At 35.5% G+C, this 60,948-nt stretch overlaps 3 protein-coding genes across 4 annotated transcripts; all 3 read left to right on the top strand.

Moving 5' to 3' along the window:
* The first annotated feature begins 9,418 nt into the window (after positions 1 to 9,418).
* LOC129266470 (prenylated Rab acceptor protein 1-like) lies at positions 9,419 to 15,962 on the top strand. 2 transcript variants are annotated; one of them, XM_064103452.1, is made up of 5 exons: positions 9,419 to 9,782; positions 10,882 to 10,979; positions 11,496 to 11,597; positions 12,448 to 12,529; positions 14,166 to 15,962. In XM_064103452.1, the coding sequence occupies exons 1-5, from the start codon at positions 9,574 to 9,576 to the stop codon at positions 14,182 to 14,184; spliced, it is 510 nt and encodes a 169-aa protein (XP_063959522.1). In that variant the 5' UTR covers positions 9,419 to 9,573; the 3' UTR covers positions 14,185 to 15,962. The 2 variants fall into 2 exon arrangements, 1 of the variants encoding a protein (XP_063959522.1); XR_010294378.1 differs by having other exon boundaries at positions 9,553 to 9,782; positions 12,448 to 13,057; positions 13,216 to 15,962.
* A 1,654-nt stretch (positions 15,963 to 17,616) lies between these two features.
* LOC129266471 (histone H4 transcription factor-like) lies at positions 17,617 to 32,121 on the top strand. The gene is made up of 11 exons (XM_064103450.1): positions 17,617 to 17,732; positions 18,729 to 18,934; positions 20,361 to 20,584; positions 22,312 to 22,408; positions 24,457 to 24,609; positions 25,402 to 25,479; positions 26,007 to 26,127; positions 27,306 to 27,444; positions 28,021 to 28,145; positions 28,850 to 29,087; positions 29,432 to 32,121. The coding sequence occupies exons 2-11, from the start codon at positions 18,751 to 18,753 to the stop codon at positions 30,158 to 30,160; spliced, it is 2,088 nt and encodes a 695-aa protein (XP_063959520.1). The 5' UTR covers positions 17,617 to 17,732; positions 18,729 to 18,750; the 3' UTR covers positions 30,161 to 32,121.
* Positions 32,122 to 35,813: 3,692 nt separating this feature from the next.
* Positions 35,814 to 37,957, top strand: LOC129266472 (protein BTG3-like). The gene is made up of 2 exons (XM_054904327.2): positions 35,814 to 36,586; positions 37,019 to 37,957. The coding sequence occupies exons 1-2, from the start codon at positions 36,276 to 36,278 to the stop codon at positions 37,371 to 37,373; spliced, it is 666 nt and encodes a 221-aa protein (XP_054760302.2). The 5' UTR covers positions 35,814 to 36,275; the 3' UTR covers positions 37,374 to 37,957.
* The last annotated feature ends 22,991 nt before the right edge of the window (positions 37,958 to 60,948 follow it).

The following is a 60,948-nucleotide window of genomic DNA, read 5'->3' as shown; positions in this document are numbered from 1 at the left end:
GTCACACTCCGAGTGACTTTTCTGTACACTCGTCTCTCGGGCTCTGACAGGTGGCTAATTTCATAGACTTTCAAAGCAAAATATCGAGAAGGCAGAGGATTATTGTGACATGCTATGTGTTTGAACAACTTATATATACTATATATTGTATGTAGAACCTATATTTATGGAAACTCACCCCCTTCTTAATTCAACTTTAAAAAGGGGGAAAAACAGTGACTTAATTCGGCTGTCGCGCAATTCCCACTTCCTGGTTTATCCGAACTTAATACAATAAACATATGGCCATTGAGTCCCCTTACAGATCGAGTTAGAACTTCGGTCTCTGTAATTGGTGAGTGGAGCCAACCATTAACGGAGTTCAGCGGAACAACCAATATAACAGAGACCGAAGCTTTTGGTGTAGTTGAGCACTATAGGGGAGACCGGGGTTAGTTGGAACACGGGGTAAGTTGAAACATTGTAATTTTCTTTAACGTCTTTAAACAAATTTCTGCAATACTGCCCTCAATTTATTTTCATTATCAACAGCCATCCACCATATTACAGACAACACATGTGCCACAAGCCTGGTGAAGTTTGAAAGGAATTTTTGGTTTTTGATTTTCTGAGTAATTTTTTTCTCTTTCAGAACTGTTTAATTATCTCAGAGAACTTTATAGATCAAGTTGGCCAGTTTGGGGGTATAATAGACACTTATACCAAGCTACAAAATGAGTTTATTAATATGCCATGGTGAAGTCCCTTTTTTGTGCTGTAAGCTTATAAACGTCAAATGGGCCTCCGGGGTTAGTTGGAACAAAATTGAAGGGGCTAGTTGGAACATGTTCCAACTTACCCCAAACATAATTATGAATAAAAACATTGGATATGAGAAAAAAAATACATTAAAGTTGAATTAAGAAGGGGGTGAGTTTCCATAAATATAGGTTCTACATACAATATATAGTATATATAAGTTGTTCAAACACATAGCATGTCACAATAATCCTCTGCCTTCTCGATATTTTGCTTTGAAAGTCTATGAAATTAGCCACCTGTCAGAGCCCGAGAGACGAGTGTACAGAAAAGTCACTCGGAGTGTGACGTCACCGGGGGGAATTTAGTATAAGAGGTGCCTGAATGTCATACAGAAATGCTATGCAGAGAGAGAAAGATATTTTACAATTTTTTTTCAAAGCAACTCAAATCAAACAAATAGGACTGATATGTACAAATCTTTACTTTCCCTGTATAAAAAACAGTATGAATAACCACCATGAACTCTTCAATCATGATGTAAGATAGCAAACAGTGAGTTATTGAATGATATTTTCACTATTTCTCATTTATTTTATCACGATGTTCAATCAAGTGAGTAGCTGGAAAGTAATTCCGGCGGCTAGCTCAGCGCGCGCTGAACGCATAATACTAGTACACACAACACCCAGGCATTTGAGTGTACTGTTATGGTCTGGTATGTCGACTTAGTTCATGGCCGTGCAGCGATCCCCTGGCGTTTTTTCTTCTTTTCTTTTGTCTTTGACTCCACTTTTATATCCTCTGGATCATTTCCACTCATAGCTCATTCCACAGAACAATCTTGAACCAAACGTATAGTATTCTTTCTCGGCCTTCTGAGTTGTTTTCTATATTTAATTACGCTAGGGGTCACCGTCACACATACAAACGCAATTCGGAAGTGAGTTGAAGACAGAAAGATATATAGTAATTAGTATACATCTCTATGGTTGAAGACAACAAGAACGGTACGGTAGCTCGACAGCTAGCTGCGCCGGAGCGGGCGGCCGGTCGGCACAAAGCAATTCCGCAACCAACTGTGTTTTTTTGCAAGAGCCGCGTCACACGCGGATAAATATGTCATAATAACACGTCTGCTACGTTATCGACTGGTGAGAAGATCTCGATCAAATTTCATATTATTCACCTTGAAATTATTCCTTTAGGGTCTATGGTATCATTCTGAGGGAATTCACATATTTGGAATAATAGTACGGCCACAAATATTTTAATCATTTCCTCTTTGCAAGTTCTATGGCTCGCAGATACAACTTCAACTGCAGTTATTCCATAGTAGTACACAAAACGGCACTGCCTTGTTTACTAAACTGGGACCGAATACCCCCCGGTGACGTCACACTCAAAGAACACCCGTCTCGGTAGGCATTGCAGGAGCGAACTCAGGGAAAATGGGTAGGGATAAATCGTTTAAATTCACTATTTTGAAAAAAGAAAATGGGGGGTCGAATCACCTATTAGTGTTTGGGGGGTTGTAAGGTTGCTATTAATGTAAATATCTCAATATTTGGAATCGTCTTCTTAATTCAACTTTAAGTATTTCACACTCTTCTGAACATGTATTGTATTACCATGCTTGTTTTGTTTATTAGTTAGGTCTGAGTGTGCATTTAAGGCCTATTGTAGGCACCTAATGCAATATTAACCCTTATCAAACTGGGGGGGGGGGGTCAATTTGAGCCCCCCCCTCAAGAAATTTCGTCACTACGCCGTCGCGTGAAATTTTTTTACTACACTGCTCGCTGACTTTTTACTTTCAAGTCTTGCGCATCATTTGAGACCAAATTTGCGATGCCTGTGACTGTGTGCGCGGTTTTGAAATTACGCAACATTTTGTATGTGCATGTTCGGACCCAAAATTGTTCAAAAACATGATTCCATGTACAAGGTCAATGCAAATTGTGTTTTTCAACCAAAAGTCATAAATGTATGATTATTTTTTTACTTTTGTTGGTTCAAATAGATTCATTTTATGCTATTCATAATCGCAAAAGACTCCCGACAAAGTTCATCGGAAAAAACAAAGGTTCGAAAGAACAAAAATACAAATAAAACAAACAAAATATGCATAAGAAATTATATCTTTTGCAATTTTTGGTGGATATTTGTTATAAATGTGAAAATTGATACTCTCACCAAAAATTAGCATTCTACTAGCTTAATAAATAGAGTTAAAGGCACATACCCAAAAAAAAACAAATTTAGGGCAAATTTTATAAGCTTATTTGCATAATTAATTAATGAAAAAAATATAAACAATTATCTTTTGTCTTATAGATTTGATGCAGAAGTACATGAAATTGCTGATAGTACACTTAATTGCATGTAAAATCAAACGCACCCAAATATGCGGAATTCTACAACACAGTCTGCTTGCGTGAGTGGCTGTATAATAGAAAACTTAAAGTTCAATGAATCCACACTTTAATATTTTGAACTCGAATAAAATAAAGCAAATAGGCTAAAACCATGTAATATTACAGTTTTAAGTAGTTTTAGTATAATTCTTAATTGACCATGCAGTGTTCCAACTTACCCCATACTATGTTCCAACTTACCCCGTATTGGAGTAAGTTGGAACGTTTGCAATGGTCTCGTTCAAGGTGGATTTTTTCAGTAACCATAATAGAGTTAAAAATTTTATGGGGTACATTTGAAGCCCTTAGATATATGCTTCAAGCTGATATATTGATTGTTTCTCGAATAAAATCAATTTCGATTTTACAGCCATTTTTGTCAAAAATGTTCCAACTAACCCCAGTCTCCCCTATTATGGGAACACTCTCAGTGGGGTGACATGTTTCGCGCGAAATTTGAAACCTTGGCGTGGTCATTCCACATTACAGTTAATGCAGTCACAGTGTGTGGAGTAGCGCGACTAGCGCGCTCGAAAATGTGCGAAGATTGTTCCCAAAGGCGGCTTTGGCTGTGTCCTCACTTATTCTCAAAACAAATCGCGAGGTGGTTTTCTGAACCGGTTTGGAAGATCGCTTCCAAGACCGCTCTCATTACACGTTAAACTAGTTTCCTCTAATTAACATGACTGAACTAGTTTCCACTTATTCCAGTAAACTAGTTATGATGGTATTGAGAACGGTTTCTAGATCTCTGTCATTGTCTGAGACAATCTCAGGCTTGGACAGGGTCAGAAGGGAGGAGGAACAAGAGAAGAGTGAGAAAAGCAGAAAAATGTGGTCGGGGATAAGAAGATGAGGCGAGAAAGGAGGTGGGGGAGGGAGAAATTAGTTCAAAAGTGAAGAACTAGGGAGTATCCATTGCCATTTTTCAATCTTTGGGCCAATCAACAAGCAAGCCCAACAATTTAAACCATGTGATTTTTTTATTGTCATGATTTTCCGGCTTGATTAGCCTATTTATGAGGTGGTACCCTGGCATGATTATCACAGTGACTTTTTATCGAGTTTCCTAAAATAATTTTTGTCTTGGAAGGCTTGATCTTGCATTGTGGCAAGAAAATTCAGATTTTATCTTGTCCAAAGATGCAAAATGATTATCATAATTTTTTTACAAGTTCATGACTTTAGTTTTCTGCTGGGTGCCAAATGATTTTCAGCCATTGTTTGCTTTTCACCATTACTTCATTTTAACTAAAACTTTTGTGTTGCAAAATCAGAAAATATACTTTTTCATGACACCTCAATCAGTATCGTTTTTGTATTATATAAAAAATATATATAAAAACTAAAGGTAAAAAAAAGAAATACATAAGAAATTGCAAAAAACAGTATATTACATAAGAAATTGATCTAATATTGCAATTTTTTCACATACGGGTCATTCCATGGGGTTGGGGCAAAAATTGTGACATCAGGGTCAAAAAATAGAAATGTAATAAATGAAAAGTTTTTTTTCTTATATGTTTCATGGGACAATTCTTCAACTAAATCCACTTACAGGCATTTCATACCACCCTGCATATTTGAGTAAGTTGCGAAACAAGATTTGGCAAAATACCACCGTTACACGGACATCATTTATCATCCTTACTTAGACTATACTCTCCTACTGTCAAAATAAAAGGGTTGATCTCAATTCCTCTTAATAAATATTTTGCTAACAACATTTTTAGTCAATTTATTCCACATTTTCCAACATGGCATATATATTTTGAAAGATTTAGCATCAATAAATGGAACTTGATGCTCTGTGTGTATACCAGTGCCATGTTCTGTGTCGTTCTTTTTTCTCACCAGTCAAGAAAATTCAATTTATGATGGCATGTAGAACTAAATAGTTGACAGAAGTCATGCCTCAACAGAATGGAATATTCTTTTTGGAAAAACTCAACTACTCTTTCTGGCCTAACCTTCTATTTTTGGTGTTACCACCGTTACATGGACATCATGTCTCTGTAACAGAGGTATAATTTGAAGCATTGTAAGTTAAGGTCCATTAATGGTCATCACATACCAAATTACACTTTCTGCCTTCAATTATTTGCACAAGATCAATTGATTATATTAGAAAAAAAACATTTTGCATGTCAAATTATTTGCAAATAAAAGAAATTTAAATTAGAGTTTAAACAAAGAAAAATTTACAAAATTATTGACAAATTATGTGTCGTTCTTTTTTCTCACCAGTCAAGAAAATTCAATTTATGATGGCATGTAGAACTAAATAGTTGAGAGAAGTCATGCCTCAACAGAATGGAATATTCTCTTTGGAAAAACTCAACTACTCTCTCTGGCCTAACCTTCTATTTTTGTTTGGTGTTACCACCGTTACATGGACATCATGTCTCTGTAACAGAGGTATAATTTGAAGCATTGTAAGTTAAGATCCATTAATGGTCATTACATACCAAATTACCCTTTCTGCCTTAGAATATTTGCACAAGTTCAATTGATTACACTAGAAGAAAAACATTTTGCATGTCAAATTCTTTGCAAGTAAAAGCACTTTAAATTAGAGTTTAAACAAGGAAAAATGTACAAAATTATTCAATATTGACATTTAAAATCATACTAATCCTCAAGGTTCCACTTCCGTCTGTCTCTGGAAACATTTATGTTTCTTTCTAAAGGGGAAAAAACGAAACAGTGCTATCTTACGATCTCCAAATCTTTTATTACTTTGAAATATCTCCTTCAAGATATTACTTTCAAATGTAGATACCTCTGTTACACGGACATCATGTCCTTGTAATGGTCATATTGAATAGCATTACTTGAATATTTGACATATTTTTCTAGTATCAACACACTAAATGCAAGTTAACTCATCTTACTCAAGTGTAGAAATACAACATCTACAAGCAAGCTTCTGTAATTCATATCAATGAACAGGTAAAATGTTTTTTTTATTCATACACAATTATAAAATTTTTTGATACCTTTGATACAATATTCAGGTAAAAAATATGTAGGGAAAAGGTACTAGTTTAGTTCTTCTAAGCTATGGTTTTTCAAGACAAAACAAGACAAAGTTGGCATAGACATGGACAACGCATTTATACCTTACACATATAAACTTGTTCAATTTGTTAGCTCTAATTTGTTTTACCTCAGTTACATGGACATCATGTCCTCAAAATGGTAGTGTAGAAGTGACATTAATTAAAATATAATCATGTCATCACTGGAACTTACATACATTAGATAAAACATTAAGTTTCAACATGCGAAAAGGACAATTGTAAAGTACTTAGTGGACAAATTAAATTAAAAAAACTCACCACCTTTATATCTTCTGTTTTTTTAACAGAGTTGTAAGCAAGAAAGTAAAATGTACTAAGCTATTCTAATGTTCAAAAATAAAACTGCAAGAACTCTTCAGTAAACTTCTTACTGGCAAATGCAAAAAAATGTATTACACTGTACACTAAACCTGACTATTAAAATTAACATGCAATATTTCTCTCTTCATTCAGGTTACAAGTTTATGAACTTCAAGAAGACTGGTGACCCAATAAGAAAGTTTGGAAGAGGATTCTGTCAATGTCACAAAGTGGATGGAGGTAGAATTGTGCCTCGCCATCAGGCCAGGAGTACAGGTCACCAGATTGACACTTCATGTACTGAAGATATACATTTTCACCTTGAACAGAGGCTACCTGTAGTTGAGAAAAATAGTATTTGGAAGTTTGACTATATTTTTTAAGCAATAAGCAAATATTTTTTATATTATATCAAATCATTTAGTTATTTATGTCTTGACATTTTCTCATTAAAGGGGGTGGATTACTAGGGACAATGAATCTGATCTGTTCTTGCAAAATACACAGGAACCTTCACTTTGTATTTTTTCATAGCAAATAGAATTCATCATTTCATAGTTCATAAATTAAATATAAAGTTACGTTTTATAGAAGGTTTTTGTATTTGTGTTGTTGTGTTCTACTTTGTTTTCACAATACAATTACTTGCCCATTACCTTTTCATAAATTATCTGTACTTCAATTTCATTTCTCAATGGATTAATTTAATCTAATTCTATTCTGCATTCTAATCAAGGGTGGTTATCTAGACAATTCCATTTAGTTTTTTATAACCATCTTATTTAATTTTCATCGCTGAAGTTTAATTGTTCAAGCAATTACATAATATATGTATGTTCTATTGGAATTAAATGAATTAATGGAATTCGAATCTGCAATTTACCTTCTGATACAGCAAATAAACTCTTGTGAAAAAAACTTGATTGTGTCACATTTTCTTTTGTTCACTTGTACATGTTTTAAAAATCTCATTATATTGCAATAAAAAAAAATCACATTGAAAACAATCACACAGTTTTGCTTTCTGATAAAACAAACCCCCCCCCCCTTCTCCTTACAATTTAATATATAGACATCAAAATACAAAATATTGAAAAAATATTGAGAGAAAAAAAGAATGTGCTGAAAAGTATAACATTCAACAAGATGAAAAGTTTTGGGAAGGTTAGGCCTACAGCCAAGAATGACTAGTAATTGGATTATGGCCATGCTTCATCATACACAAAGCACATGTACTATGTGTAGGGGGTAGTAACATAAAAATTATTTTGCCCCCCCCCCCTTTCGGATTGGGATCAGCTGACAAGTAAAAAAAAAAAAAAAAAAAAAAAAAAAAAAAAAAAAAAAAATGGGGGGGGGGGGGGCCTGCCTCCCCCGTGGCGCTGCCACTGGTTCTAAACTCTCATTTTTTGGGGGAAATTCAAATTTGATCATCAGGTCTTTGATACCCATATTACGTAGAATCAGTAGGAGCCAATTTAAACAAGGCGAGAAAGCCGCGAGATTTTGTACCAAATCTGAGATGTCAGCATGATCATCAGCGGTTTTGAGTATCCATTGGCCTATTGAAATAACATATTTCGGTGTTTAAAAAAATCAACTAAATTGCGATTGAATCATGTCAGCTAACATTCAAAACATGTTTGCATGGAATCACAGTAATAAAAACATTATTTCTTTGGGGCCGTTTAGCAAATCTGGAACAAACACGGCGATGTCTCAATCACATATTTCACTTACACGAAAAGATACATGTGGGACTGTAGTAAAAGATTATGGAAAATTAGCGAGATTTTTCAAACTTAAAAACACTTTCTGCATGATAATATAGTTTCACATTTTTAAGATAAGGTTTAACTGATTTAAAAATACGAGTATCGGGATAAATCTCCGTACTTACGTCGCTTTGAAAGGGAAAACATCGTGGAGATCCAATCCACCGTTACATGGACATTGCAGGAAGATTCCCAATTGCAATGCTGCAAAACACCCGATATCATAGCCGTTCATGTGCACGTGGATTTCGGCTAACATCCCGTCCGTCTGATACAACGACGGTCTCTTCTCCGGTCTCTCCTTTTTACATACGCGATGAAATGTGATCCACCGTTACAAATTTGGCCCGGACATCGCCCAAAACATCGGCGAACTTCGATTAATTTACATGACATTAACATTGGTTTTCAAAGCTAATCTTTTGATGAAAAGTTGCTTACTGCCTGCCCTTTATTTCTGACACATAACTTTGGAAAGAATGATTTCTGACTTTTAGTTATTTACCACTTTACCGCCGTTACAGAAAAAAATAAACGCGGACATCGCATGTAACGGTGGTATGCGATGTTGTAGGAATGATTTATGATATGAAGCCTCTTTTCATTTGCTATCCCATTACTGTTTTGTTATTAAACAAATGTTGCTTTATCAATCATGGCCATTTGAATTTGACTAAGTTTATCTTTTAATTAGATATCTTCAACTGAAAATTACCATTTTGGATGTCACACTTGGTACCCCAAAAAAGAGTCTGGACATCATCATTTAAAGTCTCACCATCAAAAATACTTGAGGTTCAACATTTTTATTTCTGCATCAAGTAATTGCTTACATAACTGCCTTCCAACAAAACCACATTGCAACATCCAAACGCCAAACACATTTTCAGGATAAAGCCAACAATTCATAGGGAACACAAAAAAGTGCTGTTGCCCCAACCCCGTGGAATGACCCATACATTTGCTATGAAAACAACAAAGAGTTCCTACACCAGAAATCAGGACATCTGGAGCGTTATTTAGGGAGTTATATGCAAAAAAGTATGATTTTGCATACTAATTGCATATATTAGCATGATTAATTAATAGCAATTTGCATCAAATTACTATAATTTTGAAGATTATGTCCCAGGCAACCTACGTGCCAATTATCGGCGCGAACGCGCGGTTGAGGGCCGAGAGCTCGTATGATCTCCCAAAATACCCCGGCCTAATTAGGGTTAAGCAATCAGCAATCTACTTTCTTTTTTTTCATACAGCATGGCAGCAATGAACCTTTCAGGGTCGTCTGCAAGAGAATGGATTTCAAAACGTCGTCAAACCATACAACCATGGTCCCAATTTATCAGCACATCTCGGTTCACCAAGCCCACATCAGTCACTGTAGCTGGAACCAGGGTGGTCAAAAATATTGAGCATTTCCAGAGCAACTATCTCTTTGTTTTCATCATCCTTGCTATCTACTGCATGTAAGTATTGTAGTTTAAATTGTAACATTGACTCAAATCATGCCAGAATTTCCAGAAATGTAGGGATGATTTCCATTCTTTCCTATTTTTCAGCTATTGTAGAGTGTAGAAGGAGTGGCTACAGAAATAATTACAAAAGGCTTTTTCCCTTGCTTATTTAGGGACAGTGATTTTCCGCGATCGCGGAAAACGGACGGAATTCACGGAAAGGGCCTTTTGAAACGGAAAGTGGCATTTCAAACGGAAAATCACGGAAAACGTATTTTCCCTCAAAATACACAGAATAGCAACAGAAATTACTCCAAAATCACAACAAAATGAGAATATTAAATGGCCCAAAAACCCCAGAAAACACGATCTCACTTCGCTACTATAATGACAATTCACACATCGTGACTGCACTCGACATCAGCACACTCGATTGTACCCCGCACCGTACCCGTACCCGGCCGGCCGGGTTGGGCTTCACATGCACACATATCGTTCAACTACATGTACACGGTCGTGTGTTGCTGCCCTCTACGTTTGAAGATGTAACAGCACGATATCGTGGTCTTAAAATCCAAGATGGCGGATTGGCAAAAGCCGTTGATTGATGATAACGATGTCCAAAAACCCCCCAAATTATCGATGAAATATCATTTCACCGTGAAATAATGCTAATAATATGAAAGGTGAGGATGTATACATGCAAAATGGGTGTGTAAAAATATTTCATGCACCCGCATAGATCCGATTAGAACGGATTTTATTGTGTTGTTGGTACAGTAGCAGATACTAATTTTGACCAGTGTGAGTGTGCATGTTGTGATTTTGCTATTCAATGTGTAAACGGAATTGTCAGTTTTCCGTGTGTACAAATTCTATGGGGAAACGGAATTTCCGTTTTCTGACATGCTGAAACGGAATTTGAGATTTTCTGAAACGGAAAAGGCAATTTTTTGAAATGGAAAATCACTGTCCCTACTTATTGTCTTTTCTGTATCCTGAACACTTTCTTTTGCTGTATACTGCTTGCTTGATGTGTTTAAAATCAACCAATTGTGTCTATATAGTAATTTGTGATATTATTTTCTTTCTCTTTTTTTTTATTATACAGAATGACATCACCCATGCTTATCATCTTTCTTGGTGGTATCTTTGGAGCCTTTTATTGGATCAATGTCAAAAATCAGAGCAAAAGACTCAAGATCGGAAGTGAGTTTTGATCCTCATTTGTTGCTTTGAAAATATTATCTGTGAATATTGCCTATATTTTATTGTAAGATGTGCCTTATTTTGGACAGGTCAGAGATTTATGTGCATTTTTTTTTACATGAAAACTTTCAAAAGCTCAACTGTAAAAGTGCCTTGGATTATATTGACCAAGGTGACTAGTTGAAGGGAAATACATAATTAATACAAAAATTTTGAACAAGCCATCAGAAAATATATTTTTAATTTAATTCTGGGCTCCGTAACACAAAGGTTTGCGATGAATTGCAAATATGAAAGAACCGCACTCATTGGCTCCCAGTCAATATTTTAAACAGAGTGCGCATGCAACGATGATCACGATTGGTCAATGGTCATTGGTATTTAGCGATTGATTGCAAACCTTGTGTAACGGAGCCTCGATTGTATGTTTGCTAAGAACATCAGAAATATTAGGTCATGTGCAGAATTCTGAATTATGTTAACATATATATACTGCAATTATCTTATTTTGATCAGGTTATGAGTTGACTCTTGTACAGCAGTATGGTGCCGTGGCAGTCCTATCTATTCCCTTGTTTTTCCTTGCGGGGGCTGGATCGGCAGTCTTCTGGGTTTTAGGTATGTAATTCTCATAGATTCCCCCTTTCAAAAAAAAAAAAGTGTGAAAAAAGCCTCCACAAGAGAAACTGTCCTTTTCCTTCATTCTGATAGGTCATCTATCAGAAAATATATTACTTCAAAGAAAAACTTGATCCAATCATTTATGAAAGAATATTACCGAACACAAATTCCTTTTCTTTGTTTCAAATAGATCATCTATGAAAACAAAATAGATAATTCTCTCCTTTTGTGTCAATGCCAACACAGGATTACAAGACAAGAGTTTGCATCCACTAGCGACTAGTATTTCACAGTTGGCCAAGTTATATAACAACATGCTAATGAATTCAAAGTAGAAATGCAGCAAAAACCTTCATAGAGTGTTCATTTGTGTGCTATTCTAATCACCTGGTCTATGCAATATATGCATCCTGCTATGTATATAGGAATGCTTACATAATATCTTGCTTTGAAGTCTGCCTATCATAATGAAAGAATTTAAGGTAATTTGATCAAAATTGCCCATGAGGTAACTCTGAACTGGTCTGTTCATTGAGAGAATCAGAGAATAAAGAGAAAACAATGAAATGCAATCTCAGTAAAACTTACAAGAGGTGTAAAAAAAACTCCCATATCCCAACTTTCATCTTACTTTTTAATTTCAAATTTTGACAGCGTGAAGGAAAAGAAATATTCTTTTATATAAGCTTATATTCTGTTTTTATCCCCTTTGTTGAAGACCAAATTACTACTTTGGAGTTTTACCGTTTCCCGATGACTGACTTATTTTTGGTTCTGGGTGGCAGGTCACATATTATTTCTTAGTCAAAGTAATAATACTGTCTTATTTTTTTGGTTCTGTTTGTAGGTGCCTCATTCTTTTTCATCATGCTACATGCCGTTTTCTACAACCCACAAGATCAACTAGATGATATACAAATGGAAGAAGTGTAAGCATCCCCATGACAACTTAAACCTCACTTGCTATCACATGCAGGGTTAAAAATTAATCCCATGAGAGCTTATGAGCTATCAATAGTGTACTCAATGATGCTAAGATGTTTCTTTATTCAAAATATCTTTTAACTGCCTAAAGATTCAAATATTATTTTTGCCAACTATTTGTATCAAATGAATGGAATCAAATGAATTTTACAAAGTGCCTCTTTGAATTAAAGATCATTATGAATTTAATTTTGTTCTTAGAAATTCTATTATTTGATGTTTATTATGTTTTTCAGTATACATACTTATATTTAGAAATGTAATAAGAGTCACAGTGATTCAACACAGTAACAAATATGGCTTTCCTGATATTTATGCTCATGTTAATCATGTTGTACAATTAGAAGAAGATAGCAAACCTTACATCATGTAACATGTAAATTTATATATTTTGAGAATAGGCTTACTTGGCAATTATTAGTTATATGTGAAAATAACTATTATGATCTAGATAATGTTCATATTGAATAGCAGTCCAATTTCATGTAAAACCCTTTGCATGCATGAATAACTTCTACCTTTGTTTGCAAATGATTGATAAAATACTAATTGCATTGTCTAATGGATTGATATCATTTCATTGAAATCAATGTATCATTGGCCTGGTTCATAACATAACATTTAGAACCAGGCCAATAATACATTGAACTCATTGGGGCTAATTATGTATTCATGAGGTCATATCTTGGGGCCCCGTGGACCGATTCCCACCAAATTTGGGTTGTGGGGTTGTTTCATCATGCTCAAGCAAAATATGGTACTAAAAATGGTAAAATACAACAAAAAAGAAGAAATTGATGATGTCACTCTTTGGTACTCTATTGAAATTGATCTTAATCTCTTCCAAGCCTTTACCCAAGGGTCCCATAACAGCTATCCTGTCAATAGTCAAACAATTTTCATGATTAATTGCTCATTCATTTTAGCCAGTGCAATCAATCAAAATAATTTGTGTTTTGAAGCCCAGCAGAGCATTTCATGAATTTGTCAAATCTATTTATCCGACGAAGTCTGTTTTGTCTGACAGTTACAATATGAACTGTGTTTCTCAAGCCAATTAAAATAAAAAAAGTCGTCCGATCTGTGAGACGGCAAACCTTGATGAAACCCCCTACATATAATCATGTTATATATCCTGCTTTAACCATTTCCATTTCTCACTATGCTCTCAAAACACTGAACACCACCACCAACAGTAAATTAAAGTGACCCATTTATTTTGATTAATCAGCTTGCTATAGAAATATGTGTGTGTTGCAACTGTACAGAGAAATTGTAGATTTCATTATAGTAATAATTTCTCATGCTCTATTTAGCCAATTAAATTTTGTCACATTCCTTTAATCATTGCATGTTTAAAAAAAATCCATTCCTTCTTCATGGAATTCTAAGGTAATAATGTCTTTCCTTCCTTTTATATTCCCCCTGCTTTTTCTTTACTAAATTCTCTCTATTTATCCCTCCCTCTGTCTCTCTCTGACTCTGTTTCTCTACCTCTCTCTCTGTTTCTCTGTTCCTCTCTCCCACTGGCTCTTCATCTCCCTCTTTCCTTCTCTCTTTTCTCTCACTACTCATTTGCAGATCATTTGGCAGTGCATGAGGTCCCTCACAACCAAATGCTTCATAACATCCCTTCAATGTGTTTGATGGATTCACCCAGCTTCAGGCTTCTTAACATTGAAAACACCTTGCATGCTATTGGATTATTCCATTTTCATTGAAAGGGATTTTGTCAATACAAACTGCTGAGGAGACATAAGTTTAGAGGACATTTTTATATGTAGTTTTTGTATATCATTTCAGAATAAAGTCATACTTGTACATGTATTTTTATAGAGCTATATATATGTATGTATGTATATTAGCACAGATATTAGTTCCAAGTGCTGAACTGAAGTAAAACGGTGTAAAGGGTTGTTCAGATATGGGGCAATTATGTTTCCTTGCATGTTTTTTAAAGCACAACAGAACTGAATAATATTATATAATAATAATTGTAAGAATATCCAATTGAAGAGATTTATGAGTCCAAGGCCACCGCCCCATCCCCCCTCCAAGAATTTTTTTTTTGCTGTGACATTTATTTCCTATCTCCTATATATGTATTCATTGACTTTCTTCACAAAAGTATGTTAGTGGTTTCTTTTTGACAGTTCTTTGTGCCATATCTGAACATGCCTTTACAAGTTTATGTTATTACTGAGTTTTTAGTGCATGACACTCTTTCTTACACTGTAGGCTGATAAAATAAGATTCAAACTTAAACATGTATTGTATTCTGGGATTTTATAACTGTTTTGACCAAAGGTAATCTTTCAAACTGGTTGATGTTAATTGCTAGCTTGATCTTTTATATTAGTGCTCCAGCTTGTTTCTTTGAATGATATACGGTACATGTAGCAAAGTATCAAGTGGGTGTTTCATAAAGCTGTTTGTAAGTGACTTCTTGATGATTGACTGGTGGTCCTTTCTTGTGGTAAAGGACACACACCAAATTTTCATTGATGTTGATTTAGCACTTAAGAAGGGATCACCAGTTGAGCGTGAAGTGGCTTGTAACTTACAAACAGCTTTATGAAACACCTAGCTAGGGTCTTCGGCCTTGTGGAGTATAACTTATTAAAATCTAACATGGATAGGTAAACGTGTGTGAAGTGTACATGATAAGGATGGAGTTTAGTAAGTATGTCTATGTATACGAATAGACACTCTTGTATGATATCAAATTGATGAGAAATTATGTTATGGAATATGGATAATAAACTAATCTATAAGATATTGTAGGGAAGATTTTATGAGAATAGAGGGATGAATTACGACATTTTGATTAAATGGAATGTTAAATATCTATAATTGAATGCATGAAAAATTATTTTGCTATGTTAAAATTGTAGGCCTGTATTTAAATTAAAGCCGAGGTACATTAATCCACCTCAAAATTTTGTATATCTAATTTTTTGAAGATGTCATCCTCATTCCGTATACATGCATGTGAAAAATAATAAAATTCAATAACGATAATGGTAACAGAAATTCGGCTCTGCCCTTTTCACAATATGTTCTAATTATTATGCATAGAGGAGTGTGTAGTGGCGAAAAAGTAAAATTTAGGGTATTTACATTAGTGCCACAAGCACAGGGCACCAATCTGAATAGCCGAGATCCCTGTATCACCAACGACATTGCAAACTTGAATCTGTGCATCATTTGTTTTATAAATGAATTGTATGAATTCTGCTATTGGCTACATCCTTTAGCCTGTTTGATCAATAATTAATTTTGCTCATTTGCATGGTATTTTGGGTTTATTTTGTGACAATGTCGATGTATGTTTCACTTAATATTGCTTTGAAAATACACGCAATATATAACTTTTTATTTGGGATGAAAGCCGTGTCCATTGCTTTTATTACGTTTATTGTAGTTGTATTGGATAAATTCCTGTATGGTTTACTCTATACTGCACTCTGTCTACTTTCCGTTTTGTCCCTTCATATATACATGGTCTATAAATAATTTTTAGTTTGACTATAAGTTCATTTAAACCTTTAAGGCCCGTATTCTGAAGTCAGGTTTAACTTAAACTCAGGTTTAAAGTTGTGGTGTAAGTATGGGAAGCCAAAAGTATCAAAATTTTATTAAGTTGTATGTTTCCTATGTTTACTGTGCTTTTTCCTGATTCATCGATGGTGAAGACAATCATCTATTTATACTTCCTGGACAATTATGAATGATTTGAGAGCCAAATGAGCTGAAATATGATATATCTACCGTTAGTAATTTATGTAACAATTGGCTGGCCATAATTAAACCACAACTTTAAACCTGAGTTTAAGATAAACCAGACTTCAGAATACGGGCCGTTTTTTAGCCCATACCACTTTGTCTAATTATCAGTAAGCCTATACATATATTTTCATCTATTATAGACTTGGTCTAACACCACCCAGTTGATATTAGATGATGTATTTATGAACCAAATTTAATTACCAAAGGAACAACATGATATTAATTAACTTGGAAACTGTAGTTTTAAAAGAAAAATAATAGAAAATCACAATTTAATGAACGGAACATATTTCAAGGAAATCAACCCGTCCTCAGCCTGAAAATCATAGATAGTCATCGGTATTTATAGACTTTGGATATCAAGCAAATTTGAAGAATATAGTTACATGAGATTTCAAAGGTATGTGATACACAGTGAAATTCAATTAAGAGAATTTTGATTGTTAAAATAAATTAAAAAAAAGCAATATGTTAATTGCAAATTAAGTGCAAATTAATAAGTAGGCAAAGAAAAAAAAAGGGACAATCTGGTTATTAGACTAAATGAGAATTAGACTGAGTGGATATTAGACCAAGTGAAGGCTAGACCAAATGGCAATTAGACCCAAAGTGACAGTGGACTAAGTTATTTTTACCCTGATGGTATTAGACGATCTGGGAATTAGACCACATGCTTGCAGACCTAGTGGATTAAAATCCTATTGTCAAAGAAGGGGGGGGGGGGCTGAGATGAAAGGGATTGTGTTAAAGTGATTTGTGTGAAAGAAGAAAATATAACATGGTGAAAGAAACAAGAGAATTACAAAATTTGTAGGTTGTAGGCTTGCCCTGATGACAAATTTAGATATTTGCAAAAAATAGAGGGAAAGATATTAAATGTTTGATGAACACTGATAATAAGAGAGATTTTGACTTTCAAAGTTATAAATATGTAATGCCCTGTGTGAACAGCTTGTTAGATTTTGTTCAAACTGTCACCAGTTTGAGCAAGAGAAATTGTGGGGGGGGGGTCAATCAAAATATATACCCTTTCCCATTCCTATTGTACCATTCAGATATGAATATTTATTTCAATTAATTAATGTAGTCTCATTCAAAGCTACTTATTATTTCATGAATTCATATCGGAAATACCATCTTCTTTTCCCACAAAAAGTATATGATCTCTAACTTGGATTTAATTTCAACGAAATTATAACTAGCAAACTTAGCATAAAATGATGGGCAAACCTCAAGATAAGTCACGTCACCAAAGCCCGAGTGCAGTGTCGCCCTCATTCGATCGATCGAAGAAAGACATTCATATCACTCGTGAATGAATGAAGAAACAAGAGAGGGAAATCCCTTCACTCAGCTCAGGTAAGCAGTTACTTGTATTTTTACGTTTCTTTGGTTGTTTGATTTTTGTTGTAAATAATGTTGTTGTTATCGTCGTCATCACTTTTTGGTTTTATATTTTATAATCTATGGCTTTGTTTTAAATTGATTTGGGTGTTCGTAGTGTTGTCGCGATTTCGCGCCACCGCTGGCATCCTTGGAGTTGAGCGTCAAGCCCACGCCCGCGGGGCCGGGGAGCGGGCGGGATCGGGAGGGTACTCATCAATGCCGCGCATTTCATTCATTTCATGGACTGGCATGAAGTCTAAATGATAATTAATTATTACATTAATGGGAAAGAATTCCTTTCGCGACAGCCACCCTGATCCTACTCCTAAACCTTATATGATTGGATTTTATTTATCTATAGGGGTCTACACCTTCATAGTCCATAGACCATACACCTAATTAATGACAATGAATGTGTATGAAGGTGCGAAAAAGCTGTTACTTAGTATAGTAATAGTATACTATAAGTATAAATATGAAAAATGAGAGGTTTCTTACCAAATACCAGACCAATCTTGTGTAGATCCCTCGATCTATTCTTAAACACCACAAATACAATAGGCTTGACCCTTGAACCGCTTCGATATGACGTAGCTTCAATGAGCTATGACCTATGTTACAAAGTGCCATTTTAGATTAAAATTATTATTTATTAAATAATAAAGTTTGAATATTGATTGTTAATATTTATTATTTTGCAATCAATATTTTAAATATTTTTTTCCTGAAAAAATATGCCACCACCCTGAAATTAGCCTATTTTATGCTGACACTTTTCAGTGTGGCTTCAGACACCATGTGGTCCTCAATCAGGGGCATAAGAACTAGATTGTAGCACAATCTACAATGTTACATGTAGGACTTGTGCTCTGCAAATGGGGGTGATTTGCTTGCCTTGGGAGCTGGATTTTAACATGAAACGGTGATCTTGAATCTTGAGAACTAATAAGAGTCTTTCATTTTATTCAGATGTAATTGAGGCCTTGTTAGAATGGCTCCCGTACCGAGAAACCAGCGGCGTCAATTGAAGCTACAATGTGAATGGAATGGTTGCAGTTCAGTGTTAGAGACTACACAAGCCTTCACTGAACATCTGATGAACCATGCTGAAGAATTCATTGCTAGTGCACTATCCATCGAGAAATGTCTTGCTGATGTCGACATAGATGATACTGGTAAGCCAGTCATGATAATAATGTATTTACCCACGTTCCCATATTTTTTTTTCCAAGTTCCAGCGGGCCAGACTGCTTAACATGATAATGTTAATTTTACCCCGGCTTCAGCTGAATGAATTTCTTATGAGATTTGTTTCAATTTCTTTTGCATTCATAATTATTACAAGGCTTGCCAAAGTATACAGAAGGGCAATTCCATGATTAACCTTTTTTTACTTTTCTCAAGTCCTACTTCACTTCGTAAACTGACCAAGACCAAGAAATCAGAGACAAAAAATTTCATGAAGGTCCCACATATGGGGGGTTGGAGGTACATATTTTATGGAATTGCCCAGAATTATACACTTGAAACAGATATAAGAAATAATGCAATATTAAATAACTAGTACTTTTTAAAAATTCAACAAAATAGGTAAATCCAACTATATGCATTAAAGCTAAATGAACGTAGTTGCAGTAAAACACTGATTTCGTGAGAAAGTCTGTAAAACCAAGATAAAGTATTGATATATCATTGTGGATCTAGATCTGGTACAGTTACATAAACTGAACTTTGTGAAATCATAATATCTAGCTAAAAAACGATCACACTGAAGATCGCCAACACAGATAGGCACACGTGGGACAGTGTATTATTATTGCTGGAATAAAGACCCGACGGAAGTGACCGAATCCACGCTTATTTTGCTTATTTCTCAGCAATTACACAATTTCTTCCAGAATCCTTTGGCACATATTTTTTATTCATACAGACACTTTGGTGATCATTATATTAAATTCTGTAAAAAGTCATTTTGAGATCGTTCTCCCACAACTGGAATTTATCTTTAATCATAGTTCATCCATCATTGCATATAAAGTATATAATTGTGAAAGAAGGACTGTTATTTTGAGTAATAATGTGCTTGTAAACGGTAGATAAATCATAGAATAGAAGTGTACCCAGACATGGAAGACAAAGAGAAAGCTTTAAAAAATTACAAGCATTATTTCAAAAAATTATTGAGAGTTTGGTTTGGTAATATTACAAGGCAGAAATATTTTTGATGATTGGTATTATTTGATCAGGTACTTTTCTTCCATAAAGATACAAATTGATATGACATAAAGAATCCCCTCTCCCTTGTGTTGTAGAATATGCATGTCAAGTTTGTTTTCCTTCATTTTTTAAAGCTAAGTTTGAGTTGTAGTATAGAAAACAATTTTTGATAGGAAATGGTTGGAAGCAATCCTTAAGTATAAATCATTCGCTAGAATTTTTATTTAGATCCAAAAATAAACATTTGGCAGATACCATTTATTTATAATTTTTATAATTCTTGTAAGTTTTGTTCAATTCTGTGAATGTTTTGTTTTCTGTCGTTCAGGTACCAGAATTTATTTTAAAATCATCACTAAGTACTGTTTCTCTCATTTATGTTAGATGACTACCAATGCCAGTGGGATGACTGTGGATACGTGACTAACGAAGGATCGGGAGCTCTGCTCAGGCATCTGTTATTCCATGGCTACCATACACGGATCAAATGGGCTGGGACTGTAGAAAGAGAACGGTGCAAAATAGAAACATGTCAGCTGGAACCCCACAGTAGAAACATCATCCCTGAAGTCCCAAGTTCTTTTGTATGTAGTTGGGACGACTGCACGGTAAGAGCTCAAAGCCCAACACGAGCCAGCCATTATTATCTAAAAATTCTAATAACCTGTCAAAATTTATAAAAAAATTAGCTGAATCAGGGGAGCACAATTTCAATGACAAAAGAGGTTTGAAGTTTACTGTTCATGAAATGTACCTTCTGAGCAAGATTTTTTGAACCAATACTTGTCCAGAGGTATTTTTAGATTTGTCACATGGTTTGTGGATTGCCTGGGTGATTGTGACAAAATTTCCATGATGGTAGAGAATTATATTCTAAGGCGTTTCATATGAAATTTCACTAAATCATTTTATTATAAAGTCAAAAAGGGGCCTAAGCTTTCGATCCTAGCAGAATCTTCGTCGGAGGCAAAATGACAAACATATAAAGTGGAACAACCATAATATAGACCACAAACAAGCTACAGCAACACTAGAAACAAGGAGACAAAAGGGGCATTAGTGAGTAGAGAAGACCAATCAGGTTAGTGAAGGGGATGAAAGAAAAGGAGTAGGCAGACACAAAGGGAAGTTAGTGCAAGTAAGGCCAAGAGGGATTAAGATAATGAGGCAGGCAACATCAAACAGGATCTGGAACAAAACAGTGATAGAGGGATGAATAACTAGAGAATTAGTGAGAGGTGGGTCAAACAGGTTACAAAGAAAGGCTTAATAAACTGGTGCATAAGAGTGGGGGAAAAAAAAGAAGAAAAAGAATGGGGAACAACTGATAATGTGCAAAAGACATATAAGTATATATGATAAAGCATAAAACAAACTAAGAGAAGAAGGTAAGTGTAAATATGTATCTATAAGTGATATGTATATAAATATATCCAAAAAAGAAATGTATATGAAAAAATATATAAATATATACACATATGGTGTAACTGATATGGTAATCCGCTAGGTGTGACGGGAAAAAACATAAGACTATATAGTAGGAAAGAAAAAAAACCTGTATATGTGAAAAAGAGGAAGCAAATTGCCTAAAAAGGTAAAAGCAAATATAGAAGAGAGGGGGTGTATTATGAAGAAACCATAGTTTACATGTAAATAAGCAAATGTGGTAAATCTAAAAGAGGTGAGTGGAGAAAAAACAAATATATATATATATATATATATATAATAATTATTATATCGCCTGAATAAGGAAGGAAAAATTGGAGCTGAGCTTGTATGAGATATGGGAGGAAAGTAGAGTAAGAAACTATAATGTAACTATTCAAAAGAGCTGAGGGGAAAAATTATATGTATATATAAATTGAAAGTGGATAGGAAAGAAAAATCAGTCGTTCCCCTCTTGGATGTTCAGCCCATGAGGTTGGGTGGTGCGAAGTCGTCTCATCCAGAGCTTCTCCCTGCTAGTACGGACTGAGTCAGGAAATCATTTTATGTTATTCTATAAGAATTTGTTATCTTAATTTATGCTTGAAATTAGGATTTGGCTGTAAATCTGTAAATAAGGCCCTTGCGTGATTCTGATCAAATGTATGTAAATGAAAAAAAAAAATGGTGTCAAATTGTATTTTTTAAAATACATTTTATTGTTCTTATGAAAAATGTTGATCGAATGGGGGCTGAATCAACACCCACCCCCTCTCAGCCACATAAGGGTAAATCTGATGCCAATCGGCACCGAACATTTAAAACATAACTCCTTGAGAGCTGCATTCTATCTGGCACATTTTCTCAGATTAGATTACTTCATCAATTTTATTTTCTTTCTCTACTGTAGTTTGTGACAAACAATCCAGATTTCTTCTACTGTCATGTTGAGATGCACAGTCAGATGGAGGAGCCTATACATGGTGTATTAGAATGCAGGTGGAGAGGTATGTACAGAGTGTACTCTGCAGTTCACCTGTGATGATGAGCCTTTTTTGCCATACCATTGTTTGCTAGGAAAAACAGGGAGAACTTAATATCAGTAATCAACATCTGGCGAACATTTGATTTGTGTAAAAAGTAGTGTTCGGTTGCTGATTGTTGATAAACTGATCAAATGCTACGGTCGTTCGAGTTTACTCCCAGGCCTACTCTGCAAGTAAAGAACTTTGTTAGATTGTACTCCAAACTCAACACTGACATAGAATCTGTTGTTTGTCCGAAACTAAGGGAGTGTAGAAGTTCAACATATAGGCATAGTGCAGGTTCGAATGTCCTACTCTAGTATAAAAAATACATTCATTATAGCAAACCAGTAGAGGGAATTGACATTTGCAAAAAAAAGGCACTATCTCAATTTTTCCTTCAACTGGGAACTCTTTTTGTGTGTTTTACATTGAACTAATCTTAATAGTCCCTAAATTCTTGCCATTTTAGGGCAGGAATTGACCTATGGGCCAAACAAAAAACATTTAAAATTTAAAAATACAGGCAAAATTGCATATTGAATTACTTATCATAAGTCAATATTATGCAGAGATGCCAACCGTTACGGATTCGCCGTATTTGTTCCGATTTTATTCCTCCAATTACGGTGTTACGGCAACAATAAAAAGGTTACGGAAAAAACAACTACAATACATGTGTATTGCTTTGCTGTGCATGTGTATATATGCGTGTATTGTGTATTGTGCGTGTATTGTGTATACATGTATCGTGCATGCAGCGTGTGTGTGGCCAACGGTAAACCAACGGGAGTTTCTCTACTATAATTTATAAACGCGCGCACTGCCTACTACGTTCATTGAGTTATGCTTTTATCAAGGCTTTCTGATTAGAATTATCGATATCCTGGCCTATCAATGCGAGCGACAAGTTCCGAACGCACGCACATAGACAAGCACAAATCAGCGGCACGAATCGCGGTATAATAGCGACTGGTAAATACGACTGTAAAAATGATGACGTCATCCAAGATGGCAACTTACGATGACCAACGAAGGAATCGAGGATGACTAAGTTTTGATCATCATTTGAAAGGAATTAGCGGTAACTGCGGTCTAAGGTACGATGTTTCTGAATTTTATATATTTTCTCGTAAGTTTGGATGTAATTATTTTTTCATAATGTGACATTTGATGTACCAAAAACGATCCGAAAATCAGGTTTCCGCCGAATGTTAGATCTAACGTTACTGCTGCATGCTGATACGGAACTCGGGGAGCTCCGGCCCGAAAAGCGGGCCGGAGCTCCTTGGGTTAAGTACGTATCAGCTAGCCCAGAGCTCCCTGGGTTAGCTGATACGTTGTCTTAATGTACGGGCCAACAACTCTTCAGTCTATGTATTGGTGAGTGGAGCCAACGCGGTTCAGCTGAACAACCAAAATACAGAGACTGAAGCTTTTGGTCTAGCGTTCTATGAGAAACACACAACTAACTACCGTCAGTTTTTCAAACCTAATTGACTTCAAAGTCATCGATCACAACAAGGTAAGAAGCCACTTGGTCCTCCCCCCCCTCCCTCCCCTAAATTTGAGGAGGGGGCAGACCCCCCTCCTAATTTTTTTTTTTTTTTTTTTTTTTTTTTTTTTTTGCTTGTCCAATTTTTTACCTGTGACATGTGTCCATCCCAAAATTAAAGGTGGACCCCCCTAAATTTTTTTTTCTTGGACACTGTCCCGGCCCGCGATGAGTTTCAGTATTTTTGGAGGACACCTAGTGGCATCCCTGTATAAACGATGCTACTTCGCGGGATGTTCCTGAGAAACTCCCATTTGTTCCTGACAAATATGGTAAATATTCCTGACAACCATCCCTTTAGGTTGGCATCTCTGTATTATGCAAGGCATGTGTTTTATGCCTGTTCTATTAAAGTTAAATTTCTCCTTAGTAAAAAAATTGTATGGCCTTGAAGATTCGACTTTGGCAAAGTTAACTGGAGGTAACATTAGTTGAGATAGGAAAACTCAGTCATTGACTGACTCATTTCTTTCAGATTGCCAGGTGAAGACCAAGGATAAGTACAAGCTCCGGGATCATCTCCGATGTCATTCTCAGGAAAAGAGATTTGGTTGCAGTCAATGTGGTGGTCTGTTCAGCAACAGAACCAAGTTCTTCGATCACATTCATCGCCAGGGTATACTAGATGGTATGTATAGGTCATTCTCGGTGCTTCTTCATGGATCATGATAGGAAACTTATGATAATAATAATAATGATAATAATAATAATAATAATAATAACAATGATGATAATAATTATGATAATAATAATAATGATAATAATAATGATAATAATAATAACAATGATGATAATAATTATGATAATAATTATGATAATAATAATAATGATAACATTTTTAGGGCGCTTTATACAGGTGTTTCAAAGTGCACAGGTGGGCTGACTAAAGTAAACAATAAATCCATTAATAGGGCTCATCAGATCATTATATATTAGAAGAGTGAAGATTTTTATGAGGTGGAGCAGTAGGATATCGATGATGATGATGGTGGTGATGACGCTAATGTCTGACGATGATCATAAGCTAATGCAGATCAATCATAATGCAGATAATGATGGGGGGGTGATTGTAATGATGATGATGACAATCATGGTGGTGGTGATCATGATGGTGATGATGATGATGATGATGGTGGTGATGGTGGTGGTGGTGGTGATGATGATGATGATGATGATGATGGTGGTGGTGGTGGTGATGATGATGATGATGATGATGGTGGTGATCATGATGGCGATGATGGCGATGTTGACGGTGGTGGTGGTGGTGATGATGTTGACGGTGGTGGTGGTGGTGATGGTGATGATAATGATGACAATGATGGTGGTGGTGATCATGACGACGATGATGGTGATGATGATGATGATGATGGTGGTGATGAGCTGGTAATGCTGATTTAATTTTTTTTTCTTCAAATTTCAGAGCCTAATTTCCAGTGTTCTCATTGTTCCAAAGTTTTTGCATCTGAAAGATTGTTGAGAGACCATATGAGACACCATGGTAAGAATTTATCATGTCTTTTAGTTTTATCAATTTAGTTTTGAAATACCTGTACCTGTATTCTACCATGTCTTTCCCCTACATTAATTGTTGGTTTAATAGTTGTATGAAAGCAATGCTGTCACCACAGAATTTTAATTTTTCTGTTGATATATATTTGCACATGAAGTTGCAGTTGATCACAAAATGGAAATGATGCTGTCAAGGTTTTGGCATTTAAAGTATACATGTCCAACGATTTGATAGGTTTTAAACTCGCATTGGCGGATAGCATGAATTACTTTACATAAAGCAAAAACAAATCATCTCTGTTGTGGTTGGAGACCCCCCCCCCCCCAACTCAAGCATATAGAGACATCTCCCTCTGAATGTGTATATCTGAATTACATTTCTTAACAGAATTATTTCCATTTTGTTTATTTTTTTTTACTCAAATTTTTGTAAAAGCACCAGTCCTTATGAAATTGAGTAATGTGCCATGAACATCAAATTGAATCAAATTAATCATTCTGCATTATTATTTCTAGTGAATCACTACAAGTGTCCTTTCTGTGACATGACATGTCCGGCGCCCTCTGTGTTGAAGAAGCATATCCAGTGGAGACATTCCTCAGATCGACCTTTTTCCTGTGAACTCTGCGACCATGCGTAAGTATTCAACAATTACATCAATAACAATATTTGTCATCAATAACGATAGGAAGGGGTTATTCATTAGGGCAGCGCTTCTCAAACATTGGGCTGCGGCCCACCAGTGGGCCGTGAAGCTCTCTCAGGTTGGCAGCGAGAAGCTCCACGGGGAGAAAAAGAATAGGAGAAAAACTATAGTATATTTCACAGGCCTGTTTGAACATGGTATCTTCAATCAGTCTACGTGGGTCAAACAAAACTGAAGCACGCTTAGGTATCATGCATGTTGCAAAGCATGCACATGCACACTAATGATGGTTTCGATCTAACTTTGATGTGAACGTCATGTGCATGCATATTTTGTATGTAGTTTAATTGTTGCCCATTTACCGGACAATTGTGAATGCAGATTACTTCTCAAACTGTTTGTTTCGAATGTGCTTCAGAGCTTTGTGTTCAAATTTTCACAAAACATATTTTCCATCAAAATTGATGTTTTCTTAAAATTTTGGTTGGTGGGCCTCAAAAAAAATCTGAGAGTCAAAGTGGTCCTCGAGTAAAAAAGTTATTAGGGCAATGTCCCTTGTTTCTGCCATATGGAAACCAGTTTCAATCTATGTTTTGAATGGGAAGGACAAAAGTAAAAAAAATGTCAACAATATTTTGCGCACTCTGGGTGTTTTTATGCCAGATTTCACATGTTTTTTTATAAATGCTTTATAATTATTTTTAGAACATACATACTTGCATTCCATATTGTGAACTTTTCAAGATGGGGAAAATTTGTTTTCCAAGTGTCTAATTTTGTTAATAAAGATAATTTTGAATACCTACTTTAGGGACTTACAACATTAATTATTCTCTGTATAGTCATATTGCCCCCGTCTTTGACTCAGCTATGCAGTTGCACTCCAGGCTATAAATGTTATATCTCTCACAAGGCCAGATTATATTATATCATATCATATCATATATCATATATTATATTATATTATATTATATTATATTATATTATATTATATTATATTATATTATATTATATTATATTATATTATATTATATTATATTATATTATATTATATTATATTATATTATATTATATTATATTATATTATATTATATTATATTATATTATATTATATTATTTTATATTATATTATATTATATTATATGTATTGACTTTCTTATCTTGACAGAGCCAAAACAAGGACAGATATGAGGAGACACATGGAGAGTCATAATGCTGGTGATGCGTATTCTTGTGATATTGAAAGCTGTACATTCACTGCTAAGACACTGAGCGCACTCAGAACACACTTCAGGAAGTGTCATTCAGTAAGTATACCATTAAAATTTGAAAGCATGCCTTGACAACGCATACACCTATTCTCAGCATATTTAGAGTGCATCTCATCAGGTGTAGATTCAGTATGTAATTTTTTTATTGATTGATTGATTGCATTTATTCTTTTTCATTTCAAATACAAGAAAAATTTACAATATAAAGCAACAAAGACATAATATGTGAAAATGAAAAAGGGAACCCGCTGAAGCTTTTTAATGTTGATTCCTTGCAATAATCAATTGATTGAAATATATTTTTTTACAATGAAATTCAAATCGTAAATCAACAAGGTTTAGTAATGAAAAGATTACAAATGCCTATACACTATGTGAAAATTCAAACAGTAACTGTTTAGATTTGTCTGTGATCATAAAAAAAAATAAAAGTCTAATACTTGTGACTAATTAGTATTGGATGTTTGGATTGGGTGGGGCAGGAGGTTAGGCAGTATTTAAGGCATTGGGTGGGGCTGTGGTGCCTGTACTTTATTAATATGATATTGATACTTCCATTGAAATTTCCATTTCTTACCGTTTGTCTTGTAATCTTGTGCTGATTTTTCTCAGGACTTGGAGGAGAAACGATACTTGTGTCACGTTTGCCAATCAAAGTTCGCAAGAGGTCATGCATTAACCAATCATCTTAAAGAGAAGCATCGCTTCAAGTGGCCCTCTGGTCACGTCAGGTTCAGGTAAGTTTCCTGTTTGTCGCCCTCAACGTATTGGGCTGCTCAGCTTTTTTAATATATTATGGGCACTTTAAGAAAAGTTCAAGCTAGTGATAATGCTAACTGTGGCTGTAAGTAAAAGCTGTTTGCATTAGAGGTAAGCAAAAAAAAAACAGAGCACCACACCTTGATATAGTGGGGGCATCGTGGTCTAGTGGTTAAGACTCTCGTCTTTCAATCTGAAGGATGTGGGTTCGATTCCAAGCCATGGCGTGTTTTCCTTCAGCAAGAAATTTACCCACACTGTGCTGCACTCGACCCAGGTGAGGTAAATGGGTACCGGCAGGAAATAATTCCTCAAAAAGCTGTGAGCACCGGAATCGGTAGACCAGCTTAGCCGGGGTAATATAGGAGCGCCTTGAGCACCTAGCAAGGTGGATACGTGCGCTATAGAAGTCCTATATTATTTATTTATTGTTATATTTTTATGAAAAATACTACAATTTATCATGTGATCAACTTGTCAACCAAATGTTCTATTAATTCAAGGCCCAGCAACTTAAAGCTTCTAAACCCTTTGATTTTTAGGACTCACTGTTACAATTGATCATATATGATAATCAATGCAATTAATCATAGAAATCAGCCCCATCATCATTTGCTAACTCCTATATAACAGGAAAGCCCAGGTTATGACTGACATTATTGACTTGTTTCAATTCTGACAGGTATAGGGAGCATGAGGATGGGTTCTTGAGGCTACAGACGGTACGCTACGAGAGCATTGAACTCACACAACAGTTCCTACAAGATACCTCCATCAATGCCCCACCCACAGCCCCGCCCTCAGCCCCAACCACTGTCCCACCCACAGCCACACCCACTTCCACATCCCTGAAGACTATCCCTGAGGAAGTAACTGCCAATCACCAGTCATCTACCACACAAGAAGCAAAGAAAGGAAAGGTGAGTCGGAAGTTATGCTAGATTTTACAATTCAAACTCAATTTTGAAATCGTAACTTTGAAGGGGCACTATCGTAGAATCATATCCAGTTAAACCTGCCATAGTGGCCACCTACCTGTAATGAAAACCTGTATTTTGTGGCCACCTAAAATGTTATAGAATCTGTCTGTAAAGGCTACTTGTCCCCAGTGGCAATTGTTTCACTTCCGTTGACATCTGTTACCATAGGTACATGTTATGAAATACTATATTTACCATTGACAATAAAGAAACTTGTTTAACCTCATGAGATTATTAAACATTTGACATTTTGGAAGTTGAACATGCTCTTTTTGTATCCTCAGGCAACTAAGAAACGAAGGTCACCACGGAAGGGACGGACCAAGAGAAGAAAGAAGGGTTCCCCTGAGAAAGTCAATGTTGAGGCTAGCAAGACAGCTTCACCGGAGGAAGAGATCCTCGAACCAAGCAATAAAAGGTTCTGTGATGAAGTGAACTTTGAACCCAGCAAGGTGCAATATGTAGAAGATTCCCAAGGATCAGTCATCATCGTGGATTACACCCTGGACCTGAAAAACGCAAACGAATCCGGGAGGAGAGTCTTCGATGTCGAAGACCTGAACAGCGCCATCGGTGCCAAAGAAAGACCTGTCCAGTCCAACGAGACAGGGTTGTATAACATTGTGCAGGATCAGGACAGTGCTCACGCCATCGCGAAGAACATCCAAGATATGTCGTCGATGACAAGGTCAGGGTCAAAGGTGACATTAGAGACCGGTGGATATCCACTCTCTCAGGTGCAATATCATCAGGAGCTTAGAACCGATCACCAGACTCATGTCTTTCCTATTGAGCAGCTGCAGGGCGTTGATGTCGAGGAGGAGAGGAGCGGCGAAGAAGGAACTCCGAAGAAACCTGGTAGCGGTGACCTTTCACCTCAGGGTATAGATAATGTGAAGAGCTTGATGACGAGTGAAGATGAGATAAGGAGCCGTTATCCTGGTTTGGAAGACGATAGAATGGCTATGGCTGTTGAAGCGATGACAAACCTCTCGAGAGGGTTTGTTAGCTGATAGAAGTGTGATGTCACAACCTTAGAATCCCCTTGGAAACGGGTTCTAAACGGTTTCAAATTAGTAGCACCGGTGTGTCATATTGCAATAGAGTACCAAAATAAAATCAGTCTTAAGTGTGTTGGTTTGTAACTTGAACCATGTAAATTTACACTAATTTCAATTTGCACATAAAAACCAAAGAAGCAAGCCAGTAAATAAAAGACGTTCTATGAATTCAATGCAAGTCTCGTCATCAAAATATTAATTAGGGTTGAATTATGGGACAGATTCTGCATAGAATTTTGATCTCAGAGTAGTACCTACGCAGGGTGTTTGATCATATTTTCTCTTCCCAAATGATGCCTCAAATACTTTTTTTTTGTCATGACAGTGGTGAAAACTATTCCCCTTTTCCCTCATTTTGGCAATTTTAATACCCTTTCTACTTTTTACAGGCTTTTGGGGCCACCTTGTAATGGTAGTGCCCCCATCCACCCCTGGGTAAAATTTGAAGTAAATCCTGAAAGGAATTATGATGATGATGATGATATGTCTTAATTGCATGACTCAATTCTATTTTCCATATTGAAAATATCTTAAGCATAATCAATAGGGAAATGAAAAGAATAATTGTAAAGATCTTACTTGCTTGTATTAATAGCACCTCTTATTCAAGGCCTGGTCCCACTGGCCGACGGACACAAAACGTACTCATAACGGATACAGCGGACAAGCAAAATTTCGCGGTGGCTCCATCCGTTTCCACCCGCTCCAGACAATGGACATAATGTGCGAACAGTGAAATAACTTGGACAGAGATGCTCGATGGATATAGAGCGTATGAAACGCATATGCATACAGTACACAACGGATACATAACATTTTCCAACGGATGGCAAGATTCTTTTCCGTTTTACATTCTCTCTGCATCTGTAAGTGCAGTGGGACCAAGCCTTTACATTGTTGCAAGTCTCTGATTATTAGCACTCTTTACATGTAATAATGCAGCATAAACCACTCTGGATTTATAAGAGCAGATGTTACCCGTGCTGCATTTCAAGGACTACATTCGTACTAGGTCTATTACAAATGACATAGTAGTACATCATTCCACTTATGATCTTTGTGTTTGATGATAATAGATTATTCTCATTGATTGTCAATAAATATTTTAATTCATTATCACATGTTCTTGCCACTGGCAGACCTTCATTTTTGAGGAGCGCGATTGCGCCGGCGCTCCTTAAAAAAAATGAGAACAAAAAATCGCGCTCCTAAAAAAAAAAAAAAAAACACCTTCACAAAAAGGTACTGAAATTTAACATTTTACATCTTTATATTCATGAAATAGGCATCTATTTTCCATAATTCCTTGAAATTATTTTGATTAAGTTAGAAACTACCGAAGAAATGAAGAATATTCACCTCTTTCCTGACTCTGATTTGATGTTAAACTCGGTAAAAATTGTAGTCCCATATGTAGATTTTCATGGTGTTGACCAAGTGTAAAACGATCAATAACGATCAAAACGATCGAACGATCTTTTTCAGTTAATGTTGCAACACCATGGAAGTCTACATGTGGGACTACAATATTTACCGATCGTAACATCATCAATCAGATTTAAGAAAGAGCTTAATATTCTTCATTTTACTAATAGTCTTCAACTAAATCAAAATAATTTCAAGGAATTATGGAAAATAGATGGCCATTTCATGGATTTAAGATGTAAAATGTGAAATTTTAGAAATTTTTTGTACAGTATTTTTCTTTAAGTTTTTTTTTTAAGCAGGAGCGTGATATTTTATAAACGTATTGACCCAGGCCTTGTTTCACCACAGAATAATAGCTACACATCTATTGTATTTACAATTTAAAAAATTTAAGAAAAATCTACAATTTATCATACATGTATTGTATTGAATTGATTTGAGCTCCTCAAGGAGAGCGATTCTGAGGAGCTCAATTGAGCTCCTGGAAAAAATAAGGAGAGCGATTTATTGAGCTCCACGAAATTATCAACGTGAAGGACTGCACTGGTCAGTTAACAATGAATTCATATCAAAGTGTACATTTTGAGTATATTTGCTTATTAATGAAAGTAATAGACAACGCAAGGGAAGATTGTTAATAGGTTTTTGTCGAGTAAATTGCATATTTGTTGCAAGTGTACTATTAAGAATACATATAACAATATGCTGGCTATGTTATATTTTGAATTCCACCATATGAGGAAAGGTACTTCACCAACGATAACCAACAAATTCTTATAATTAATTACATGACAAATGTTGGAGTCATTCTAATCATACCTCTTGTCAAAATGTATTCACCAAATTGCCAATTTGAAAATAACATCAACTTATTGATCTCATTTTTTCCAGACAGCCTGTATTTGTACGATTTCTCTCGAACTCTCGGCATTCTTTTTTTTTCCATTCTCCCCCTTTACCCAAATCATTTTATTACAAAATATTTTATATGACACTTAGATCATTGTAATTTGATCGGTTGTTTAATGTTTAATAATCAATCAGCCCATTTTACAATGACATCTTCATTTGTGCAATTTTGAATCCAAATCGTGCAATTTTGGATTCATGCGATTTTGTCCATTGCATGCGTGTGGCACAGTACGTAAAAACTTTTTGTGTTTACAGCGTGTAATGAATTGAATTGAATTTATTTGAACATCATTTGTATCTGCCAATATTCTGTTCGAAACAAAAATACAGTGGTGCAAAACATATATACAATTTGAGGAAAAAATTAAAATGTAATGTATATACGTGACAAATGGCAATTAACAGACCGCGCTCGCTCAGCTACATTGCACTTTTGCATCCACATTCATCAGTGTCAAATGACAATGCTTTATTTTTAGGTGTCGTATTTAGAAATAATTCATTCTATGAAAGATGAAATGATCCATTTTGAAACTTGGTTATGCCTCTTTGAATGGATCATTTCATCTTTCACCTCATGAAATAGTCTGTCCATTGCACTCATAAACATTCATTATTTGTATATTATATGACACCTATATAGATCCTTGTGATTTGATTGGTTGTTTGATATCGTTCATTCAGCCCATTTTGCAATGACGTCATCAACCGTGCAATTTTGGATCCATTCATCGTGCAATTTTGGGTCCATACGATTTTGTCCATTGCACTCGTGCACCGAGACTGCAGCTCATACACCAGCAGTACGCATGTTGTAATGACGTAACAATCACTGCAACAGACCGAACTCGCACTGCGTGAGCATGTTTTGCATCGAAATTAATGTATTTCATATGGAAAAAAAATTTTTTTAGGTGTCATATAAACCAAATAATGAATGTTTTTCATTCGTGCAATGGACAGAATACTTCATTCGGTGAAAGATGAAATAATGATCCATTCAACTCGGATACACCTCGTTGAATGGATCATTTCATCTTTCACCTCATGAGGTAGTGTGTCCATTGCACTCATAAACATTCATTATTTGTATATTGGTCTATAAGCAAGCCTAATACCTTTTTGCAATAAGTGAGTGAAGTACATGTAATACTCAACACATGTGTGAGTGAGTTTTATACACTCTGCTTTGGGAGTGAATATGTTCCAGCATTCTGTATACGTTTTATTTATCAAAGTATGTTCTGTGTTTGTACAGTAGGAATTAAAAGTTATATTTTTATTATATTGCCTTGTGTTTCTGGATGAACATTTTCTGCTGAACTTAAGGTATGGTAGTAAGTACATATTGAATAAAGGGGAAGTTCACCCTGACGAAAAAGGTTATTTTAAAAATATCAGATAAAATAATTAAAGGTAAATGCTAGTTTTGGTAACGATATCAAAATGAGTTCCAATGAAATGACCACCAAAGTGTCTGTTTGTATAAATAAAACGCGTGTGCCAAAGGATTCTGGAAGAAATTGTGTAATTGCTGAGAAATCAGCAAATAAGCACAGGATTCGGGTAGAGCGTCGGGCCCGACACTCAAAGCAATAATTATACACTGTCCCACGTGCGCTTGTCTGTGTTGGGGAAGTTCAGTCTGAACATTTTTCAGCATAGATTTCAAGATTTCACAAAGTTCAGTTTATGTAACTGTACCAGATCTAGATCCTGGATGATATACTGACAATTAAGCCTGGTTTTACAGACTTTCTCATGAAATCAGTGTTTACTGCAACTACTGGAATTTCTCTTTAAGAAAATTTGCAGGAAATCCATCAAAATTAAAAAAGTTATTAGAATGAGAATTTTTTTATTTGTGATTTCTTATGCGAGCATCTTCCCATGTATCATGGCCTATCTGATATGCGCAGGGCTAGTGGGCAAGTTACTGATCGCGTGAAATAGACTGACGGACGAGGATGAAGCCGGAAACCGTCAGGCGAGGGCGGAGCTCGGGCTTCGCCCTCGCCCTTCAGTAGTTTGCCGCTAGCCTGATGCATAATGGATAGGCTACATGTATCATTAATTTAAAAAAAAATTAATGAAATGTCATTTTCAAAAAAAAAAATGAAAGTGGTTTTTATTGTACCTTCAGTGTATCAACAGATAATTTATTTTGAACCCGCTTCTAAAAGAAGAAAACGTTAAGTTATCACAATCCATTTAAAGTTTGAAATTTCTGCATTTTATATTACATAACTGTAACATATGGGGCAGCTGCCTGTTTATGATGTCACAAATCAAACGCCAATATCATTCTTCGTCTCTGTTGGATTTTCTTCAAACTTTCACCAATATTTATTATTATTTTTTACGCTATTTCTACCGCCACCTTTTCATCAGGGTGACCTTCCACTTTAATATTAGGAATACAGTTGCTTACATATGCATGCACACAGTAACATTCTAAAATATTTGGCCAGATTTTTCTCTGTAAAAAATTCAAGGAAATCCATTTCATGTGTTTACCCATTATGCAATATAAATGTCCAGATAAATGTTAGACAAAAGAAAAAAGAAATGTTTCATAGGAACAAAGAAAAACATGGGGGAAGGGAGGGAGTGAAAAAGAGAGAGAAAGAGACAAAGAGAAGGAGACTGAGAGATAGAGAGGGAGAGAAGGGGGGTAGGAGAAAGGATTGGAGTCAAAACATTCAATAAGCTAAATCAGAATCTAATTATAAATACATGTTGACAGCAAATACCAAGGTTTTTATTAGCCCTGTGTTTTAGGTCAAAGCTCGATTGTGTTTTCTATATTTTTTAAATGATTCATCTAAAAACACTACAACAGTACAAGGGTATTTACTTTCGTGAGGATCACTTCAAACGTGCCCTTCAGGCTTATCAGTTCTCAAAATAAGGTCTTTCTAACATACGTATCGACCAAAACAAACATACACAGATTTTTTAGTACATTGATTCCTGGTGACAGCTCAAAATTATCCTTAGCAAAGTCATAAAGAAGCACGTCTGAATTGTATTTCCCCTAATTGTGAAATTTGGTTCAGACCCCTTGATGGGTGGTATTACGTATTCCGAAGGCAGGGAAATCCCCCAGAACGAGGTCTATTTTTAGCCTCGTATTTCATCTTTATTTTATGTCTCCCCCTAGCGGCATCACATTGCCATCGCGCTTATATTTTCCATATTTGGTGTTAATTTGCATGCGTCATGGTAACTGTTTACACTTTTTGCGTGGGAACGCCCCTTCCCTGAGTTCTGATTGGGCAAGCTTCGCACGTGATCAATATGACGTTTTATTTACTGTTACACACAACGCGCGGAGCTGCTCAGCTGTTGTTGTGAGTTGTTGTCATAGCTTGCTCACTCGCTTCGCGTTCGTCTTCCGTGAATTTGTGTTCTAAGAATGAGTCACGAATACGTTGCAGATTATTCGTCGTTCTTCTAAAAAGACATTCCAAACAGCCCTAACCAGTCATCTTAAGCTGTTCATCCTGTCTTTATCTCACTACAGTCAAAATTTGCCTTTTGAAGGATTCGAAGATTTAGCGCAATTTGCGATTTTGATCAGCTTGACACAACAAAGGAATTTCGTTCCAGCGAGCCCGAGGCCTTAATATTTTGATACATTACACGGAGAGACTACGTGGAACTTTGCACTGGGATTGATACTTTTGGAGTTAGATTTCACATTCATGCAGACATAGCTGACAACATGAAGGACGAAATAGCCGCAGCAGTTGTATTTCTGACGAGGATCGTGAAGAGAAACACGAGCCTGACAGCTGAACAGTTAAGTAAATTCTCAGAGAAGTTAGCGTTGACTCTTGTTGAGAAGTTCAGAAATCACTGGTACGAAGACAAGCCCTCGAAAGGACAAGCGTATCGCTGCATTCGTGTCAGCCGAAACGAGCCCAGGGACAGTGTCATCAGTAAGACTGCCAAAGACTGCGGAATCCATTACAATCACCTCAACTTGCCTGCAGAATTGACTCTTTGGGTCGATCCTATGGAAGTTAGTTGCAGGTCAGTTGCCCTCACATATTTTTCTTCAGCAATGTCAATGAGAGTTGCAATCAAATTTCATTGCAACCAAGAAAAAAAAGGGAAAAATTCTGCCTTACACAAATAAGAAATAAAAATTATGCGTTCTGGATTTGCACAAAATTTTCCAAATTTGTGAGAACACATAAAAAATCTACACATAAAATCTGTTTCAACATAGGTCTACATGTTGTAGCTTCCAATTCCACTCTTGTTTTGCAACATCTTATTTAGTACGGTGAAACAGAATTATAAAAAAAACATAATGGAAACTTTAAATCAATCAACAATGAGATTTCATCACAATATCAGCAAATCAGATTTATAAATGTATCTTAGTCTTTATCTGATTAAATTAAATTTTGTTGATTTTATGAGTAATAATATATTCGTATTTTATTTCCTTGTACGTAGATTTGGAGAGAGGGGAACCGTTTGTGAAGTAGCTACATTCAACCAACAAACGGACAACCGACCATCAACTCCTGTGTCCTCAACAAACAATGCCAACAATCTCCAACAGGACAATAACAAAAATGCAAATCAACTCGCCAACATTCCCTCTCAACCTGCCAGCCCCAAGCCCGTCTTCAACGACAACCTCCGGCCGAACGGCGGTCGCAAGACGATGAACTCTCAGTTTGTTTTCAGCAGGAATGCAGCCAACACGCCCCGAGTCATTCACCGCCCTCAGAACAAGGTGTGGGTCCGTCAACCAAAACAGGAACAATACAGATGGGTCAACAAGTCCGTGGCAGCCCAGGCTTAGCCCCCCATCCCCCCTCCCCCTTCAAACTCTCATTCCCTATGGTGCAAATGTTGTGACTCCCTTTGGGCTCTCATATTTTTAATGGTTTTTATAGATTTTTAAAATATTCTTCTTTTTGGTGCTTGTAATAACTGATGCTGCGTGGTTGATTTGATGTTGTTTTTGTATCTTGGAATAAGAGATTATGGAATAGTGCTTAAATGGCACTCGATTCATATGTCTCTTTCACATTTTTAATATCAATTTGTACAATGTCATGACATCTTTCAATATGTGCATTAGTCGTTGTTTTTTTAAATCCTTTTTTTATGTTTTGTGAATGTTGGTAACAGGTATCGGACTCTGCCATTCATCTAAGCCCTTTGTTAAGAAGAAAAATATGCTGTGAATTTCCAGAATGTGTGTTTATAATGCCAAAGTACTGAAATTCTGTATAGACTGTCTGTTTGTCGGGTGTGACTTTTTTTGTTGAAATCATGCCAAAGACAATACAGACTTGTGTAAAATAATTGAATCATGAATGGAGAAAATATTTATTTCTAGATGGAAAAAAAATAATAAAACATCAAATGACAAATATTAAATTTACAAGTTAATGTTGTTATCATTATATGTTCCTTAATAAACGTGAATGCTTGGGTGATTGAAATTTAGTTCTACATTGATTCATAGACCAATATTCAAACACTTTGCCAAGTCAAAGTTTGAGTGAGCTCAGATGATAGACCCTATTTCAAAAACAAAAACTTGTTATTGATTTATTATCCGACTTAAATCGTGTTATTTAATTGGAAAAGAACAAATTTGTACAGAATGGGACCCCCTTTTTTTTTAATCAAGCGGTGTTGTACTAGAATCCCTGAACAAATCTAAAACTCTCTGATGTATGTTGTGTGTGTGAGGTGGGGTTATGTGTGTGTGTGTGTACCGATTCTTTTGGATGTGTATTGGCATAGTTCCATTCACCTGTTAAGAATACTTGTAATTCAATCAATTGTCATTTTTTATTGTATCTTCATTGCATTGAACTTTGAAGCAGTACTTGCCCTAGAAGAATGTGAATTGCAATCCATTACACATTTTTCATTGGGCGAGACATCTTTATGTGACCTAAAAAAACAACAAAATTCAATTGACAATTTGCCAGAAGGATTGTTAGTTTTTACCAACTGATTCAACCACTTTATTTGAACTAGCTACATAATTACTTGTTGCTATGGATGGCAATTCCTGGCAAGCTTTCAGATTTTCAAGTACAATCTTTGTTTAAAAGTAGTAATAATTTTAATTTGAATGCATTGGTAAATAGGTCTGTCAATATTCTACCTATACTAGGAATAGATGTATTATCACAGGTGAATGTAACTAATATGTGCACTTCAATCATTTATTCAATTAATACAGTAGCCCGTTGATAAAAGATTGTTGTGGCAGGTGGTAGTTGAACAATGAATGCTTGGCATTGGCAAACTGTTGATTTAATGATATAGGCCTACATTAGGTGCATGTACATGTATACTCAGTGAGGGAAAAGAGGGCTCTTTCTCTTGACAAGAAATGTCTACATATTGTGGTGCTTATTGTTTGAGCGCGGTGCGATATACATACATGCATAATACATTCCCCCCCCCCCCCCTTTTTTTTGCGTTGTCAGTGAATGTGTGAACTTACCGTGAATTTGAAAACTGTTGGTGTGAAAGAGGAAATGAGTTTTCGACAAAATAGTTTTTCTGCAACATTGGTGCGCTGCTCAAAAAGTCTCCCTACCGAAAAGGGGACAACGTACAACCTGAAATTCGCTCTTAATGAGTGTTTAGAGACTAAACACAAAGACGGAACCTCAGTCTAAATAAGTCATGCAAACCCAGGATCGATTAAATGCCATTAAGTAAAAAAAAAAAACACACACACACACATCTGGTTTTGGGATTCAAATCCGTATAAATTCTTACTAATGATTATTTTTATTCTCTCAGATATTATATGCCTATTCCTGCATGTCTACCCCAAATCAAACTGTTTTTCGGGATAGTTACTCTCCATACAAAAACGTTTAAATCTAACAAAGTTTAAAACCAGTTATTCAAATTTGTCATTTTGACGGGAGGGGGGCGGCTTATTTTTGTTGTATGTTTAGTTTGCTAACCAAAATACCGAGAAACTGATTTGAGGTATGAGTCACGGTCGTCCATACAAGTATACTAGGTTAATCTTTGGTTTTGATAATGGTTTATGGCTAAACTCAGTTAATGATAGCACCCTTGAATAAGTATTTCTAACCCTGACAATGAGGATATTCTAAGGTTAAGTCAAGCCAGAGAGACCGCTGTTTTGTTATGAATGTCTTTGTTCTCTTTGCACGGGAAATGACAAAATGAATGAATAAGGGCGGGAGTGGGTGACAAGAACAATATACAATCTGTGTAGGGCTATAAAATAGCAGGATATATTACGTAGGTTATGTATATTCGAATCTTTTTAATAAATAATATTTCAACTCCCCTCCGGAGTTATATCATTCCCTCGGGAGAATATTTTCCCTCAGCGCTGCGCGCTTTGGGCAAAATATAATCCCTTGGAAAAAATATAACTCCGTCGGGGAAACGAAAAGTTATATTCAAACTCTAGGTAGGCAATATCTGAATAATAGGCCTATTCTCCAATGCCAATATAACACTACATGGAGATATAATGTAGAAATTCTAATTAGAAGAAAGAGTGCAGTTATTAATATTGATACATCAGTCACATTTGCTCTATGGCGGCCGTTTTAACAGATTTTTGAAAAAGCTACTTAATTATACGTGGTTTGAATAAAATGAATAAAACGGTATAAATAATGTACATGTATAATATACGAGGATATAATAGTAAAAATGATAGAAGTTTACTAAAATAAAATACATGCAGCCAAAATATTAAAATGACACTGCGCCCTTAAACAAATTATATATAAAAAACAGATAAAATCCAAACCAAACACCCGTAACAATCGAATCCAACAATCATTTAATTTGTAGAATTGACTATATACTGTCTCTTTTCATTCATTGTTTGTACAGATAAATTCCAAATTGAATGAGATTTAATAACAGAACGCAAGAACTGTGCATCCATTTCTGATTTTTTTTTTATCGTTGCGTCATCAAACTGGAACATTGCATTAGTGTCTCAGAATCAATGAAATTCGATTTATTTAGAGGGTGTGGTAACAATTCTCGGCATAGAAAATATCTTTTTTTATACAACCATTGGAGTGCAACGTGAATGAAGGCAGGTTGCATTGTGAGAAAATTATATGTTATTGTTTGCGTCACATTATGGTCGCTGAATTAGGGCGGGGTGGTATATCAAGTCATAACAAAAAGGCGAAATGAAAAAAATACCCCGAAAAGGCACGTGCAGATGTTGTAGGGCCTATAATCACAGTAAAGAAGAAGATGACGTGGAAAAAATACACACATATCAATAAATAATCATATCTTGCTGTCGAACATTCTACTCATAGTATACTACGTGTCATTATGGCACAAAGCCAGCGTTGGCATCATAAGTTGTTTTTCACAACGACACAATGGATTTTTTTTTGTCACATGATCAGATGAGTAAATCCCATCGTATCTGATTTTGGTTTCGATTTATAAATAGTACGACATTCATTTGGAAATACACACTCCACGTCCATAATATTATTGAACATGCGGGTAGCATATTTTTTTTCCCGATAAGTCCAGTATGGGTTAGATCCACCCCCTAAAATCATGCCACCCCCCCCCCCATTCTCTTGTAGCTGATTGTTTTATGACTTGTCTTAGTGAATCGGGATTAACACATTAATGCCTATGTCAGGATTATCACAAAACAGACTGACCAAATTATCCCCAGATAATTAATCCGTGCACAAAAATTATACCGCTGTATATAGAGAGGAAGGAAGTATTTAGGTCTCTTAATAAAAAAAGAAACTTGTTTATTAACACGAGTAAACCAAAGAAAAGAAACTTGTTTATTAACGAGTAAACCACTTCAACTCGCGAATATCGAGGGGTCGGAAGGGAGGTCCGCGGGAGGGGGGGGGGGGTGTACCTACATGTATATAGGCCTGCATGTCTGTATTCCATTATCATTGATAAAAGAAAAATAATCAGTTGGACAATGATCGAAAGAACCATAATAAGTAAGAACCTTCCAGAATCACGAGCATGTTCATCGTGTTGCAATTGGGGACCAGCAATTTAAGTCGGTTATTGCATCATTGAATTTCGCAATCATTTTTATGGCGCCATTATGATAAAGCAGAGTCTACCATGCACAACTGTGAGTGCAAAAGGAGTCAGGTCAACAAAGCATGAAATAAGGGGGAGGGGGGGTGGAACGCCCTCTGTGATTTTCCAATTTTCGGGTCAAGGAATATAATGGGGAAATAAGCTAAAGAAAAGAGAAAATGTATGCGGAAACTTCAAAGTTTTGAAAGCGATGCTTTTGGACACATATCGTTTTTTTTTTTTTCAATAACAATTCTTTACAGTATCGTAACATGCAAATAATCCTTTCTTGGATTCGATTTCAATAATAATTACCAACCAAATTCGCCTGATCCAGTTTCACCCTAGGCCCCTAGGCATTCACGACCTTAATGTTCAAGCTAATTCCAATATTTTGAGCTAAAACGGAAATTTCACCATACACGCTTCAAATATTGGGCAAGATACTGTCCACTGTGTTGGGTAATGTATGTCGGTAAAAATATATATTGGTGCAATTATTATCCAATTGAGCAAATTTATTACCCAATTATTAGTTTTTATTATCCAATTTGGACAGATTTTAACCAATAGTTGTGTGGACAATATGTTGCCCAGTGATGGTTAAAAATTTCGCCTTTTTGCCAAACCTTTTTAAGAGTGTTATATGTTTTTATAAAAAAAATATATACAGTATAAATATTCATTTAAATCGTCCCTTCTGTAAATTTGATCAATATCTATCATCATATTTTGATTAAAAACAAGTTTCACTGACAGATAAGTGGAAAGATATTTTATGAAATAAAATGTTTGTGGCATATTACTTCTATGAATGATTTTATAGGTATAGCGACTTTATCGAGAATAAATGATTATGGCATAATCTGATTTAATAATTTTAATTCGCAATCCGTTAGAAGTTGTTTGTCTCACGTACTTGTTTGTATTCAAACGATTCTTTGCCAAGATTGAGGTTTATGATGTTACCACATATTGGGATTCTGTCCAAAAGGCATTGATCAATACATGTATGAGGAAATAAACTTTATGATTTCTTGCTTCTCCCTATCTATCTATCGCCTCGCCCCCGCTTCCTCTCAACCCCCCCCCCCCCGCGGCCCAACGTCTCTCTCTCTCTCTCTCTCTATACCCCCTCTCAAAAGTTCTCTCTCCCCTTCTCCCTCACTCCGTTCTTTCACATCTCACCCACAAATTCCCTGCGAATAATGTCGGATTATCATTAATATTTATCTTTATTTTTATATTTTCGTGGTTTTTTAGGGGGATATGGTTTATTATTCACGATTTTTTAAAACTCGTTTCATTTGTTGAATCATATTATTTTCAACATAGAGACAGAGACAATAGCAGCAATGAACATCTGTTATAAAACGTTGTTTAACATTTCAAGCATGTTGTTTAAGCCTGACACACTAATAACTATTTTCAAAAGTTTAAAAATTAAGCTGTTAAACAATTAAATTGTTTGAAAAAAGTTTAAGCATTAAAATAGTTTTGAAAAAGTTGTAAGAGTGTTTAAAATAATAAAAAAAACATTTCAGCTACACACACAGTTGTCGTGCAGTATATAAACTCAGTATAACGATTGTCAAAATTAGAACAATCGTACAAGAATGAACAAAAGGATCTGAGTTCATTTTTTCAGTATTCTCATTTTCTGACCGACATCAAACACTGTCAAATAATAATAATAATTGATACTAAAATTATCACATCTTACATCATTCCATCAAAGGTTTATGTATCAAGACTAGTCTACAGCACATAGTTTGAGACCCCTAAACTGTGTAGTGACCTCCACTGAGGACAGTCCCCCTTTAACGGGGGTGACACCCCGTCAAATCAAGGGGCGGCTTTATCCTACCCTCATTTTGATTTATCCCTGAACAGGAAGCTCTTCTATTGAACAAAATCCTCAGATTTGGCTGATAACCAACTCGATTTTTGTCTCGTTTTAATTTACACACAATTAAAGCTATTCGGGTATGCCACGTCTACAATCTTGCTCAAAATGAAAGATTTAACAGTGTGAAGAAAAAACAAGTTTGAAAATTGATAGTATGATTTGAACGTCTCCTCTATGAATTTTGGGTAGTGTTGGGTTAATTAGAATTGCCACAGACCGCCAGGAATGATAATATGCTGAGGGAAATGTTGTTCGTGTACATATCGCTTACATTTCGTTCTATAATCACGATATAATTACATTTCTTAAATAAACTAAGTGGTTTAAGTACTCTTTATACATTTATTTCCACAATCTCATCTGTGATAAAAAGATTGAAAATATAACTCTTTATGAAAACGAACCCTAAGATTTAGTAACTAGAGTGTATCGCAAATTAAGTCCTTATGAGTCGACATAATGCGAGCTAAATTATGTCTTCTTCTCTTTCTTTTTCTTCTTCTTCTTATTATTATTTTATTATCATTATCATTATTCTCCTACTTATTTGTCTTCTTTCCTTTCTTCCTTTTTTCCCTCCGTTTTCTTTCTTTTTTCCCTCGACATCATCATAAATAAAAATATTGTTTCACTATCATTTTAATCATTATTATAATACCTGTTTCCATGACTATTATTATAGTTGTTGTTGTTATTATTATCATCATCATCATTATGATTATCTATTATGATGATAATAATGAAGAGGGTGCACTGCTCATCAATATCGTCAATATAATCAATTTCATTTATTTATGCAACAGTGGGGCCTACATATTTATGAGCGGAATAAAGATATCAATATGAGGCTCCCTTAATGTTACGTGAGTCACCGTGACCCCATGACCCATTATTAATTTTGTTTTCAAAGTAATGAAATTGTCCCATGGGAGAGTAGATGAAAAGGGGGCGAGTTCGGGCGGGGGTTAAATTAGGTTGGGGCCCTGGAGAAAAGTTCCTGGGCTTTTGAAGTAAAAAAGAGCTAAATTTCTCAGCTTGTTTTGATCGTTAATTAAGTGACAGGAAACATTTTGATTGGAGACAAAGTGAGAAGGAGATGCTGAAAGCTGACTCAGGTCATATTCTTCACCACAGACTTTACTCTTTTTTGTTGACTTCTAAACTTTCCTAAAATAATACATCATTTATATTGGCACCTTGATACACAGCCCAAAAAGGAACTGAAAACAAAAAATAAAGTTTTGATATTATAATAAACCATACTCAGCGAATAAACAACCCAACCATATTTACTCTGATTTCTAAATAAATGAATAAGTACGGCATAAATATGGCATGAAAAAAAGTCAAAACGACAAGATTAACTTCTACAGGAAAACGAAAAAAAAATGAGGCTAAAAGAAATTAAAACCACTTAAAAACCACTTAAAAAACTTAAAACACGAAGGGAATCTCAACCTCGCACTACTTGATCGATTTACTTCAGATGATCCACAGTAACGCAGAAAAGTCGAAAATGATCACCACGATTGTTACAACTGATTTTAGCAAAGCGTTCGACAGGATTAACCACAACATAGCCATTGCCAAGTTGCTTCAAATGAACGTCCGCCCGAGCGCTATCGCGTGGATAGCGGACTTTCTGAACAACAGACAACAGAGCGTAAAGTATCGCACATCTTTCTCTGATTGGCTAGAAGTTAATACAGGTGCTCCACAAGGGACAAGACTTGGCCCCATTGTTTTCCTTGCAATAATCAACGATGCGTGCAACAGTCCTAATCCCCCATCCTACTGGAAGTATGTAGATGACCTCACATTGTTGGAGAGTAGAAAATCGTCCGCTCCATCTAATATCCAATCAAGTGTGACCGAGTTAGAACAATGGACTCTCAATAATAATATGAAACTGAATCCCAAGAAATGTTCAAGTATGACAGTAACGTTCATGCGTAACCCTCCTCTGCCAATAATTTTATTAATTGAGGGTCAAGAAATTACTCAAACAGATTGTATAAAGTTACTAGGGGTTAATATACAGAGTGATCTTAAATGGTCTTCACATGTAAATGAAATGGTAAGGAAGGCAAACGTGAGACTGCACATGCTGCGAAATCTAATCAGGTTTCGACTGCCAATTGACGATTTGGTTAAAATCTATGTTTCTTACATTCGACCGGTGCTCGAGTATTGCGCTCCCGTGTGGAGCTCGGGCTTAACTTCTACCCAAGTTGTTCAAATTGAACGTATTCAGAAGCGCGCGTGTCGCATGATTCTAGGATTTCAGTACACTTCCTACGAGAATGCTCTCCAGCGGTGCCGTTTGCCAAAACTGAGTCACCGCAGGGAATGCCTCTGTCTCAGCTTCGCGCAGAGACTCTTGGGTCCTAGCGCGAGGTTCAGACATTGGCTTCCCCAAACACGCGGTGAATCACACTCTAAGAATCTCAGAAACAATAACAAATATACCGAAGTGCAATGTAAAACTGTTAGGCATAGAAATAGTCCTTTGCCATATCTAATCCGACTATTGAATTCTCACTGTAATTAATATATTTTCAACCACATGTTGTGAATCAGCTTGCAGTGCATGCGTCTTTCTAATTCCCTCATCCTTTATACGTTTGAATTCCTTTAGTCTTTTTTTTTTATCCACTTAATAAGTTTTCATCTTCTCTCTTAATTCAGTCTACATTTCTGTCTGTTCTTCGTTTTTTTTTCTTTTGGTTTCCTATTTCATTCTTTTCTTTCCCTCTCTTCTTCCAGTTTTCATTAACTTAATTCTTTTAATAATTACTAATTTTTTTCTTCTCTCTGTTTTTTTTCGTTTCTCTCTCTCCTCCATTTTCTCTTTCTTTCTTTCTTTCCTTTTTTTCTTTCTTTCTATCCCTCTTTCATTCTTTCCTTCTTAAGCTCCCTTTCTTTCTTTCTTTGTTTCTTTCCTTTCTCTCTCTTCCTAGCTCCATTTCTTGCTTTACCCTTCTCCATTTTATCCCTTAGATACTTAGCCTTTTATCTATCTATCTATCTCTACTTTCTATGCCTCTTTTTAATTTTTATATATGACGCTTTGCTAAGAATTCATATGTTAAGACTGTTTTACGTTCTTTTGTCTTGCCCTTGGTTACAGGATCCATTTCACAGGCCTCTGTAGCTGTACATTAGGTTCATTTACATGACTGGAGTTACGTTTTTTTGTTTTGTAAATTCTCAAATTTTATATAGGAAGTGCAATCAATCAATAACGTATCCATCTGTTGTACACTCGCAATCTCTCTTTATGACAATCTGTCTTTTTTTACTATCTCAATTCACCTCGTTGCTTTTCTCCTTTCTCTCTCCCTCTTTCCCCTCATTTCTCTCTCTTTGATTTTCGCTCAATTTCTCTCTCTTTCTAATTTCCATTGTAACTCTCTCTGTCCTTTGCTTTGAGTAAACAACTATTATTTCATTATAACATTTTTAATCAGGATTATTACGGGAAAGAAAACAAACGAGTCTTGCCATTCAGATGTTAATTTTTAATTAATCTGTACGATTTTTTAACAACATTTTACAACAAATGCATGTACTATCAGTATCAGTATCAATTTATTATTTAATTTAATTTATATCGTGATATAAGTGTATTTAAGATGTAGAATTCGTGTAAATTCAGTTGTTCTTTGTTTGATTTTGATTGTATTTTTTATGTAAATGATTGTAAAGGGTAATGCAATTCGGCTTTTCAGCCGCTATAGACACCCTTGTTGAATTAAACCGTTTTAAATAAATAAATAAATAAATAATGTTAAAAAAAATGTATACAAATTTGGGGTTCTTCACTGCCACCCCACCAAAGGACCTATTTCAAATTCACAAAAGATGCATGATTACAACTTTTGATTACAGTTTCGTGCATTCTTTTCAAGTTTCAGGATACACTCTAAAACAAAATCTAATCACATCGATATTCAATGGTAAAAAAAAAACAGAATGAATTAAATGAAAAAAAAAATCTGAGTGTCTTTTAAAAGATACATTTTATTTTCGTTTTCTCGAAATTTAATTTTGCACCTCTCTGATAATTTGTAAACCTTTGCGCGCTGATGTTGGAATATTGCACATTCGTATAATTAGATTCAACAATCGTAATAATTAGTTTTCTCCCCTACCTTCAAATTAGATAAGCTAATAAAAGGCAATAGTTCTTAGATAACATTTATATTATAATAATAATAATAAGTATCCATGGTACAATATGGAAATCTTGAATTAAAGAAAATAGCATGGAAACAATTATTGTCATTATTATCCCCCAAAAATTAATTCAGCGTGCAGAGAGTTAATTATCTTTTGTTAATAGATCATTTTCGGAGTGTTCTCACAGCATAAGAAAAGGGCCCGGAAGGGGAGGGGGTCTACGATTGGGCCCGAAAATAGAAACCCAATTTATTTAAGTAATAAACTTGTAGGACATCCAAGGGTTTTTTTTTTTTAATGATTTTTTTTTTGTTTTGAATAATATTTTATTTTCTTCCTCTTTCAAATCAATAAGTTTACAATCACAATTCATATAAATAAAGATTCTTTGCATGTATACAATCAATAAACAATCAAACAAATAAATATATCAATATCAATGAGATTACAAATATTTTTAAATGATTACAAATGAAATTAAACTGCCAAATTTCTCTTCTATAACAATGTGAAAGCAAAGGGAAAAAACCCATATCAATCGACAAAATTCCAAATATCGCAAAACAAGTTATTCACAAACTAAGTATCTCATATAAAATTTAAAAAAATACAATAAGAGCATATAAATTCATATCAAAATTATCTCAAATCAATATAACTGTACAATTTCTTCAAACCGTAAAGTTTTAACCCGAATATATATATATATATATTTTTTTTAAATATGAAAACTCTTATAATTTTTTCCCCCAAAAAAGTACATAATATAGAATAAAACTACCTCAATATTTATATCATGTTAATATCAAAATTATGTCAAATCAAATAAACTACTTTTTTCATGAAACTCTATGATCCTTAAGAGGAAGGTTACATAATAATCTTTCACTCACCCACGCACCCCACACTCTCTACCACACAAACATACAACCCCCCCCCCCAAAAAAAAAAAAAAAAACACGCACACAAAAACCCTCACGCACACACATCATACAACAGGTAGCACATCCGTTCCGGTCTGTCGATCTGTAACTTTGTATCATTGAAAAAAGGAATAAAATAAAATAAAATAGAATACGATAAATGAAAAGTCAAAGAAATGCACCAATTTGTTCCCATTTTCTTAAGTGTACTCCCAAATTCCCTGTTTTCTTGGCTATATTATATTCTTCGTTTCTGTTCATATCTGTTGTTCTTTGTACGGATGGTAGCTCGCCCTTTCCTCTAGAAATAAAAATTATATGTTTTAGCAGAAAGATTATACAGTTTATTGCATGTATTCTCACACATTTACCAGATAGACCGATGAAAATTGTTTTCCAATCATCAATCCTAACTTCCTTTAAATGAAGCTTTTTGATGACCTCCTTCCATAACTGTTTAACCTTTAAACAATCTAAAAATAAGGGTATGAAGGCCCGGAACACCGGAGCCCGCCCCCTTGTTCTCCTATACCGACCCACCACAGTACTCAATTGTTTCTACGATAAATTCTGGCGAGGTTGTTTTTAATGGTATATACTACATATGTCATTTTCAATTCCAAAATGCATTCTTTATTGTGATCTATGTATTTTACTGTCACTTTGTCTGGCAAACCTCTGGCAAGCACACATTGCCAATTATAACTATTAGCAAAAGGGCCTAGATATACAGCAACCGACACATATATCCTGTTTTAAAGAGGAGCGGTATGTCGTATATGCTATTTAGGTCTATATACGAGTGATAAAATTATTTTCTGGCAATACGAGTGATGAATACAAATTCATTTATTTTTTAAAGAAGTCAATTGGCCAAGAATTAGAGACTATTCACATGATGTTAATCCTATCATTCCACAAACACCTAATCCTTGGACTTACATTTACATTTAGTTTAAAAATGATAGTCGAGAATGATTCTCTTATTATTAATCAACCATGGAATGTTCATGAACAAATGCATTATGTCAGTATGTCAAACCATTCAGATCAATAAATGAAATATAATATATCTATTTTGACAAACATTAAGTGCTACTATTTATCAGGTTCAATTAGGACATTAAACTTTGATTTTAATCCCTTTCAGGTAATTTTAATCGAAAATAAATGAAACAAACTACGTCCAAGGACTAGTTGTCCTCAGTGGAAGTCACTACACAGACATGCCCCCAAGAAAATAATCATTGTTACTTTCAGGGGTGGAGCCCATACCCATACCGTGAGGAATGGGGGGGGGGGTGTTCACTTTTAAGCCAAATTCCTATGCCATGCCTCTTGTACTCCTGCATGTATGGATTAAAAAATACTACAGGTAACTGGCGTTCACATGCATGGGGGGGGGGGGGGCAATTGCCCCAAAAGGTTTACAACCGAGGAAAAAGAGAATACACTCTTAAAGCAAATCAGTCAAATTGACTAGACAAGTAGTCAGCTGGGTGCAACTGATATGCCAGTCACATTTCTGACATATATTATTGTTAGAAATAACTCTATTCTAGTAAAATACAAGTAAAAGATAGTCAAATATGACTAGAATAACAGTTGCACCTAGCTGTCCCTATTAAAGGTCAAGTCCATCCCAGAAAAAAAATGTTTTGAATCAATAGGGAGAAGTCAAGTAGGAAAGTTATGACATTTTGAAGTTTCGCATATTTTTCACAAAACATTTATATATGCACAAATCAGTGACATGCAAATTTCAGTGTTATGCTTGTTTGATATTTCATTTTTGATTCAAATAAACTTTTTGTTGGGGTGGATTTCTCCTTCATTTTTGACTAATTTGTTTTTAGAGTGTAGGAAAGGTAAGTTAAGTAATAGGGGTGAAATTTTGCATATTTCATGTTAAAATCTGTCACAAAATTTTATTTTTATATCGAAAAGTAAAAAAAAATGCTACCTCGCCTCGCTCATTCTCCGCTTTTAAAGAAATTTTGCCCCACACACTGCGACGTCTGGCCCCTCATTATTTTCTCCCCGGCTTATTATGCCTTTGCCACAGGTACATAGGGTGTACGACAGTATCCCTTTCTTTATTAAACCAAGAAATATAAATTTTCTGATTTAACATGAGCCTTAAACCTCCTGTTGGCTTTAAATCGGCTAATCTGATGCCTCAGCTCATGAGCGTGAATCATTTGACGGATTTAGAGCAAGATCAAAATTTAACTACCTTTTACACCTATGTCTGGAGTGAGAGGAACTGCGAGGGATACAGCCCGATATGGGGAGGGGGGGGGGTGGTAATCGGGAAGGCGATTACAATTTAACTACTTTTTTTTACCGTTATGTCTGGAGTGAGAGGAAGTGTGGGACAGCTCGATTATGGCGGGGGGGGGGGGGGAGGTTAGAACACGATCGAAAATATTTTGTTACACCTATGTCTAGATCGGGGATACTGCGGGGGGGGGGGGGCAGGTCGTGACGGCAGAGGGGGGGGTTGATTTAGAACACGATCAAAATTATCTATGCCTTGATGGGGGGGGGGGGGACTGTAGGGGAGACAAACCGGGAAGGGTTGGGGTAGGAAAACATGATTGAGAACACGGTAGGCTATTTTTGTCACACCTTTCTCTGGATTAGAAACTGCCTGAGGGGGTGGGGATGGTTCTACCTGGGAAGGGGATGGGGGTCAGAACATGATATGGATTGTGTTTGCATCACATGACCTGGGTCATGGGGGTTGGGAGGGGAGGCAGCTTATGGTGGGGCCCGGGGAGGGGGTAGGGAAGGAGGGGACCTGAAGGACAAGGATTTATAATTTTTTTGTGTGTAGGCTGTGCGGGTGTGTTTATTATCCTTTTTTCTGTATTATACTTTTTAATTTCTTTCAGTGAATTGGAAAATGAATGGATTGATTTATTAATTTATGTATATGTTTATAATTACCTTTTTACTGGTACCTTGATTTATTATTTATGAACTTATTATGATCTATCATTTATGAAATTATGAAATTTATGAAGCCAGTTTATGTTTGTATTCCCTGGAAGAAGCAATAAAAGAATACTTAAAAAGAACAAAAAAGCAAGAACTACAATTGCAAGGGGGGGGGGGGCGGTTTGGAACTAGATTAATCTATTCCATTATACCTTGTACACAATACAGAACGTGAGTCTCAATCTACTTGTAGACGAATTAATGTGGTAAAAATGAGGGTGGGGGTGTAGGATTTGAAACTCGATTGGATCGAATATACCCCTTAAACCTTCGAGATGCGTCGAGTGTGTCGATCGGATAGGACTGTGAGGTATATGTTATTGCTTCTGATATTGTGTTCTTGTCTTTATTGCTGTTGTGTTCTTATTCCTGTATTCTCCTTTAGTTTCAATACTCCTCGTTCCAATATCACATACTAAGGCCGATTCTTATTCACACGTGGTTCGTCTAAACATGGACCTATAGGTCCATGGTCTAAAGTACCCACCATATTTGGACCTATAAGGTCATCGTGAAAGGGTCTGAATTTTCAACGTGGTGTATTGTTTGGAAGGAAACAATTTTTTTCAAATGCATATTCAATTCTGTAAATGCTTATAGTCCCTAAATGCATCGGCCAGATATTAAAGGAAATTCAAAGGGTGTTATGTTGGTAAATGTTTTATGAAAATTCAAATAAAATTATTTCCTAATTCATTATTATCATCATCATTAACATTATTATTATTATATTACAAGTATCATTATTATTAATGATTAATCAATTAATTAATTAATTAATTGATTACTTATAATTCAGTTTGGGGACTGGGGTAGCTCCCCTACCAGAATGTTTATACTCTGATCCGCCAATATACATTTATATGTTAAGTTATCTGATTATAGAATAAACAATGCTATCGACATTGCACCTGCTCACGAGAAATCAAACGACGTCGTGTTTCTGATAAAAGATGGTATTTTTTATCACGTTCATAGGTCAACGACAAAGAAAAACAATATGTTGTTTAAGGTTGACGTCGATCAAGTACACAGGTCGTACACCTTGAAAGTTTAATGTCCGAAGGAGAATGAATACAAACTCAAAAGAATTAAAGCAGGAACCCCCCCCCCAAAAAAAAAAAAACCGGCAAAAAACACACTTGCACACAGAAAAAAACAACCATATTACACAGTATTGACATCTTTTCGGCAGACACACAAAATAAGAAAACAAAGAACCAAACCCACACAGGAATGAAGAAAAAATAAACAAAAAATTTCGCATTTCAAATATTAATAAGCACACAAAAAGAAGAAAACAAAAAGAAACAAACAAAAATGCATCAAAAGAAAAGCTTTGACAAGATTCTTGAAAGCTAACAAAAATTAAAAGAGTAAAAAAATCAAATACAAACTTTTCTGCAACGGGCCCTTGTTGGGTTTATATTTTAAACATTTTTCATTAACCAGTTGCAGAGTACTTGTATGAAATGAGACAAAGAAAATCATGCAGCAATTATTCACCGATTTGATAATTGATATATCAACTACATGATGATATCTTATCCTCATATTAAATTGTTAAATAATGTTCATGGAAAAATGTCTTTGAAATCCAGGTTGACTCAGAAAGCTAAAGAACTTTTTATGTTGTTTATTATGTTAATAAAGGGGAGAGGATGTGACGGCGAGGGAAAACAAGCCATTACGGAAACCCACACACTTCAGAAACATCCATTGTTCTTTGAAAACAAGTCACATGACAATGACGTGTTTATACACCCCAGTCAAGGTGAATTAGATAGCTTTAACCTGTAGAATGTAAGGACACGTACATCTCTGTGAACAGGTTAAACATTTTTTTTTAAACAGTGAAAACGTCTTTTGAAATGGTTGACGCTGCTAAACTTTACAGCACAATTTAATTTTGGTTATAAACCAAGATTCTAAATACTTATTTAAACAGTTAAACTACCGGCACTGTAAAGTTCATTTAATAAACTACATTGTACAAAACACATTAAAAGGAGAATTTAGCTTTGGTCGTTTTATGTTGTGTTCAAAAGGAGAAAAAAAAGCAATAAGAAAGTTATGGCTGTTTTAAAATTGAGATCCCTATGTAGATTTCAAATTGGCAACTGGGTAAGTAAATTATGACAAGGGCAAGGACAACTTTCCCATATTCCTAGTACTTTATTATCAGTGATTTGTGGTTTTCTCCCATTGCCCTGAGGCTGTAATCTAAATATAACCTAGGTAGTATATTTTTTTATGTCCTCATGAAAGAACATTTTAATTTGAAGTAAAACGTTTGAAAAAAAAGTAATTTTAGCCATTTTATGCATGGAGTACATGGAAGAGTAGTCCTTGCCCTACATCACTATGACATCAAATCTGTGGCCAATTTGAAGTCTCCATGGGTATAGTGATTACCAATATTCACAACTATAACAAAATCCATAACTTTCTTATTGTTTGTCCGAATATTGTTCAATTTTTCAGCTATCAAGTTGTCTGATTTTCCTGTTTTCTCTAAAAGCAAGTTTTTATTTGGGTTGGGTTCCCCTTGAAAGAGCGTTTTTACTCTGTGTTAGGGCATGTGCGAGTACGTGTGTCGGAAAATTATACACATCAGGGCATTCGAAGAGATTAACTGCCCGATGGTAACGACAGACATAATTACTATAGTTCGGCTTAGTTATGTGCATTATTTGTTTTATATCAATTAAGATGAAATTGGATAATATGTCTGTTGATAAAATCATCAACGTCTTTATTGTTAAAGAATGCAATTTTGATATGAAATACATCTTCCAAAGGAATGTAATTTCTTTATACTCTAACATTTACCATATTTCAAAATTACCAACTTCAATTATGATTTCAGGCAAAAACAAGATGGATCACGACACCATGAGCCTCGCCTGATTTCGCAATCAATAAAATATGCAATATGATATTTTGATCCCTAGATGACCTTATCATTCTCAAGAAAACACGTTTGGTAATATCCAAAGATAGTTTCTAACAAGTGTGAACAAAATTGATGTATAAATATAGAAATAAGAGAAAGTTGACATTTTGACCCCTAGATGACCTCTGACCCCATCGTCCTCATGGACACACATGTGGTATTACCAAAGGATCATTTGTACCAAATGCAAACAAAATTGATACGGAAATAAAGAAATGAGAGCAGTTTGAACAAAAACTTGACCTTTTGACCCCTAGATGACATTTGACCTCATTATCCAGAAGAAAGTACACTTGGTATTACACAAGGATCATTTGTACCAAGTGGGAACATAATTGATTCAGAAATGAAGAAATGAATGCAAATTGAACAGAACCTTCAAAAAAGGATTAAAATGACCTTATATCATTTGACATTTTGACCCCTAAATGACCTTTGACCCAATCATTTTCATGGGCTCACATGTGGTATTACCCAAGGATCATACGTACAACGCATGAACATAATTGATGCAGAAATAAAGAAATGGGAGCAAGTTGAACAAAAACTGTAACATCTTCGAACAGACTAACAGGAAAAGTGATTACAAGGTCTCTGCCGAAATTCGTGAGGCGAGACCAAACAAAATGCACATCAGCAGCTGCAAACAAGCATAATCAGATAACATTAAAGCATTCTTCGAAATTAGATGCAAAACAAGAAAGTTACATCACATTGTTATTCAATACTGAAATAAAAGTACATAAACGTCCAATGCATATTTTCACATAACAGTGATTATGCACATCGTTGGCGGCATGTAATCAAAGAATCCGGTACCACACATTCAATCTTTTGTATTTTACAATTTACAATATCACATGGAAAGCAAACAAATTCTTGTTTAAATTTTATACAACGTTATTAACTGTATGACCTCTACAGTAGTTGTCTATCAGTAAAATAGCTTAATAAGGTCCATGATAATATTGAAGATTATGATTTTTTTGTTTCAGATTTTAAACACCAGTTTAAAATTTTAAACATAAAAAAAATTTAAACACGTTTATTTTATTGAAGATTAAGTATTCAACTTCTTCGTTTAAGATTTAAAATACTTATTACAAACTGTTAAACAAGTAGTTAAATTCAATTAGTAAACAGCATTGCAAAACAAAACAATAAACAAAGTTTTTGTTACTCTGTATTTATTTTTAGATACAGCATTGTAGACCATATTTTCCGCCCTCCTGAAAACAATTAACGTTTTATAAAGAAGGTAGAAATTACGCGCTTTTGTCCCCGCCCGTTCATCATACGCAAAAAGCTCTCCTTTTTATTTTGACGTCTGTCAAACAAAGATATCTATTTGTTTTCTTAAATAGACTGTTGATCTATATGCTCTTAACAATAAAGTGCCATGTACTGACTGCACTTCGGAGTGCTGATAACTTTGACCTAGAAAATCATCACTCCGAAGTGCAGTCACCTTCTGCAAGCTCTGCAAGTGCAAGTCCGTTCTTCATTTCTTAGAGTTTGCATCTCCAATTAACTTCGAATACATTTTAATTGAAATATCTGTTCTTCCGATGTTAGGTTTAGGAAGTCCGCTGGAAAGAAGTTTTTATCGCTTCCAGTAAAAGGAAATGAACAAAACATGAAATATTAAAATATCCGGAGGAAATATTGGTTTCACTTTTGTTGTCCATGTTGTCGTCTGTACTAGTGAATATAAAAGAGCAAATTAAGTCCATCACACACTCCAATCCATTTGGAGCGAACTTTCCACCTTTATAGAGTGCATTATAACTCTTTCTGGGGCATGTTGCATGAAACTTTTTACATGAGAAAACTCTCGGCTGGTAAAAACTGAAAACTAAGGTTAGTCTGATTTCTGCCATTGACTTTAACACAGGGCAAAAACTCCGGTAAATACAACCTGAGATTTCTTTGGTAATAAGTTTTATGCAACGGGCCCCTGGAGTGAACTGTGCATCTGTTTAGACACTCTCACTGAAAAAAGGGTGGAATCCACTCCATAAAGATGCAATCCTCACTCCACGGCAAAAGAACTGATTCGTCACCTCACTCAGAGAGGAGTAAATAAGGACTCAATACCCTGATATCATTTCCCACTGCTCAGACAGGTTGCAATGATGTATTGAAAGGAAAATAATTATTTGGTGGCCATCTTGTTGGCCGCCATTATTGAAAATAAGGCCTAGGGGCATTTTTATTCTTTGTGGGAACAACCAGGTCATTTAAGAAAGTTACGAAAAATAATTTAATTTAGTTCTGGAATGGCATCAAGGGATCTGGGGTTTCCAGGGTGGTATAGCTCACCTTAATTGTTAGGGTATAATTAAGTTACGAAGCAATCATTTCTATGGAAAGTGTTGAAAATCTTGGCACCTCTCCCGACGCTGATCAGTATGAGATAAATGATTGTGCAAAGTCGTATTATCTTTTTCTGAGCAATATATATAGTTGCTGTATTTTGCACCCCTTGCCTAAACTATCTTAGCCGCGGCTCTTTTACGTTTAGAGAGTTCTTTTGCTATGATGTGCAGTTATCTTGAAATGTAATTATTCCTTGATATCTTAAAAAAAAGCTTTCGGTTCTTGACGGCTCTTTCCGTCTCAAGCATAAGTCTTGAGAAATGGCGAGGACTGACCACATACACGTGCCTAGCAAACTCGTGTCTACCTCTTTGTGTATATTAACATTCATTTTAACACATACGTGCTGATAAGCATGATCAAAATGATAATTAACAGGGAATTTTATACAAAACCACGCGAATCGGAAAAGATTAGACTTAATTATTCTCTACATTCTAACCAAATGAGGATACCAATCTTCGGAAGTATTGGCAATGTGACAACAATATTGATCATGTGTTGAATACATCCCGGAATACATAGTTCAGTCTGCTTTTGAAAATGAACTTTTCATGTTGGCACGTGTCTCGAAGACATGGAAATTATCTAAAGGCAAATCAGTCCAAAGTCAGATCTTTTCATGATGACTTTTACTTGGACAACAAGTAGGAAATGCCCCAACAGAAAAGTGCAATGTTTCTAGTCCAAAGGCACCGCCATGGCCGCGGGGGGGGGGGGGGGGGGGGGGGGGCTACAGGGGGTGACAGCCTTCTACTATGACTTTCAAGAAGAGAAGAGAGAGAGAAGAAAAAAGGAAAAAGACAACTTGAAAAGTTATGCCACTTTTGGAATGTCATATCCCCTCTTTGAATATCCTGGCCCATCCCCTCTTTTTTTGTTGCGCTGAAAACGGCAAAACTCAAATAAGATATAAAAAAATATCTAGAAAATATTTAAAGATTTGAATAAGAATAGCACATAATAAGCAAGATAAATAGAGAGGCTACTGATGTTATTAATTGTGAATATTCAGTTCTCTTCATCTTTCCCGTTATTCTTGTTAAAAATGTATATTTTGTCCTTAATCTTTCTTCCCTACTTTTTCGGTTTCTTCTTCTAGTATATGAACTTCTTCTTTCTCCTCCTTCTTTTCTTCGTCTTCTCCTTCTTCGCATTTTTCCTCATTCTCAGTTTTCCATGATTAAGCCATATAGAAAATAAAGCTCACACGCATTTTTAAAATATTATTTATATTATTTATTATATCACTATTGTAATTATCATTATTGTTATTCTGATTATTTAATTATTATCATGATGATAACGATGATGATGATTGTTATTATCATATTTTTTATAAGGGGGGAGGGGGGGGGCGGTCACGTTTCAGACGATACCACTACTCACGTCGTATATGTGAAGAGAGCGTTTTCCATATCACGGGAGAAAGCATCTCGTGTCTTATCGAAGGCTGATAAAAGATAATGATAAACGAGGGAGGAAGGGATTATCGCGTTTAAATCTTGTTTTTTGTGTCCTGGTTCTATCTTTATCATGCAAAGGATAGATTCTTTCGTGATTATCCATTTCTTGAAAAGAGTCTAAAGATTGATTAGAGATAAGATGAAGTTTGAAGAAATAGAAATGAAATATTCATCCATTATAATTTTTCCCCGGCCTTGGTTAAAAAATAAAAATATAAAAATGAAAATAGATCGAGGTCCCTAGTGGAAGAGCTTATTACGAACTGGTAAATAGATCTATAACTTCTTATTTTTTTATTTGATTCCCTTCTTATTAACAGAATGACAGTAGAATATATATATCGTTTATTGGACATGCCATTTCATGATCTTCAACAAAATATTCAAGAAAAACAAATGAGGTCACAGCACAATTAGCTAAATCAACGGGAAATATAAAAACAACAACGAAAATCATGTTCAACAAAAATAGCCCACAGGAAAAAAACAACAAATTATTGACCCCGACATTATTGGCAACGAAACTGAGAAAGAACAATAGAACCAAACCCAAACAAACAAATTAACTGATGATTTATCTTATTTATAGTCGTACTGACAGCTTGAGAGAGAGAGAGAGAGAGAAAAAAAAAGAGAGGGAGAGAGTGACCTGGATATTTTCTGGCCAATTATTTTTGGAATGGTGTTAATTCCTTGGTGCTAATGCCAGGATGCTGTAGAGCAGTTTAACTTAACGGCATTTAAAGCTGGATGTTTTGAAGCTCAGGCAAGGAAGCGATGACATCACACACAAGGCTGACACTAGTTTCCTGTTATTGGTGATTCGGCTAATAGATACAGATCACGTGGTTAACACCGAACGTGTTCACACTATAACCTTTTTACACTCATTAATTTGCACTGACTTACAGATGTTGAGATGGGCCTTGGGCTTGGGGGCCATGGACCCCCTAAATTTTCATAACTAAAAAAAAATAACAATAAAAAAATAAGAAAGAGTAAAGGGTGAAACATAATAACATCTTCGAAACAATGCCAAAATCTTTTTTTTAATGCATTAAAAGAAATATAGTTTTACTCGGTCACTTTGCTCTCTCACACTTTTTTTTTTCATTTTTCCCCATACGCTGTAACCCCCTCTAAAAAAAACAGCGCCGGACCGACTCCGAACCGACTGAAGGTCAGTCATTAGAACATCTTGATATATTTGATCGGACCACTAATAAGTCCAAAATTGGATTGATGCACAACATTTAACATTTTTTGAAAAATATCTAAACAAAAGTGAGGTCTTATTTCTTAGGTCTCTTTCTCTTGATAAACATATAACGTCTGATGGAATAACATAAACAACAAATTGGGATAATTCTATATTAAAAGAAAGGCTTAATGATGTTACTTAACCTTTATTTATAATTAATCCACTCATAAAGTTTAAGAACAGAATAATATAATTCACCAACTGAAACTGGAACAAGAAGATCTTGTCTGGCCATCGTAACTGAATCAGAACACACCTCATAATATGAACTTTTTCGCTGGTCAGCTGTATATTAATAGACCATTTCTTACCATGTTCTACTCGTAAGAGGGGTGACCGCGATCTGTCTAATCATATATATTTGAGTCATAAAGGAAAAATACAGGTTTGGTTTTGCTTTTCAGTTAAAGACTAATACCCCCACTACAAAATATGACCACAACTTGTTAGAACTCTACCAAGAAAGAAATGTTTGACGGATATCACTTATTCTCCACCTGTCATAATAGGCACCACTCCAAATTTAAAGCACACAGCCACACATCGAAACACCCACATAAAAGGTAAGAGGAAAAGCTGCAAATGAAATATAAAAGCTGGAGAGGAATTGATACTAAAAAAGAAAAAAAAAAGGGACATATAAAGAGAGAGAGAGAGAGAGAGGGGTGGGGGGGGGGCATTAGGGAGGGCTGTGTGTATAGGGGGGAGCACGAGTCGATTAGAGTCCCTTTTTCACTCGTCGGTGTTAGATATGGCGCCCCCCATGAAGGTGATCACGATCCAAACTAGCACAATCGGAGATGGACAGTACACCTGCACTCAAAATAGCACATCCGCGCAGTCTCGCCAAGTCTCACACACCTCATGAACATACCATGCCCATCTTTACACACTCTCTCTCCCACCCCACACACATCCGCGCGCACACATACCCAGCACTCTCATCACTCTCTCTCTCTCATACACAAAAAAACCGTTACCCACACACACACCCTCACCCACGCTGTGACGTCCACCTTTACACACTCTCTCTCCCACCCCACACACATCCATGCGCACACATACCCAGCACTCTTATCACTCTCTCTCTCTCATACACCAACAAACCGTTACCCACACACACACCCTCACCCACGCTGTGACACACCCACCACAAACATGCTTAAAGGGGAATCCAGCCTTGGCCATAAAATGTTGTGTTGGGAAGGATAAAAATAAATTAAACAGAATG

The sequence above is a fragment of the Lytechinus pictus genome, chromosome 8, assembly GCF_037042905.1.
Source record: "Lytechinus pictus isolate F3 Inbred chromosome 8, Lp3.0, whole genome shotgun sequence".
Classification (NCBI taxonomy): domain Eukaryota; kingdom Metazoa; phylum Echinodermata; class Echinoidea; order Temnopleuroida; family Toxopneustidae; genus Lytechinus; species Lytechinus pictus.
The sequence above is the reverse complement of the archived record's forward strand: the minus strand, read 5'-3'. Positions and strand labels throughout refer to the sequence as shown.

Bases quoted from the DNA above. Each gene is read 5' to 3' on its own strand.
- LOC129266470 (XM_064103452.1), top strand. From the start codon at position 9,574: ATGGCAGCAATGAACCTTTCAGGGTCGTCTGCAAGAGAATGGATTTCA. The intron at 9,783-10,881 runs GTAAGTATTGTA...TTTATTATACAG, and splicing joins ATCCTTGCTATCTACTGCAT to AATGACATCACCCATGCTTA. The intron at 10,980-11,495 runs GTGAGTTTTGAT...TATTTTGATCAG, and splicing joins CAAAAGACTCAAGATCGGAA to GTTATGAGTTGACTCTTGTA.
- LOC129266471 (XM_064103450.1), top strand. From the start codon at position 18,751: ATGGCTCCCGTACCGAGAAACCAGCGGCGTCAATTGAAGCTACAATGT. The intron at 24,610-25,401 runs GTATGTATAGGT...TTCAAATTTCAG, and splicing joins TCGCCAGGGTATACTAGATG to AGCCTAATTTCCAGTGTTCT. The intron at 29,088-29,431 runs GTGAGTCGGAAG...TTGTATCCTCAG, and splicing joins AAGAAGCAAAGAAAGGAAAG to GCAACTAAGAAACGAAGGTC.
- LOC129266472 (XM_054904327.2), top strand. From the start codon at position 36,276: ATGAAGGACGAAATAGCCGCAGCAGTTGTATTTCTGACGAGGATCGTG. The intron at 36,587-37,018 runs GTCAGTTGCCCT...CCTTGTACGTAG, and splicing joins CCTATGGAAGTTAGTTGCAG to ATTTGGAGAGAGGGGAACCG.